This window comes from Oncorhynchus tshawytscha, linkage group LG11 (genome assembly GCF_018296145.1).
Source record: "Oncorhynchus tshawytscha isolate Ot180627B linkage group LG11, Otsh_v2.0, whole genome shotgun sequence".
NCBI classification, from domain to species: domain Eukaryota; kingdom Metazoa; phylum Chordata; class Actinopteri; order Salmoniformes; family Salmonidae; genus Oncorhynchus; species Oncorhynchus tshawytscha.
In genome coordinates, this window is record NC_056439.1 from 24,615,971 (window position 1) to 24,683,064 (window position 67,094).

Below are 67,094 nucleotides of genomic sequence, written 5' to 3' on the forward strand. Positions count from 1 at the left end.
CAACAGGACCAAGCGGCGTGGTGACAGGCAGCGGCAGCAGGAGCAGCGAAAGGAGGAATGGACATGGGAAGACGTTTTGGATGGCAAGGGTTGTTACACTTGGGAGGAGATACTGGCTGGAAGAGATCGCCTCCCATGGGAACAGGTGGAGGCACTTAGGAGAGCAGAGGCAGCCGGAGAGAGGAGCCGGCGATACGAGGGAACACGGTTGTTAAGGAAGCCAGAGAGTCAGCCCCAAAAATGTATTGGGGGCTCAGGGAGAGTGTGGCAGAGTCAGGGTTCAGACCTGAGCCAACTCGCCTCGAGTCTCCCGCCTGTTTAGCGCTGTCAGAGCCTTCCTCCTCTCCAGCGCTGTCGGAGTCTCCCGCCTGTTTAGCGCTGCCAGAGCCTTCCTCCTCTCCAGCGCTGCCGGAGTCTCCCGCCTGTTCAGCGCAGCCAGAGCTGCCAGTCTTCATGGAGCAGCCAGAGCTGCCAGTCTGCATGGAGCAGCCAGAGCTGTCAGTCTGCATGGAGCAGCCAGAGCTGCCAGTCTGCATGGAGCAGCCAGAGCTGCCAGTCTGCATGGAGCAGCCAGAGCTGCCAGTCTGCATGGAGCAGCCAGAACTGTCAGTCTGCATGGAGCAGCCAGAGCTGCCAGTCTGCATGGAGCAGTCAGAGCTGCCACTCTGCATGGAGCAGTCAGAGCTGCCAGTCTGCATGGAGCAGCCAGAGCTGCCAGTCTGCATGGAGCAGCCAGAGCTGTCAGTCTGCATGGAGCACCCAGAGAGCCAGTCTGCATGGAGCAGTCAGAGCTGCCACTCTGCATGGAGCAGTCAGAGCTGCCAGTCTGCATGGAGCAGCCAGAGCTGCCAGTCTGCATGGAGCAGCCAGAGCTGCCAGTCTGCATGGAGCAGCCAGAGCTGCCAGTCTGCATGGAGCAGCCAGAGCTGCCAGTCTGCATGGAGCAGCCAGAGCTGCCAGTTAGCCAGGATCCGCCAGTCAGCCAGAATCTTCCAGATCCGCCATTCAGTCAGGATCCGCCAGTCAGCCATGATCTTCCAGATCCGCCATTCAGCCAGGATCCGCCAGTCAGCCAGGATCTTCCAGATCCGCCAGTCAGCCAGGATCCGCCAGTCAGCCAGGATCCGCCATTCAGCCAGGATCCGCCATTCAGCCAGGATCCGCCAGTCAGCCAGGATCTGCCGGAACCGCCAGTCAGCCAGGATCTGCCAGAACCACCAGCCAGCCAGGATCTGCCAGAGCCTTCTACCTGCCTGAGCTTCCTCTCAGTACTGGGCTTCCTCTCGGTACTAGGCTTCCTCTCAGTACTGGGCTTCCCCTCAGTGCTGGGCTTCCCCTCAGTGCTGGGCTTCCCCTCAGTGCTGAGCTACCCCTCAGTCCCGAGCTACCCCTCAGTCCCGAGCTTCCCCTCAGTCCCGAGCTTCCCCTCAGTCCCGAGCTTCTACTTCAGTCCCGAGCTGCCCCTCGTTCCTGTGGAGTCCTTGGTGAGGGTTATTAGGCCAAGGTCGGCGGCGAGGGTCGCCAATCAAAGGACGTGTTACAAGGGGACTAAGACTTGGTTGGAGTGGGGTCCACGTCCCGAGCCGGAGCCGCCACCGTGGACAGACGCCCACCCGGACCCTCCCCTATGGGTTTAGGTGTGCGGCCGGGAGTCCGCACCTTGGGGGGGGGTTCTGTCACGCCCTGGTCTTATTATTTTGTGTTTTCTTTATTTATTTGGTCAGGCCAGGGTGTGACATGGGTTTATTTTGTGGTGTGTTTTTGTATTGGTTTTTTTTCGTAGGTTTTGGGATTGTGGCTTAGTGTGGTTTTCTAGCATAGTCTATGGCTGTCTGAATTGGTTCTCAATTAGAAGCAGGTGATTATCGTTGTCTCTGATTGGGAACCATATTTAGGCAGCCATATTCTTTGAGTGTTTCGTGGGTGATTGTTCCTGTCTCTGTGTTTGTTGTCACCAGATAGGCTGTATAGGTTTTCACGTTCCGTTTGTTGTTTTTGTATTGTTCGTTTTTCATCATTATTAAACATGTATGAAAATTACCACACTGTATTTTGGTCCGACTCTCCTTCGACGGAAGAAAACCGTAACAGAATCACCCACCACAATAGGACCAAGCGGCGTGGTGACAGGCAGCGGCAGCAGGAGCAGCGAAAGGAGGAATGGACATGGGAAGAAAACCGTAACACCTATTACGAGACGTGCATATCTCTTAGGTTTACCTGAGAACATAGGGTACACAATCTTGAAGAACCATGCAAAGAAGGGTCGCCAGAGGAGAAAGCCATTTTGTAAAAGTAGTTTCTGCGTAACATTAGGTTTATTACTCCTGTATTACTCCTGTTCCTTGGAATACAAATTGCATACATGGGGCGGCAGGGTAGCCTAGTGGTTAGAGTGTTGGACTAGTAACCAGAAGGTTGCAAGTTCAAACCCCTGAGCTGACAAGGTACAAATCTGTCGTTCTGCCCCTGAACAGGCAGTTAACCCACTGTTCCTAGGCCTTCATTGAAAATAAGAATTTGTTCTTAACTAACTTGCCTAGTTAAATAAAGGTAAAATGAAATACATAACCCTATTAAATGTTTTAAGTTATATACCGTGGTGTTTATTCATGAATGCTAAGGGGAGCCAGGCTTCCCCAAATATTTGACCAATAAAACATTTTAAATTATAAAATCATTTGTGTTTCATCTCTGTGTTTTCATAATTTTCAGTTAATTCGCAATTGGCTGAATCTCAACAAATAATCTGAACGAGGGAAACAGCTCCACTCTGTCTCAGTATGTGGAGCCCATGTATCTGTTGCGGTCTGGACCAAAAGAGTATGACATGTTGCTGCCGTAGCATTTGATTGATTGATGCCAGAACGAATTTGGCCTCCCTTCATAAAAAAGTATAAAATAATTAGCCAATCAACTGTGGGTTGCCCTGGTGGAGCAAACCTTGTTTCTAGTCTGCTTGTGTTGATGTCTTGCATTAGCTAGCTTGCTAAATCGGCCCTTTCCTAGGCCATGGATGGAGAAGAAGATTTGGACTTCATTCTCTGTACAGGCCAATGATTATGACTGCGATTCTGATCTAACCATGAATTCATATACTGTGCCACTGGTCTGAGATGACTGAAGTTCAATATGTAGCCTATATGTATCCTAGTAGACTCACATTAACTAGCCTGCTAACTTAGCTGGTTCATTGTTGCCTATGCGAGGAAGTTAAGCAAGCAAGGTGTTTAGCTGAGTAGCCTATGTCAACAAAACTAAAAGCGTACTGTATGATAGAGCCATAGACCATTTTGCCTACATGAAAGAGAGGAGCGTGGCGTTCAACTAGTCTACAAGTAGGGGGATTCAACATATTTTGTTTTACCTGCACACACATGCAGACAGACAGAAATCAGTCCCATGGACAGCCACATGATATTTAGAAACATTGATTCGGCTAAGTTTTTTCTGGTATCTTTAAGTTTGTTTTCAATGTATTAAACTAAGCATATAGCCTCGTTGATTAGATTATGTTTAAATGTTTAAGTTGAAATGGTGCTGGAACAGTGGAGGCAGTAATCTTGTTTTCTTTGTGCTGACTTGGGCAAACTCAGTGGTTCTAAATCAGTTTAGCAATCTGTTGAAAACATGAACTTACTTGACCATGCTGCAGGTCATGTAACTCTTTGTTACATGCAATATTTGCTTTGTAGACTTCACCGGACAGATGTTGCTCTCCGGGTTTGTGACGAAACAAACATATGTGTTGTTGAATTTATTCTACCACTGTGGGACTGTTGTCTTTTGTTGTCTCTGCCTTATTGTATATCACTGTGGCGTGTGAACGAATGTGTTATAGAACAAACAATGCAATTATCACAAGATACAGTGCATTCGGAAAGTACTCAGACCCCTTCTATTTTCCACATTTTGTTACGTTACAGCCTTATTATCAAATTGATTAAATAAATGTTTTCCCTAATCAATCTACACACAATACCCCATAATGACAAAGCAAAAACGGGTTTTTAAACACTTATTTACATTACAATTCAGACCCTTTGCTATGTGACTCAAAATTGAGCTCAGGTGCATCCTGTATCCATTGATCATCCTTGAGATGATTCTATAACTTAATTCGAGTCCATCTGTGGTAAATTAAATTCATTGGACATTATTTGGCAAGGCACACACCTGTCTATACAAGGCACCACAGTTGACAGTGCACTTCAGAGCAAAAACCAAGCCATGGCGCCGAAGGAATTTAATAATTGGGGGAGAAGGGCCTTGGTCAGGGAGGTGAACAAGAACCTGATGGTCACTCTGAAAGAGCTCCAGAGTTCCTCTGTGGAGATGGGAGAACCTTCCAAAAGGACATACCTTCTCTGCAGCACTCCACCAATCAGGCCTTTATGATAGAGTGGTCAAATAGAAACCACTCCTCAGTAAAAGGCACATGACAGGCCACTTGGAGTTTGCCAAAGGGCACCTAAAGGACTCTCAGACCATGAGAAACACAATTCTCTGGTGTAATGAAACCAAGATTGAACTCTTTGGCAAGAATGTCAAACGTCACGTCTGGAGGAAACCTGGCACCATCCCTAAAGGGAAGCATGGTGGTAACATTATGCTGTGGGGATGTTTTTCAGCGGCAGAGACTGGGAGACCAGTCAGGATCGAGGGAAAGATGAACGGAGCAAAGTACATCAAGATCCTTGATGAAAACCTGCTCCAGAGCACTAAGTACCTCAGACTGGGGCGAAGGTTCACCTTCCAACAGGACACCGACCCTAAGCAGACAGCCAAGACAAACCAGGAGTGGCTTCGGGAAAAGTCTCTGAATGTCCTTGACTGGCCTAGCCAGAGCCCGGACTTGAACCTGATAGAATATCTCTGGAGAGACCTGAAAATAGAGCTTGAGAGGATCTGCAGAGATGAATGGGAGAAACTCCTCAAATACAGGTGTGCCAAGCTTGAGCTTCATACCCAAGAAGACTGTAGGCTGTAATCGCTGCCAAAGGTGTTTCAACAAAGTACTTAAAGGGTCTGAATACTTTAGTAAATGTAATATTTGTTTTTATTTGTAATTCATTTATTTTAAATTCTAACAACCTGGTTTCGCTTTGTCATTATGGGGTATTGTGTGTAGATTGGGTGGAAAACAACTATTGAATCAATTTTAGAACAATGCTGCAATGTAACAAAATGTGGAACAAGTCAAGGGGTCTGAATACTTTCCTGATGCACTGTAAGTTGTAATATGGCTTTTTTACTGGCTTGGCTTTCCCACTAATTTCCCCCACATACTGCTACTGGTTCTGTATTGGTCTAGGAGAGTAGAATGTAAACAGACTTTGAATTCCACACCCCTGGTCTAGAGGGGCTGCTGTAGTTCCATTAATCAATCATTGCTGTACTTTGTTGGAACACTAATTGCCTATGTATCAGAACTGCATTGACTGTTTTACTCAAAATAACAGTTATCATGAATTTGCTACACATTTGGCAGAAAATTATGTTTCGTATTCTAGTCCATATGCACCACCGCTAACTAGCTAGCCATTTCACATCGGCTACATTTACATCCCTGTTAGTGAGCATTTCTCCTTTGCAAAGATAGTCTATCCACCTGACAGGTGTGGCAAATCAAGAAGCTGATTAAACAGCATAATCATTGCAGGGGTGCACCTTGTACTCAGGACAATAAAAGGCCACCCTAAAATGCTCAGTTTTATCACACAACACATTGCCACAGATGTCTCAAGTTTTGAGGGAGTGTGCAATTGGCATGCTGACTGCAGGAATGTCCACAGAGCTGTTGCCAGAGAATTACATGTTAATTTCTCTACCATAAGCCGCCTCCAACGTCATTTTAGAGATTTTGGCAGTACGTCTGAGACCAGCCACCTTGACAGCTGATGAAACTGAGGGGTATTTGTGTCTGTAATAAATCCCTTTTGTGGGGAAAAATGAATTCTGATGGTCTTGACTTGGCTCACTAGTGGGTAGGCCAAGCTAGATGACTGTTGTCAGTACTGTGCTTGATTCTTTTAACAGATTTGTTTATCTTAGAATTTTTAATAGACTCGTATATATTCGTCAATATGCGATATGCACCCCCATCCCCCTTTAACACTAGAACCACTAAAGCAGTCATTTTGACTGCTTATTAATTATTTATTTATATTACTCCCCGTTCATCCTTAACTTTTCCGAAATAAGTCTATATATCACGCTGTCGATGTTAGAATCTTAATATCACACACAGAACTAGAGAGAAAGAAATTGATAGAAAGGCCCTGATGATCTAGACCCCCTCCTCCTACACCTAGCTGCATACATCATTGCTCCCCCTTAACATGTATTTTTAACCTCACGCTTGATGTTACATTTTTAAGGGAACTTGGAAATCTGCTTTTGTACTGCCTCTCTTGAAAGGTTGAAATCCTTCACTACTTGACAACTATCGACCCATATCAAAATGGTCTATACTGTCTAAGGTACTGGAGTCCTTAGTTAGTAGGCAGCTGATGGCTTACCTCAAAGAACACAATATCTTAAATGGAACGCAATCGGGTTTTAGGTCTGGCCACAGCACTGTTTAAGCAACATTTAAGTTTTTAAATGACATCCACTGTGTTCTTGACAAGAAGTTACATTGCGTGTCTGTCTTAATTGATTTTTCGAAGGCATTTGACACCGTGGACCATGCTGTGTTGGTGCAAAAGTTAAAATGTTGTGGAATTACTTGTCATGCTCTAGGTTGGTTTATAAATTACCTATCAAATCGTACTCAATGTGTAATGGCGGATAGTTGTAAATCTTAGTCCATAGAGTTGTGCTCAGGTGTTCCACAATGTTCTATTTTGGACCCACTGTTGTTCATTTTGTGTATCAACAACATTGGGGATCATATTGAAACAGCAGATGTTCATTTTTTTCAGATGATACTGTTCTTTATTCAAGTGCTTGTAGTTTATCTTTAGCTTTGAAAATGCCCAAAGATCATTTAACACCATACAACAGAATCTGTATGATTTGAAGCTGGTTCTGAATTTGTGTTAAACAAAATGAATGGTATTCTCAAATGCCAGGCATGTAACTAATCATGTCATTGCTACATTGGATGGACATACTATAGAGCAAGCCAAAGTGTACAAATATTTGGGTGGATGACAAGCTGAGCTTCACTGTTTATGTGGAGAACTTGATAAGGAAGCTCAAGCTAAAAATAGTTTTTCATTACCGGCATAAGGCTTGTTTTTCTCTGGAGGCCAGGAAGGAGCTGGTACGATGTACATTACTGGCGGCTTTAGATTTTAGTGATGTTATATATATGCAGGTCTAAACCACTACCCTGAGAGCAATTGATTCAGTATATCATGTGTCCCTCAGGTTCATTCCCAAACAAAAATGTCAAATACATCATTGCGATCTGTAAAGCGACATTAGCTGGTCAAATCAAATTTGATTGGTCACATACACGTGTTTAGCAGATGTTATTGGGGCTGTAGCGAAATGCTTGTGCTTCTAGCTTTGACAGTGCAGTAATATCTAACAATTACACAACATATACCCAATACACACAAATCTAGTAAAGGAATGGAATTAAGAATATAACAAGGTCATCACTGGTTGCCATTGACCTTGCGTCGGCTTAAACACTGGTATACACTGATTTATAAGATCATATTGGGTAAAATGCCACTTTATCTCTGTTCCTTTTCAATCAGGTCAGTGTAATGGTATTCGTTGTCTGAAGAAGAGGAATCATCGGACCAAAGAGCAGCGTGGTAAGTGTTCATGCTTGTTTTATTAAAACTGAACACTATAACGAAAATCAACAAGCGAATAACGAAACAGTCCTGTAAGGTGAAAACACTAAACAGAAATTAACTACCCACAAAAACCCTGTGGGAAAAAGATACCTAAGTATGGTTCCCAATCAGAGACAACGATAGACAGCTGTCCCTGATTGAGAACCATACCCGGCCAAAACAAAGAAATACAAAAACATAGAAAAGGGAACATAGAATGCCCACCCAAATCACACCCTGACCAAACCAAAATAGAGACATAAAAAGCTCTAAGGTCAGGGCGTGACAGTCAGTAAATAAATATAAATTACGGTCCTATTCTCATTTGCTTTTAACAGTACCTAGAATTAGAACAGGTCATGGTAGAAATAGTTTTAGTTACTCAGCTCCGTGGTCCTGGAATTCTCTTCTGAACATTTTGAAATTTGATGATCTATTCACATTGGTGGAGTTTAAACACTTGGTTGATGTAAATATCATAGAAGAGTGTAATTGTCTTTAGGACAGCTGTTTTGTAGTTATGACATTTGTGTTTCTTTACATAATATGTCATTGTTGTACAGTATGTGTGTCTATAGTTTTGTTCAATGTTGTGTTAGTGTATGTAAGTTGTTTTGTCTGAAACTTTGTCCCCCCTGCTGTCATATCAACACTTATATTTACTATAACGCCATTATTGCTTTTGAGTTTCACTATTAATCAAGGCCACTTGGCGCTATTAATGATATTTAGGCTACTGATGTTTTCATCATTTGACCGCGCGTCTTGGTGGTTGTGGTATGTTTTATGTATTATGTCCTTATAATATTTAGCTGTTATTGTGTTCCAAGACATACTGTATGCTTTCTGTTTCACAATTGTAAAAAGTCACTCCACAAATAAAATGGATTGAACACTTGAAATGTTATGTTTTTAGTTTTTTTTATAGTTTTTACATATAGCCTGCAGTTACAAGAACTAATGGAAATGCTATTGTTTTATTTAAAATAAAATAAAAAATAGGCCTTCATGAACACAACCAAATTATACTTTGTTCTATATCATATATGAGATGAATTAATTACACTTTTAGGGGGGTCTGTTGGGGGGTCTGTCGAGGCCCAGTGGTTCTAGTGATAATAGCTGTGATAGGAGAAAAGTGAGGACGGATCAACAACATTGTAGTTACTCCACAATACAAACCTCATTGACAGAGGGAAAAGAAGGAAGCCTGTACATAATAAAAAAGATTCCAAAACATGCATCCTGTTTGCAACAAGGCACTAAAGTAATAATGCAAAACATGTGGCAAAGCAATTATATTTTTGTTCTGGATACAAAGTATTTTTGGGGGGCAAATCCAATACAACACATTACTGAGTACCACTCTCCATATTTTCAAGCACAGTGGTAGCTGCATCATGTTATGGGTATGCATGTAATTGTGAAGAACTGGGGAGTTTAAAAGAAATTATGGAATGGAGCTACGCACAGGCGAAGTCCTAGTGGAAACCTTGTTCAGTCTGCTTTCCACCAGACACTGAAAAATAAATTCACCTTTCAGCATGACAATAGCCTAAAACACAAGGCCAAAAATACACTGGAGTTGCTTATCAAGAAGTCTATAAATGTTCCTGAGTAGCTGAGTTACAGATGTGACTTGAAAATCTATTTGCAAAGGCAGCAGCTACTCTTTCTTGGGTCCAGCAAAATTAAGTCAGTTTATACAATTTGAAAAGATTACAATACATTCACAGATTGCACAACACACTGTGTGCCCTCAGGCCCCTACTCCACCACTGCCACAAAATATACAGTACTAAATCCATGTGTATGTGTGTGTATAGTGCATATGTTATTGTGTGTGTGTGTATGCATGTGTCTGTGCCTATGTTTGTGTTGATTCACAGTCCCCACTGTTCCATAAGGTGTTTTTTTATGTTTTTTTAAAGCTAATTTTACTGCTTGCATCAGTTACTTGATGTGGAATAGAGTTCCATGTAGTCTTGGCTCTATGAAGTACTGTGCGCCTCCCACAGTCTGTTCTGGACTTGGGGACCTGAAAATTGTTGTCTAGCAATGATCAACAACCAATTTGACAGAGCTTGAAGAATTTTGAAAATAATAATATGGGCAAATGTTGCACTATTCAGGTGTGGAAAGCTCTTAGAGACTTACCCAGTAAGACTCATCGATGTAATCGCTGCCAAAGGTGCTTCTACAAAGTATCGACTAAGGGGTGTGAATACGTATGTATAAATTAGATATTTCTCATTTCTCAAAGACTACAGATTGAGTCTTAAAAAAATTGCTTGGTTTACCTGGTAGGTCAGAGGAACATTTTGACAAGCTTTGGGAACACAAAAAGGTTTGGGGTTGGTTAGGTTACATTGAACATTATTGAATTGTGTAGGTATGGTAGGGCTTGTCTGAAAATATACCTGTCTGGGATGAAGAGATTAGAAATGTATTTACCAACACAAAACCAACAAAACATACTTGTTTCATTTTATTTTATTTTACACAACATAACAACACAGCAGATGTTGTTTCTCTGTACAGGGCTTTTTTGTGCCTTAAAACAAAGGCAATATCAATGTCACTGAAAAGAAAGCTTGAATTGTTCTTTAAAAAATATCAATTTATTAAGAGGTCCAGTAACAAGGCTTTGATAGTTGTTTTTTGTGTTGTCTCTATATGCAGGTAATTATTTCCCTGTAATAGAAAGGCTTTTTGTGAAATCTCTCATGTTCCTCTCGATCCCAAATCCCCTGTCAGGGACAACTGAAATCCTATTGGTGCTCCTTGCAAGAGGAAAACTGTAATGCAGAGGAAGGCACCAATGCTTTTCTCTTGCCACAACGACAACACTGGGTGTATGTACTGTATAACTGGGTGGGTGTGTTGGATTTATTTTTCTAAATTTTTTGTATGGGTATGAAAACACTGCATGGACTGCCGAGCACTGGGCTCCGAGCTGCTGGAGATTCTCCACATCAGAGGAGAACATTGATGAAATTCTGATTACTACAAGGCAAGCATCCGTTTTACTATTGGTTTCAGAAAAAGAAAAGTAAACTGAAACGCAAAAAAAATCTAAAGAATCAAAAACAGATGTCCCCACACACACATTCAATCACACACATACATACAAACAGAAAAGTCACACAGTACTTTCTAGAATCCACTCTGAACTGGAAAAGGTGGCCTTGCCACTGTCTATATTTTCCTGTTGAAGTAGCATCCCATTCATGGACTTACTCCGCTTAGACCACATATTCCCAAGTTTTGTTCCCCCAATGTAGCAGTGGTGCTTGGACGAGTCCTCGTTTAGAGAGTACCTACGTTTGGCCCTCACCCCTTCCACCGGTAAGGTCAGGTACTTGGAGGATGGTCTGGGGTGTGCGCGTCTTAATATGGGCGTGTCCTTGATGCGTGAGTAGGGTAGGGGGGAGTGGAATACCGGGGCGGGGGGATGCTGCAGAGCCGTGGAGTTGTTGCGGTTGGTGTTCTGGGTCTCAGCGTTGGGGAGGGCCTCTATCTTGGGCTCAGGGGTGACAGAAGCAGTAGCGGAGGGCTTTGGCGCAGGCTTGCGCTTTGGCTTCAGAGACCCTGAGGAGCCAGGCGTGTTCCAGCTCTGGCTCACCAGAGAAGTAGCAGTGGAGCAGTCTGGGAGAGAGGTCTCAGATGAGTCCGTCAGAGTGTCTGGCGCGTGCCCAGCGGCCTTTATAGACCCTCCTCCCCCTCCCACTGACCCCGACCCTCCCATGGCCTGTTTGGACACAGAGGGATTGACGGTGCACCCTTGAGACTGCGCCCCATTGGTCTGGGAGTGGACGTTGGTGACCAATGTGCCTTTGCCCGAGTCACTGGTGTTGCAGACCTTATAGCGGATCATGAGGATGATGATGAAGACGAGGACGGAGGCCACGATGATGCCGCCGATGATGATGATCATGGTGCCTCCCAGGAACTGGGACTGCATGAAGTGACAGCGCAGGTACTCAGACTCGGTGGTGAACTGGACGCAGCCCACCACGCGGGTGGCGGTGAGGGAAGTGATACCGTCGTCGTAGATGGCCAGAACACACAGGTCATACGACGTTCCAGCAGCCAGGTTATTGACTAGGAAGTTTTTGCTTGTGGGGGGAATCATTCTGAGAGGAGAGAAGGACAAAGGAAAGATATCAATGTGGATTCAAATAAAAGTTGTTATAAGGACATTCATGCATGATATTTTCTTACCAATTGTTCCAAATGTGCTTCTGCTGTTGAGAAGCATTTTCCTATATTCTTAAAACAATCCTAGTTGCTGCATTTAAAAAAAATATTGTTTAACATATATCATTATCCCAAAATGACAATGCTGTGTTTGATTAAATTAATCTATTTTTGGAGAGTAATAAATCCTAAAATGAACAACGTAACTTGTTATACCATGTCTGTGTGCAATGCGAATGTCATTCATACTTCTGAACATCGTTTGGCTTCTAATGTACCAACCCTGTGGTACTTGCCTGCAGAGCAGCAAGAGGAACTGCCCTTCCCTAACTCCAGGCTATTTTCAAACCCTACACCCCAATCTGAATACCCCGTTCTGCCACCTCTGGTTTCTTGGCCCTCCCATGTCTATGTCCCACTCAGCCCAGTCAAAGCTCTTCTCTGTCATGGTCACCCCAATGGTGACCCGGATGCTGGTACAGCTGAGTCCCTGCCCATCTCCCGAAAACATCTGAAACCCTACCTCTTCAAAGAGAACACTACATGACCAAAAGTATGTGGACACCTGGTCTTCGAACATCTCATTCCAAAATCATTGGCATTGATATGGAGTTGGTCCCACCTTTACTGCTATACCAGCCTCCACTCTTCTGGGAAGGCTTTCCACTAGATATTGGAACATTGCTGCAGGGACTTGCTTCCATTCAGCCACAAGTGCATTAGGGAGGTCGGGCACTGATGTTGGGTGATTAGGCCTGGTTCGCAGTCAGCGTTCCAATTCATCCCAAAGTTGTTCGATGGAGTTGAGGTCAGGGTTCTGTGCAGGCTAGTCAAGTTCTTCCACACCGATCTCAACACACCATTTCTATATGGACCTCGCTTTGTGCACCGGGGTGTTGTCAAACTGTTGCCACAAATTTGGAAGCACAGAATCGTCTACAATGTCATTGTATACTGTAGTGTTAAGATTTCCCTTCGCTGGAACAAAGAGGCCTAGCCCGAACCATGAAAAACAGCCCCAGACCATTATTCCTCCTCCACCAAACTTTAAAGTTGGCACTATGCATTGGAGCAGGTAGCGTTCTCCTGGCATCCGCCAAACCCAGATTCACCCGTCAACCTGCCAGATGGTGAAGCATGATTCATCACTCCAGACAACGCATTTCCACTGCTGCTGAGTCCAATGGCAGCAAGCTTTACACCACTCCAGCCGACACTTGGCATTGCGTATGGTGATGTTAGGTTTGTGTCTGGCTGCTCGGCCACGGAAACTCATTTCATGAACTCCTGACGAACAGTTTTTGTGCTGACGTTGCTTCCAGAGGCAGTTTGGAACTCAGTAGTGAGTACTCTAACTGATGACAGACGTTTTTTTTGCACCATGTGCTTCTGCACTCGGTGTTCCCATACTGTGAGCTTGTGTGGCCTACCACTTCGGGGCCGAGCTGTTGTTACTCCTAGATTTTTCCACTTCACAATAACAACACTTACAGTTGCACGGGGCAGCTCTAGCAGGGCAGAAATTTAATGAACTGACTGGTTGGAAAGGTGGCATTCTATGACGGTGCCATGTTGAAAGTCACTGAGCTCTTCAGTAAGGCCATTCGATTTCCAATGTCTGTCTATGGAGATTGCATGGCTGTATGCACTATGTTATACACCTGACAGCAACAGGTGTGGCTGAAACAGCCAAATCCACTCATTTGAAGGGGTGAATACCAGTAACTACTGTGTCCTTTTTCTTTGTTGATTATGATTTTGCTACACTCAAACCCATATGGAACTGATTGCATTGCCAAAGCAATGAAATTAATTGAATCATAGACCATAGCAGACACTGATTATACAGACCATAGCAGACACTGATTATACAAAACTTTAAGAACACATGCTCTTTCCATGACATAGACTGACCAGGTGAAAGCTATGATCCCTTATTGATGTCACTTATTAAATCCACTTCAATCAGTGTAGATGAAGGGAAGGAGACAGGTTAAATAAGGATTTTCAAGCTTTGAGACATTTATGTTTATTACCTTTATTAGGCAAGTCAGTTAAGAACAAATTCTTATTTTCAATGACAGCCTAGGAACAGTGGGTTAACTGCCTGTTCAGGGGCAGAACGACAGATTTGTACCTTGTCAGCTCAGGGGTTTGAACTTGCAACCTTCCACTAACTAGTCCAACGCTCTAACCACTTGGCTACCCTGCCACCCCATGGACATGGATTGTGTATGTGTGCCATTCAGAGGGTGAATGGGCAAGACAAAATATTTAAGTGCCTTTGAATGGGGTATGGTAGTAGGTGCCAGGCGCACAGGTTTGTGTCAAGAACTGCAATGCTGCTGGGTTTTTCACGCTCAACAGTTTCCTGTGTGTATCAAGATTGATCCACCACCCAAAGGACATCCAGACAACTTGACAAAACTGTGGGAAGCATTGGAGTCAACTTGGGCCAACATTCCTTTCGAATGCTTTTGATACCTTGTAGAGCCCAAGCCCCGACTAATTTAGTTTGTTCTGAGGGCAAAAGGGGAAGGGGGAGTATATATTAGGAATGCGTTCTTAATGTTTGGTATACTCAGTGTACATTGTCAAGAAAATGCATTAAACTCTTAAAATGTAAAAGATAAAAACAACAGCACCCAAAAAGTAAACAACACTTCCACTGATGTATTTACCATTAACATGTACTGAGCTCAAACCAAGATAACTTCATGTAGGGTGACTTCACATGGAGGTTGACCTCCCTGACATTCACCAACAGGCAATGGTAAAGTGCCCTACTAATAGTTTTGAAAGCCATGGCACTGTGGAAAATAGCACAGCACAGCACAGTCATCGAAAATCCATCCCGCCATGTCATCGAAAAACTAATGGAATATCTGTATTCTTTTAGTTTGAACCCATTTACAATCACGTGAGAGACAGACAACGTAAAATGTCAACAATATTGTTATGTAATCCGGAGTGTGTTTATTAGATATGCAATGTAAATTGGAACCATATCATTTGAATAAAGTGGTTTATTGTATACCTTAAGTAGATCTGAGCCAGGTATTACCTGTTCCACAGGGCCTTTTGCTGGCTAAAATTGCACAGGTTGGAGTGCTTTAAAGAGGCTCATTCTCCTGATTTGTTTGCACATAAAACTTGTCACAAAATTTGTTTGATGCCCAGATTTTTTTTTATCACATCCTCTTTGAGTAATGCATAATGTTGAAAGGGAAATTAATGTGTGCAGGTGAAACAACAATGGAGAACATTACAATACAACCGAAAAGGCCTGTGCTTGTAGGATATATTGACAGGAGATATGCTATTCAAAAGGTCAAGGTACTCCAGAGACCTATGGTGATCCTCAATAACAACACAGTGTTTAGCTTTTAAAAAACATTTTTTTATTGGACACCAGCAGCATATCCACCTGCATCCCACTGCTGGCTTACCTCTGAAGCTAAGCAGGGTTGGAACTGGTTGGACCCTGGATGGGAAACCAGATTCTGCTGTAAGTTGTGTTGGAGGGCCAATAGGAGGCACTTTTTCCTCTGTTCTAAAAAATGATCCCAATGCCCCAGGGCTGTGATTGGGAACATTGCTCTGTTTAGGGTGCTGTCTTTCCTGACTCTCTGTGGTCACTAAAGATCCCAAGCCACTTATTGTAAGAGTAGGGGTGTTAACCCCGGTGTCCTGGCTAAATTCCTCATCTGGCCCTCATACCATCATGGCCACCTAATCATTCACAGCTTCCAATTGGCTCATTCATCCACCCTCCTCTCCAGTGAAACTATTCCCCAGGTCATTGCTGTAAATGATAGTGTTCTCAGTCAATTTACCTGTTAAAATAAGGGTAAACAATGTATTGTAATAGTGTTCAGATTAAGCAATTCACAACCTGAAGATGATGTTAGAAACTCCTTTAAAAGAAGCCTGGTGTTCACCACTCTCTACTCTCTGAGGATAGATGCTGCTCAGTGACCTAGGTTGATCCTTCTCTATTAGATCAACACAAAAAAGTGACAGATGTACAGTATTTGTTAATGAACCGAAGACCGTTTGCTCCTGCCCATTGGAGTTACAGCTAATTGTTTGTTATTGAGACCGAATCAATTTGTGTCCATTACAGTGCCAGTTAATTGTAGTTCAGACTGAATTAGTTTGTGTTGAACTGACTAAAATGGGCCATTTCACTGACGACCTCGTTGAAATCTAATAACCTCCTATTCACATCACAGAGAATACATGGCAGTTATGTTCATCTCTGCTGCTTCACAATGCAGAGTTCATCTCATCTTAATCAATATGAGATCATGATCCCTCTGTCACACGGCCCGCCCAAGTCCATTTGGGGGTTTTGCTTTGCGGGTGTTTTACTAATACATTTTCAAGGATGACAGATTATCTAAAAAAAAACAAATGGAATACCATTGGGATTTTATATAAATTATCCTTTTTGTTTTTGTAATTCCACTCCCATTTATAAATGTATTTAGTTGTTTTTGTAAAACGCTCCACAATTAAGAATCAGCTACTAGCTAAACATCTTTTAAATCTCATATCGTGGCTACTGTAATTGCTTAGCAATTGAAACTTGTTTTGGTTGTTTAGTTTATAGCCTTGCTTAGATAGGATGGTTAGGATGATTTTACAAACAAGTGGTTGAAAGCCTATAAAACATACTTTTGTGTTTGCATAGTGTGTGAACGTGATTGAGATGAATATCCAACGAAAAAAAAAAACATCTCTGAACCTATACTATAAGTGTACTTGATGATTGAAATTAAATCCATTAGGGCCATTACGCATTTCACCACACATTTCATACACAAATCATGCACAAATAATTTGAAGGGATTGAAAGGAACCTACCTGTACACAAGAGAGTCATCATAACTGCCATTGTACTGAATCTGGAACATGCGGATCCCAGGTATATTCCTCTGGAAGTTGAACTTGATGAGTGCTGTGGAGGATGTGGCCTCAGCGATGACCACTCTCTTATCCGGACTAGTTTTGGTGTCTCCAGTGTGGTTGCTGCCATTTGCCCCAGCCCTGGTGGACGTGGAGATGTCTGAAGAGCCAGGGTCAGGCTCCTGGATGTTGTTGGTGCTGTTGGAGATGTGTGGGAGTTTGATAATCAGCAGCTCAACAGTCTGATGTGCCTCACCCGCCGGGTTGGACGAGATGCAGGTGAAGGATCCTGTGTCCTTCACAGTGCTGATCAAAATGTCCAGGGTTCCATTCGTGTAGACCAACGTCCGGGAGGAGTTCGACACCAGCTTCCCCTCTGGAGAGATCCAGTGTATGGCAGGCTCAGGGTCCCCCCTGGCCTTGCACCTCAGGGCCACCCTCTGGCCCTCCAGCACCCTCATCTCATGGGAGTACCGGGTGATGAGAGGAGGTTCACACAGGAACTCCTCCTCTGGGATGGACCAGAAATAGCGTCCAGAGAGGTGCTGCGGCGATGCGCATGTCTCCAGATCATCCTCTCGACTCAGGCGCCTCAACCACAGCAGCTCACAGTTGCAGTGCAGTGGGTTCCCGCCGAAGCTCAGTGCGAACGAGGAAGGGTTCATGATCCCAGACGTGGCCAAAACCTGGGCCCGCTGGAACAGAGGATCTGGAGGAAGCTTCTGTAACTTATTTGAGGTTACGTCCAAGCGGTTGAGCTTTTGCAGAAGAGAAAAGGTCTCCTCAGGAATGTAGTCGATCATGTTGTGGTCCAGGCTGAGGGTGTGGAGGCTCGTCATCCTCTGGATAGCCTCCCAGGGGATGGACTCCAAGTTGTTGTAGGACAGGTCAAGCTCCTCCAGGGCCAGCAGATCATTGAAAGCCCCCAGGTGGATCAACATCAGCTGGTTGTTGTTGAGGATCAGGTGGTGCAGCTTGGACATGCCGCTAAAGGTGTCGTTGGATATCCGGGTCAGCCGGTTGCTGTTCACGTGCAAGGCGCGGAGGTTCTCCAGGTCAGAAAACGCGTGTGGCGTGATGAAGCTAATGGTATTCCTTGACAGGGTGAGGTCCTGCAACCTGGTCATGTTGGCAAAGTCTTTCCTCTTGATGCTGGTGACGAAGTTGTCTGCCAGACGTAGCTCCACGGTGTGCCTGTCAATGTTCGGGGGGACAAAGAGGAGACCTTTTTTGGCACAGAGGGTTGCAAGATTGGGAGATAGTATTTGACAGACACAGCGCTTCGGACAGATCTGGGCCTTCACTGCCATTCCAATAACCAACAGACAGACCAGCAGTTTTTCCATTGTAAGTCAGGTTCAAACACCTGCAACATAAGACAGAGAGGAGAAAAAAATAGATAATTAATCATTTGAACTGGATCATGACATTCACCACCAGAAACTACACCAGCAGTGACACTAACATCTTGAGTAAAGACGCTCTGAGTTAAATTCCACCCCAGTCTTGAATACTTATCAGTTCCCAGTATAATGGGGCCATTTAGTAAGAAATACCCAGGGGTCAAAACTGGTTGAAATGATGTCAGTACAACTAGAAACTGGTTACAATAAAGTCAATATGACGTAATTTCATGTCCCTCTGTGTATCCTCTGTGACTTCTAGGAAGATTTTAACCCTCTTAATTCAGACATCCAAGTTTCCAAGTTTTCACCATCATTGCATAGCCCTAGTTATGTTGTTGCTATTGACAAAGTAATTTCAGAAGATTATTTTTTATTTCATGTTATTAGTAATTCATTTTAAGGAGAAAAAGAACTCTTCCTCATTTTTTTTGAGGTCAACCCTTTTATGTGATCTGAACTCTCATTTTAATATGGTGGGGATTTTTTTTTACAAAAGAAACATTGAATATCTAATAGTCAAACATAGTGTAAAAGCAGGTGAGCTAGTTTTACTCTTTTTGGCCATGTTCTGGTGTTTTGTGGTGGAAAACTGAGTGGGTCAAGCATAACACCCTAATACCCAAAGAAATGTTTAAACAATCTCACATTTTCTGTGAAGCTTGCATTCAATTGCCCTTGCCTGTTGTACACAACAAGCTTCCATTCCCCCTGTCACAAGGGGAATTATGGATGATTTAAGATGAGGTTGTTAATCCTACTTTATTTGGCACTTAATAGTTCACTACTAGAGACATTTTTTTATTTAACCTCTTGAATTGGGAAAAAGTTTTTTTCTTAAGTTGAACATGTATATGACAGAATGTTAAAATTAGATAAAACTTTTTTTTACCACGTTACACTACTCAAAAGGCACCTAATAGGTGGAACGGCAGAGCTTTTTACTTTTAAACACATCCCTTGCTGTTCTCCTCTCCTCCATACCCAGAATGAGTCATGCCATCCCTGTGTTGGGTCACTTACTCCGCATTACAAGTGTGTGGGAGTGCAGAACAGAGGAGCTGTTTCATAATGCTTCAGCCTGAACTGCGGACTGCAGCGGACATATCTGACACGTGGGAAGATATCACCGCTGTAATTACACTGAGGAAAGTATGTAATGAGAAGATAAGTGTCTCGCTACTCACTCAGCCTGCCTGCCTGCCTGGCTTCACAGGAAGGATGATGGGCAAATTAAATAAAATCAATGTAATGAGGTTGAAAAAACCTGACAGGGAAATTTTATTTTGTGCTGTAAAGGGAATGTGATCATGTCGACATAACGGTCTATCATCATAGCCAGCCAGAGCATACATGACACGGAAACATGTTAAAACCACAGGCTTGCCTAACATATACACGTGCTATATGATTACCTCCATTTGACGAAAAAGGCCTCATTTAGCCTATAGGATGATCTGGCATAACATGTCATTTCGATGAAGGAGAATAGGTACTCGTCACATGACAGGCTACTAATAACATGACAGGGGCCCTTGAAAGGTAGGTACAGAGTCAATATATGTATCCCAAATGGCACCCCATTCCATGTATATTGCACTACTTTAAACCAGGGTCCATAGGGCTCTGGACAAAAGTAGTGCACTGCATAGGGAATATGGTGCCATTTGGGACACGATGAATCACATGACATGCAGCGCCAGAGAAAGTTTTGCATGGCATGGCAGCCTGTGTGATTTTCTAATCACGGGGGGTCGTGTCTCCAGAGCACACAGGAAGGTCATATCACCACAGGGTAATGAAAGCAACACTGCTGCCCACTGACAAAGCAGACAGCAGGATCATGTTCATTACCACACTGTAATTTTTTAACATTGATTTCTCTTTCAGGCTGTACATACTGCTGTTTGTGTTTGTGTGGGGGGACCAGAAATAAAAAAGGATGGAGGGAGGAACGAGGAGGAAATAAATATGATATTGTAATGGATTTATGTGCATTGGATTACAAACAAAGAATGTCACACCCATGCAAATATGCCCATGAATGTAAATTAGTAGCTATTTTTACTGAATCTAAAATCTCAGTGCAATCTCTAAGTGACAGCTACGTGTGATGGTTTATACACATAGAGACAGAGAACCTTCAAAAAGCACTTTTTTGATGATTCTCCAATTCCCTATTGAGTGCATTGCTTTTGAACAGGACCCATTGATTTCCATATACACTACCATTCAATGCTTTTGGGTCACTTAGAAATGTCCTTGTTTTTGAAAGAAGAGCACATTTTTTGTTCATTAAAATAACATCAAATTGATCAGATATACAGTGTAGACATTGTTAATGTTGTAAATGACTATCGTAGCTGGAAACGGCTGATTTTTTATGAAATATCCGCATAGGCATACAGAGGTCTATTATCAGCAACCATCACTCCTGTGTTCCAATGGCACGTTGTGTTAGCCAATCCAAGTTTACCATTTTAAAAGGCTTATTGATCATTAGAAAACCCTTTTGCAATTATGTTAGCACAGCTGAAAACTGTTGTACTGATTAAAGAAGCAATGAAACGGGCCTTCTTTAGACTAGTTGAGTATCTGGAGCACCAGCATTTGTGGGTTCGATTCCAGGCTCAAAATGGACAGAAACAAAGCGCTTTCTTCTGAAACTCGTCAGTCTATTTTTGTTCTGAGAAATTAAGGCTATTCCATGAGAGAAATTGCTAAGAAACTGAACACCTTGTACAACGCTGTGTACTACTCCCTTCACAGAACAGCGCAAACTGGCCCTAACCAGAATAAAAAGAGGAGTCAGAGGCCCCGGTGCACAAATGAGCAAGAGGACAAGTACATTAGAGTGTCTAGTTTGAGAAACAGATGCCTCACAAGTCATCAACTGGCAGCTTCATTAAATAGTACCCGCAAAACACCAGTCTCAAAATCAACAGTGGAGAGGCGACTCCAGGATGCTGGCTTTTTAGGCAGAGTTCCTCTGTCCAGTGTCTATGTTATTTTGCCCATCCTAATCTTTTCTTTTTATTGGCCAGTCTGAGGTATGGCTTTTTCTTTGCAACTCTGCCGAGAAGGCCAGTTTTATTGCTTCTTTAATCAGCACAACAGTTTTCAGCCATGCTACCATAATTGCAAAAGGGTTTTCTAATGATCATTTAGCCTTTTAAAATTATAAACTTGGATTAGCTAACACAACGTGCCATTGGAACACAGGAGTGACGGTCGCTGATAATGGGCCTCTGTACGCCTATGTAGATATTCCATTAAAAATCAACCGTTTCCTGTCATTTACAATATTAACAATGTCTACACTGTATTCCTAATCAATTTGATGATGTTATTTTAATGGGGACAAAATGTGCTTTTCTTTCAAAAATAAGGACATTTCTAAGTGACCCCAGACTTTGAACGATAGTGTATGTAATATAGTTCCATACCTCTAGTATTACTTCCATTACTTGTTGTTTTTGACTTGACTCTATTATTCCTATTATTGACAATGATTACATTAATGTACTGCATTTGTGAGGGAGCTAGCACATAAGCATTTAGCTGCACCTTTTATATCTGCTGTCAACTGTGTATGTGACGAATGACATTTAATTCAGTTTGATTCGATTTAGTAAACATTATTTTATCAGTGCCACAAATCTCAGGAAGTGACTACTTTTCTGAAACTATTGGATTGACTGTCTTCAACTGATGGCAGGGCTGTATCTGTAACAGCATGTTGAAGATATAAATAGAATGAATAGAGCACAAACTCTCCAATACTATTCCAGTCTATGTAACAGTCACATTTGACCTACACATTCTCTTAAATATCCATTGCCCCAGGTGTACATAATCAAGTCAAACCAATTGGCCAATTATATTTTGTATACATACTCTAAGTATAAATAAGTTGTGATGCTCAACTACTGTATGACTCTTTCAGCATACACTGAAAAGTTCAAAAGCTGCAATTAATTGAATTATACCTGAAAATACTGCAGAGGGGGCATCTCAGGGTAAGCACTCTTGTTTCAAACACACACCCTGAAGAAGGCACAGTGATAACTAAACGTTGGTGATTTACCCAATAAATTACTGGGGAGTTAATGTATAGAGTGTGCGACTCTCTTTATTTGTATATCTTATAGTTTATTCGCCATTAGTCAGCACCTACATACAATAATTTTCTCTGGGTGTCCGCCAGCTCAAGTTTTATTCAAACAAACGCTATACCATCTTTAAAGGGATAGTTTACTCAGAATACAAACAAACATGATTTTCCACCTACCTTGGCTTTAGTTGATTCAAGCAGGCATTTTTGGGATATTTAGTTTCCTTTCGACACTTAATAGCCATGTTTTGTTACTCTTAGCATTCTCAGTAACACGTAACATTAAACTGCTATTATGCCTGTGTAATAAAACAGTAATTACTTTTGGAGAGACATTTTATTAGCATGTTGTTACCATAATAATTGGTAAAACACTGTACACAAGAGGAATTGTGACTGTTCCTTTTTCCACTTAATTCCATTATTATGTCGTTAAATAAAGCAATTTCCAAATTTAACAACAATGTTGCTATTGTAATAATCACAAAGTTACTATACATGTATAAGAACTTGATGTCAAGTGTTATTATATTATCTTATGTCTCGTTCTTTATGAAAATATATTTGTTAGTCATTTTGAAGCTGCAAAAGTGACCTACTCTAATGTTCAGGTGATTCCATGTCCTTCATGTATTTAATTATAGGCTATAGGCTATATTAAGATTAATATCTAAGAGCACTCCAAACCTTCAAATACTTCAAGTAATTCAAAAGTAATTCAACTAAGTGCCAGTTATGCAGCCAGGAATGACTGTTAGTAAAGCAGTGAGGTAGTTGAGGTAGTTAAGCTGTTCACACTCGATGATGCCCTGAACAACGTTGAGGTGTAGAGAAGTAAGCTAAGATCATTCTTGGATGCACACAGATAGCATTTTCATGATATCTACTTGAAGTTGATATTACAGTGAGAGTGAGACAGATATATAGGGAGAGAGAGAGAGAGAGAGAGAGAGAGAGAGAGAGAGAGAGAGAGAGAACGAGAGTAAAAAGTAAGACGTTGTCGGTAGGATATGTCCTTGAGGCAAGTGGAGGCATGAGGTGTATGTATGTAGATGGATGTTCCTTCGCGTACTCCAACGCAGTGCTCTGCTCATAGGATGGTTGCTGCCTGTTTACGTGTAAGCAAATTATAGGGTGCTACAGAATACAAAATGGGAAGTGCCACAGCATTGAAAACAACATTTTTGCCTTCCTTTCATGATGGAACATGATTTGTCTGTCCTGAATGTGTAATTGGCCACAAGAGTGGCAATACAACTACTGTCTTCTTCCATTCAACCAAAGTTCAGGAAGTCCATGCTAATTTGAAAAGTCTGAAAGGGTCCTTTATTTACCACACGAGTTTGAGGCAGGATTGAAAGGCTTCTTTTACCAGACTTTTCTCTCTTATTAAAAAAGGAACATCTGAACAAAAGTAGTACTCATATTGGCCAAGTCTCACTTTATTACACAGCCAGAACAATAAACCTTCAAATCTCAGTAATATAAAAAATGTTCTTCTGTCTCACAGCATACTTGCCTTCAGCCTTCTAACTATACTACAGTGTTCATATTGAGATAATTCTACATTGCTTGAGCTCAACAACAATGTGTTATGAAATTAACTATCACAGCACAGCGCTTGGACACATGGAACAACGGTAAATTACTAATAATCCCACTCGTCAACACAGTCACACTCAATGTTTAGGACAAGGCAGAGTTGTGCAAGTGGTACTGTTCCGTTTCTGTATCCTGTTCATCAATAAAATATGGCTGAGTGACAGTGCAGTGGCATGCAAACAGGAGGAGTATTAGGGGAGCGATGTGCAGAAGACGCTCAAACCAATGAATAATGCACCCGGCCAAAACATGAACACTCCTCTATAATTAACACTGATCACATTTTACACACAATGCACATGTGAATTTTTAAATTGATGTAAAAGGAGACGTTACCATCGCACTCAAAATATTCTCTTTTTTGTTTTATATGTCAATACACACACACCCGGCCGGCGGGTGTACACAGAAGAGGGGGATGAGGAGACGGATGAAAGAGCCATGTGGCTTGGCAGCAGGCCCTGAGAACAGTGAGAGCGTTGACATGAACGTCAACTGGAGTTAGGCTGGAATTGTGTCACGGTGCCTAAAATACCCATAGTAGAATCACATCAACGTGAGGACGTATAAACTGTAATAACCTAGTCACATGTTGTTTTCATCACATCACCAACTTAGTATTTTTCAAAGTGTTATGGATCATATTTACTTCTAACCTTAGAACCCCTTAACCCCTAAACACTACCCACTGGGTGCAGACGTCAATTCAATGTCTATTCCACATTGGATCAACGTAATTCCATTGAAATGACATGGAAACAACACTGATTCAACCAGTGTGTGCCCAGTGGGTAACCACTTATCTCTAAACATTATCCTTATCTAGGGTAACTGCCAGGGTGGCAGGTACCCTAGTGGTTAGAGCATTGGACTTCAAATCCCTGAGCTGACAAGGTAAAAATCTGTCATTCTTCTCCTGAACAAGGCAGTTAACCCACTGTTACAAGGCCCTCCTTGAAAATAAGAATTTGTTCTTAACTGACTTGCCTAGTTAAATAAGGATAAAATCCTTAACCTGACACGACATACCCTTAGTTTCCTGAAACTAGTTATTAGGGCTGGACATGCCGAGACATGAGTTCAGATTGGTCTGCCATGTAGCATGCTTCTGTCTATAACATGAGCTGGTCAATTTACGTACTGTAGGTAATCCTTTCTAACAAGGATTTTTTTCAAGATATCACGTAGTAGAACTGCAAAAGTGTTGCTCTCCACTTTCTGGGGGACAGAATTTTGAAATCAGTGGAATGTCCGGTGGAATTAGACTATGATAGCTAAGGAGATGGAGAAAATTCTGGTATTTGTTTGCAAATATGCAGAGGGAGTCGAAAAGAGAACACACAGAAGGCTGTTGTATAAAACACCTGTCTCCGGATTACATCTTCAAACTAGGGGAAACCATGGCATCCTCGACAGAAAGGGAGAAGCGTCCTTTCATAAATACGAGTAAGAGAGTCTAGCTAGCTACATTTTCAGATATTAGACGTTTCTAATTTTGTCAAAAGTCATCTTAATTTCAAGATAAAGCATAGTGTTAGCTAGCTAAGTAACGTTACCTGGCTGGCTCACTAGCTAACGTTATCTGTATGATATGTGTAGTAATATTATTGGTATCTCAAAGCCATTTGTATTGCTAGTTATAGCCTAATGTTAGCTAGCTAGCCAACATTGAACCTGGTTGGTTAGCTAACTGCAGATTCATGCAGGGTATTAATGTTATGAGTTGGGATTGTGGTTAATTGTTTAGCTAGCTAGCTACATGTCTAAACAAAAGACTCCACTATGCAAGGTACCATTTCACTGTACCGTTTACACCTTCTGTATCCTGTGCAACTGGCAAATAAACATTGATTTTATTTGATACCGTATGTGTTTACCAGAGACAGTAATGTAAAGACATGACCTGCACCAAAGTCAAATTAGTATATACTGTAACATTATGCCAATGAGACAGTGTCCAAGATGTAAAATTCTGCAGTAGAATGGCCTTCTTTTATTTCATCACACTCACAACCATAAGCAATTTTCTGTAATTGGCTCGCCATTAACTTGTAAATAATGATCTTGTTGTCAGTTTATTTTCCTGTAATAATGAAGACAAATGAGCTAAAGTGAAGACGTTGTCAGCTATATGATATGGTCGTTATTTGAACTGGCTAGCCAGCTAACTTAACATTAGATAGCTAGCAAACAAGCTAAAAATGAACCAAAACATTGTTTAGAAATTTGCTTTTAGTTGCCTGGCTTGCTCTATTGACATATACTAAATTTGTTTTTAAATAGGTGGGTTTATGGTATTAAAATACACAAGTTATACTATTTTGGACCACCAGGCTGCTGATGTCATGCAGCCTGTAGTTTGTGTTTATACTTTTTCATAACGACAACGACAAGTTTGATATAGGACGATAATAGAATGTTCATGATGCCACTGCGACAACTGTCGACAGACGTAGTATAAACCAGCCTTCAGTCTTGAAATCTTTGGTTGTTTAGTAGATGTGAATCATTAAAGGAATGGGTGGAACTAAGGCTTGAGAGGGTGTGATCGATGCTGAATGGGTGTAAACAAAGGAGAGCTCTCCAATAGGTTTACCAAAAGATTTAAGGGCCGTTTTCTCAAAAGTGAGGTTACAAGTTTACCAACTATCAAAGCATAATTACTTTCCCGTTGTTCCTCAACTGTAGTGTATGATATACAATTTTCTAGCTCTGAGTCTCTACTTTTATCCAATGTAAAAAGCATAATTTCTACATAAGACTGAATCGAGCCAGTCGATCACATACAGTGGGGCAAAAAAGTATTTAGTCAGCCACCAATTGTGCAAGTTCTCCCACTTAAAAAGATGAGAGAGTCCTGTAATTTTCATCATAGGTACACTTCAACTATGACAGACAAAATGAGAACAGTCACACTCCAAACTCCACTATGGCCAAGACCAAAGAGCTGTCAAAGGACACCAGAAACAAAATTGTAGACCTGCACCAGGCTGGGAAGACTGAATATGCAATATGTAAGCAGCTTGGTTTGAAGAAATCAACTGTGGGAGCAATTATTAGGAAATGGAAGCTCCACGCAAGATCTCACCCCATGGGGTCAAAATGATCACAAGAACGGTTGACCAAAAATCCCAGAACCACATGGGGGGACCTAGTGAATGACCTGCAGAAAGCTGGGACCAAAGTAACAAAGACTACCATCAGCAAGGGCATTGAAGATGAAACGTGGCTGGTTCTTTCAGCATGACAATGATCCCAAACACACCGCCCGGGCAACGAAGGAGTGGCTTCGTAAGAAGCATTTCAAGGTCCTGGAGTGGCCTAGCCAGTCTCCAGATCTCAACCCCATAGAAAATCTTTGGAGGGAGTTGAAAGTCCGTGTTGCCCAGCAACAGCCCCAAAACATCACTGCTCTAGAAGAGATCTGCATGGAGGAATGGGCCAAAATACCAGCAACAGTGTGTGAAAACCTTGTGGAGACTTACAGAAAATGTTTGACCTCTGTCATTGCCAACAAAGGGTATATAACAAAGTATTGAGATAAACTTTTGTTATTGACCAAATACTTATTTTCCACCATAATTTGCAAATAAATTCATTAAAAATCCTACAATGTGATTTTCTGGATTTTTTTTTTCATTTTGTCTGTCATAGTTGAAGTGTACCTATGATGAAAATTACAGGCCTCTCTCATCTTTTTAAGTGGGATAACTTGCACAATTGGTGGCTGACTAAATACTTATTTGCCCCACTGTATTATCCCGAGCAAAGAAATATAAAAGATTTGACAACATTGTCAATACTATATGAAATGTACTGAAATAAAGATTTGACACAATTGAAAAAAAAAGTGACCATATGTTGCTAAATATGGAACACCAGTGCAAATATAGTCACCATTCTGATTAATGTTTTTGGCAACTTTGGAGCAGCTTACATATACAGTAGAAGGGAATCATCTGGTGAAGGGGTGCTAAAGGCTTCTTATCTCAACTTGGCAGCCTTGCTGTTTAGCCTAGAGTCTCTCTCTTTCTCGCTCTCTCTCTCTCACTCACTCTCTTTCTCTCTCTCTCTGTGTGCAGTGGAGGGAAAATGGGTGGACAGTGTATGGATGCTTTCTTTATCGTAATAAGAGTGGTCAGCGTTAAAGCTGACCCCACACACACACACTCATGCAGATGCAGATGCAGATACACACACACACACAAACACACACACACACACACACACACACGCACACATACACACTAAGATAGCAGCTAGTGGCCATGTCTTCAATAAGAATATTTCTGTCAAAACCATGTCTTCTAAGTTATTTGTATGCATGACCTGTGGTAACATGGTTTTTCACTATTCCTTTTGCTTTTGTTGTAGACAAAACAAGACATAATGAAGCTGTGGATTCATTCTTTCCATGAATAAGTGACATGGTATTTCTTTCAGTTTCCTTTGGAGGAACATTTGCGATTTTCTTTTGTCTCTGCAAGGCTTTGACACCCTTTTGCATTGTAAATTAGAATAGTTTGAGTTGCGAAAAACACATTTGACTATTCTATTCCAATCTCCCCTGAGTGAACGTAACTTCAAGCTGATTCAACAGAGCTAAGGCCTTCTAAAGACCTACAGTATGTGTATTTATCTATTTTCAAACAGCTGAAGATGTAGTTTTACAAAGGTGATGATTAACGGGATGAAAATGTCACATCTGCTCCTGCAATGCCCTTTCCTGCTCCTCCTGTGTCTCCTTGACCTGCCGACACTCCCCCAGTACTCTCTCCCTCCCTCCCTCTCCTCTGTGTGTGTGATTGTGTGGCTGGAGTCAGAGCAGATCTCCACCAGCTGCAACCTGTTCCATAATTAAGACCTCAACAAACACTCAGCCCTGCCACTTCCACGCTGCCAGATCGTAATCTCTGCTCAGTCAGTCTACGTTTCTAGCCGTTTGTTACTATTCCGATGCTGTTATCCTGTTTTGCCTGTTTTCCTTATCTGACACTGTTTTCCTCTCCGCTACAGTTCTGCCCGCTCTGACTCTGGTCCCTGTCTCCAGTCCCACGTCTCATCATCGTGCTACTCTGTCCTGGATTCCCCACTCTACTACTCCCTTGGATTCCCCTCCGGACCTGCTTACCCTATCTCAACCCCTCTCGCACCAGCCTCAGCCTCCGCACCTGGTTTCCAGCAACCCACCTGAGCTTCCCCTGACCTGCACTCCATCTCCCCTTGTGTATCAATAAATTCTTGGTTACTTCATCCCAGTCTTCTTGTCTGAGCCTGCTCTTGGGTTCCTCTGTTCCACTCAGCATAAAATAATTCATTTTTCCTTAGCGATAAATGGTGGTGGCAGCAGTTTCTGCGTAATATTTCACATAAATCAGCAACTTAGAGGAAACATGAGATTAAATCCAGAGCTGGAGGCTACAAAAGGCTGCTCCCCCCTAAGAGAGGCAGCAGCCGCCATTGTGCTGTACAAAGCAGGAAAGGCCTCTGCCTACTCTGATCACAAGGAGACAATGGAGCATTCTGGAAGGAAGGTGCTCTGAGTCACAGACTCCCTTTTCCCTCTCCTAATTTGTCTTCCTTTACCATTCTCTCCATCTCACTCTCTCTCTCTCATGCTCTCACCATCTCGCATTCCATATTTGAAAGTCGAATATGCTACGGCTGTATTGTCAGCAATTTGTGATGCTAAGTTGGGAGGCCAAAATAAATCAAACACTTTAGTGAATGAGAGATACAAAATATATTGAAAGCATGTGCTTCCACATAAGTGTGGTTCCTGAGTTAATTAAGCAATTAACATCCCATAATGCTTGGTCATGTATAAAAATGCACAGTTGCCCATTATTTTGGCTAGCAGAACTTGAAGAAAATTTTACTATGAAAAAGGTGTCTCAAAGGAGCATAGGGATGTTACAGGGTGTGTCTCTCTCAGTCACCAGAGCGGCGCCTGAGACAGTATTTTCCACCACCATCAACAAATCAACCATTGATGGAATTTCCTGTGGAATAATGGTGTCGCATCCCTCCAACAGTTTCAGACACTTGTAGAATCTATGTCAAAGTGTAGTGGAAAAATGAAGAGAGTGAACAAATGTGAACGATGAAGACCAGTGATAAAGATAAATCTAGCAACTTGCTGGCGCCGGGGGCCCAACATGATGACACAATCACGATGTATGGCATTGGTAGAATGACAGACCATATGTGGGCTATCATAGAGGTCAAACACCCTATCTGTTTCAATTTCAATGAAGAGACATCCCACAGTAGTCCTAGGGTCACTGAAGCCAGGAGAGGTGTGAAGACTGATGAAACATGAATGGACGAAATTAATGTTACTGTGTGAAATAAATTGTAATATTTTGATTGTTTCAAGAGTTCATGATGATCTATCAATTTTGATATGTTTCAATGTGGTGTAAGTGGTATGGATTCAATGTTACATAGAAACTGTGTGATTCTGTTCGTCGGACTGCACGTAGTTCAAAGAGGAGCGACACAGGTGCGCCCGTATAATTTAGATAAGAGTTGTGATGATTAGATCCAAGAATCTGTGTGTTTTCATGCCTTTGGTTTAATGTTTGCGACCATGCAAAGTGATGTTAATTAGACGATAGGAGACACTGGGAGTTATCGCTCTTGGTAGAATAAAAGCTGGGTTTAAACGTTGATCATTGAGACACTGGTAAACTGATATCCTGAAATACGCTTGTATGTCATAGTGGTGAATTTTCTAATATTTTTTTATTGTGAAGATTTCTGGTACGTACCATTTGTTAATTGTATTCTTATTGCGTAACTGTAATACATCTGATTAAATTGAAATGGATACGAACCGTAGTCCTCACATTTCTGAGTAATATTCTTTGAATTATTATTTGGTGAACTGTCTAATGGTAAATGTTATTCACAATATACATAGCATATATGCTCGGTCTCTAACTGTGCATCTCTGAGCTAAGGTTAACTCAATCATTAAATGCTAGGACATTGATTGCAAGATATTAGCTTTTTGTTCCATAGCCATTTAATAATTGCATAACGATAAACCTAGACACTTGCATCTTATAGTGGTGAAGCAAGGCTCACAAGCTTGGCTATACCCACTGGATACAATTATGGGCCTTCCAATAATAACGGAGTCAGATAATAGACTACCAATCATGTTTTAGAACACCTACTCATTCAAGGGTTTTTCTTTATTTGGACTATTTTCTACAAATCATAGTGAAGACATAAAAACTATGAAATAACACAGTAATCAAAGAAGTGTTAAACAAATCAAAATATATGTTACATTTGAGATTCTTCAAACAGCCACCCTTTGCTTTGATGACAGCTTTGCACACTCTTGGCATTCCCCCAACCAGCTTCATGAGGTAGTCACCTGGAATGCATTTCAATTAACAGGTGTGCCTTGTTAAAAGTTCATTTGAGGAATTTATTTCCTTCTGAATGCGTTTCAGCCAATCAGTTGTGTTGTGACAGGGTAAGGGGTATACAGAAAATAGCCTTATTTGGTAAAAGACCAAGTCCATATTATGGCAAGAACAGCTCAAATAAGCAAAGATAAATGACAGTCCATCATTACTTTAAGACATGAAAGTCAGTCAATAAGGAAAAATACAAGAACTTTGAAGATTTCATGAAGTGCAGTCGGAAAAACCATCAAGCGCTATGATGAAACTGGCTCTCATGAGGATAGCCACAGGAAAGGAAGACCAAGAGTTACCTCTTCTGCAGAGGATACGTTTATTAGAGTTACCAGCCTCAGAAATGTAGCCCAAATAAATGCTTCACAGATTTCAAGTAACAGACATCTCAACATCAACTGTTCAGAGGAGACTGTGTGAATCAGGCCTTCATGGTAGAATTGCTGCAAAGAAAACACCACCAAAGTACACCAATAATAAGAAGAGAATTGCTTGGGCCAAGAAACACGAGCAATGGAAATTAGGCCTGGTGGAAATCTGCCCTTCGGTCTGGAGTCCAAATTTGAGATTTAAGGTTCCAACCGCCATGTCTTTGTGCAATGCATGTGGGTGAACGGATGATCTTCGCATGTGTATTTCCCACCGTAAAGCTTGGAGGAGGAGGTGTTATGGTGTGTGGTGCTTTGCTGGTGACACTGTCTGTGATTTATTATCACACCTCCAGGCTGTGTATGGGTGAATTTACCAAGAATAGTGATGGAGTGCTGCATCAGATGACCTGGCCTCCACAATTCCCCGACCTCAAGCAAATATAGATGGTTTGGGATAAGTCGAACCGCAGATTGAAGGAAAAGCAGTCAACAAGTGCTCAGCATATGTGGGAACTCCTTTAAGACTGTTGGAAAAGCATTCCAGGTGAAGCTGGTTGAGAGAAGGCCAAGAGTGTGCAAAGCTGTCATCAAAGCAAAGGGTGTCTACTTTGAAGAATCTCAAATATGAAATATATTTTGATTTGTTTAACACTTTTTTGGTTACTACCTTATTTCATAGTTTTGCTGTCTTCACAATTATTCTACCATGTAGAAAAAAGTACAAATTAAGAAAAATCGAATTTACAAGTGTTCTAAAACTTTTGACCGGTAGTGTACATCATATTAGGGTCATAGACCCTCTAGACTAATTCTCTGTATTCCTCAGATAAAGTGAATTTTCACTATTCTACAAAAGCACATTGAAGCTGTTCTGGCAGCTTGTTGTGTCCCAATGCCCTATTAAGGTACTATGTTGGTGTTTCCTTTATTTTGGCTACCTATAGCTACCGTTACCTATAGCTGAATGTAGACCCATATTGTATTTCATGTGCACCACTTCCCCCTGTTCTGCAGCCATACCTGGGGAAAAGCATGGTGGGAAAAGAGTAGCAGTAACAAGAGAGGAACGACACTGAGTAACACAAGACTACACCGTTTCAGTGTGTTTGTGTTTGCATATTACGTTTGTGTTTGCATATTACGTGTGTGTGCCTGTACGACTGTGTGTGTGTCTGCGTGTGAGTGTGTTCAGGAGTGCGTACGTGCATGTTTGCCTCTCCACTCAGGCCTTTTAATTGGAGAGGAACATGAATCCATCGCTGCATATAATGAGATGCATATTAATAAACTGGGTGAAGCAGCTCATGACACTATGAAATCAATGAGCTACCAATCTGATTTCCCCTGGTTCTTTAGACATGTTGTTTACTGGTCACTGAATCGCAGGTTGTCATCCAGAACAATTGAACCTGTACCCTTCCCCCTGCTTGTGTTTAACAGAGAAGAAAATGCTCCCATCTGTTGTGCACTGTGCTACTGTAGCAGCTGCTGTAGACAGGCCACTGGCTAGACAACCTGGGTTTGCTTGTTTAATGCAGCTGAACTTTAGATAATTACCTCTAGCAGCACTATACTGTTTATGGGCTTGCTGGGAGCTGATGAAGAGTGGTGTCAAATTAAATCATCAAATCATATGTTATTTTATTTGCTTCCTAAAAAACAAGATTAGACTAACAGTTGATGATTGATTTGATGATTACTTATGTCCTTTTCCAACAATACAGAGTTGTGTATAAAAATATAAATGTATTAAATATAAATAGTGACACGAGGAATAAATATACACGTGTGTGTGTGTGTGTGTGTGTGTGTGTGTGTGTGTGTGTGTGTGTGTGTGTGTGTGTGTGTGTGTGTGTGTGTGTCTCTGTGTGTGCATGCCTGTATGTGTGTGTGAGTGTGCATGGCGGCAGGTAGCTGGTTAGAGCGTTGGACTAGTAACCGAAAGGTTGCAAAATTGAATCCCCGAGCTGACAAGGTAAAAGTCTGTTGCTCTGCCCCTGAACAAGACAGTTAACCCACTGTTCCAAGGCCGTCATTGAAAATAGGAATTTGTTCTTAACTGACTTACCTAGTTAAATAAAGGTAAAAAATAAAAGTGTGTGAGTGCTTGGGTATGTTTAGCTGTTGTGTGGTCCAGGGCATCCTGCAGTAGACGAGAGTCAGTGGAGGCACAACAACTAGCGGGCCAACATACTAAGCAGCCGAGAGCCATGGAGAGAGCAGGGGGAGCAGGCTGCCTAGTGATCCATATATACACTGAACAAAAATATAAACACATTCAACAATTTCAAAGGTTTTACTGGCCTACAGTATTCAGAAACCTTCCCTTTTTACACATTTTGGTATGTTACAGCCTTATTCTAAAATCGATAAAATAAAAAAAATCCTCATTAATCTACACGCAATAACCCATAATGACAGACCAAAAACAGGTTTTTAGAAATGTTTGCCAATTCATTTTTAAGTATTCAGACCCTTTGCTATGAGACTTGAAATTGAGCTCAGGTGCATCCTGTTTCCATTGATCATCCACCTGTCATAAATTAAATTAATTGGACACGATTTGGAAATGCACACAGCTGTAATATTAAAAACAAAATAATAATAATTTAATTCACCTTTATTTAACCAGGCGGGCCAGTTGAGAACAAGTTCTCATTTACAACTGAGACCTGGCCAAGATAAAGCAAAGCAGTGCGGCACAAACAACAACACAGAGTTACACATGGAATAAACAAACATACGGACAATAACACAATGAAAACCTATATACAGTGTGTGCAAATGAGGTAAGATAAGGGAGGTAAGGCATTAAATAGGCCACAGAGCCAAAATAATTACAATTTAGCAATTAAACACTAGAGTGACAGATGTGCAGAAGATGAATGTGCAAGTAGAGATACTGGAGTGCAAAGGAGCAATATATATATATATATGGGGCATGAGGTAGTTGGATGGGCTATTTACAGATGCATCTGATTCTGTCTGAGAAGTAGTTGGTGAACAAGGCGAGGCAGTCATTTGAGAAACCACGCCTGTTGAGCCTGCCGATAAGAATGTGGTGATTGACAGAGTCGAAAGCCTTGGCCAGGTCGATGAATAAAGATGCACAGTATTGTCTCTTATCGATGTTATGATATCTTTTAGGACCTTGAACGTGGCTGAGGTGCACCCATGACCAACTCGGAAACCAGATTGCATAGCGTTGAAGGTACGGTGGGATTCGAAATGATCAGTGATCTGTTTGTTAACTTGGCTTTCAAATACCTTAAACAGGCAAGGTAGGATACATATAGGTCTGTAACAGTTTGGGTCTAGAGTGTCTCCGCCTTTGAAGAGGGGGATGACCGCGGCAGCTTTCCAATCTTTGGGGATCTCAGACGATACGAAAGAGAGGTTGAACAGGCTAGTAATAGGGGTTGCAACAATTGCGGCGGATAATTTTAGAAAGAGAGTGTCCAGATTGTCTAGCCCGGCTGATTTGTAGGGGTCCAGATTTGGCAGCTCTTTCAGAACATCGGCTATCTGGTGAAGGAGAAATGGGGGTGGCTTGTGCGAGTTGCTGTGGGGGGTGCAGGGCTGTTGACCAGGGTAGGGGTAGCCAGGTGGAAAGCATGGCCAGCCGTAGAAAAATGCTCCTTGAAATTCTCAATTATCGTGGCTTTATCGGTGGTGACAGTGTTTCCTAGCCTCCGTGCAGTGGGCAGCTGGGAGGAGGTGCTCTTATTCTCCATGGACTTTACAGTGTCCCAGAACTGTTTGGAGTTTGTGCTACAGGATGCAAAGATCTGTTTGAAAAAGCTAGCCTTTGCTTTCCTAACTGCCTGTGTATATTGGTTCCTAACTTCCCTGAAAGGTTGCATTTTGCGGGGCTATTCGATGCTAATGCAGTATGCCACATTATTTTTTTGTGTTGGTCAAGGGCAGTCAGGTCTGGAGTGAACAAAGGGCTATATCTTTTCCTGGTTCTACATTTTTTGAATGGGGCACGCTTATTTAAGATGGTGAGGAAAGCACTTTGAAAGAATAACCAGGCATCCTCTACTGACGGAATGATGTCACTATCCTTCCAGGATACCCGGGCGAGGTCGATTTGAAAGGCCTGCTCGCTGAAGTGTTTTAGGGAGCATTTGACAGTGATGAGGGGTGGTCGTTTGACCGCAGACCCATTACGGATGCAGGCAATGAGGCAGTGATCACCGAGATCCTGGTTGAAGACAGCAGAGGTGTATTTGGAGGGCAGGTTGGTTAGGATGATATCTATGAGCGTGCCCATGTTTACGGATTTGGGGTTGTACCTGGTAGGTTCATTGATCATTTGTGAGAGATTGAGGGCATCCAGCTTAGATTGTAGGACGGCCGGGGTGTTAAGCATGACCCAGTTTAGGTAAACTAACAGTACGAGCTCTGACGATAGATGGGGGGGCAATCCATTCACATATGGTGTCCAGGGCACAGTTGGGGGCAGAAGGTGGTCTATAGCAAGTGGCAACGGTGAGAGTCTTGTTCCTGGAAAGGTGGATTTTTAAAAGTAGGAGCTCAAATTGTTTGGGCACAGACCTGGATAGTAGGACAGAACTCTGCAGGCTATTTTTGCAGTAGATTGCAACTCCGCCTCCTTTGGCAGTTCTATCTCGTCGGAAAATGTCATAGTTAGGAATGGAAATTTCAGGGTTTTTGGTGGTCTTCCTAAGCCAGGATTCAGACATGGCTAGGACATCCGGGTTGGCAGAGTGTGCTAAAGCAGTGAATAAAACAAACTTAGGGAGGAGGCTTCTAATGTTAACATGCATGAAACCAAGGCTTTTACGGTTACAGAAGTCAACAAAGGAGAGCACCTAGGGAATGGGAGTGGAGCTAGGCACTGCAGGGCCTGGATTAACCTCTACATCACCAAAAGGTACAGAGGAGGAATAGGATAAGGGTACGGCTAAAGGTTATAAGAACTGGTCGTCCAGTGCCTTCGGAACAGAGAGTAAAAGGAGAAGGTTACTGGGCAAGGAAGAATAGATTCAAGACATAATGTACAGACAAAGGTATGGTAGGATGTGAATACAGTGGAGGTAAATCTAGGTATTGAGTGACAATGAGAGAGGTATTGTCTCTAGAGACACCATTTAAACCAGGTGAGGTCACCGCATGTGTGGGAGGTGGAACAAAAGTGTTAGCTGAGGCATATTGAGCAGGGCTGGAGGCTCTACAGTGAAATAAGACAATAATCACTAACCAAAACAGCAATGGACAAGGCATATTGACATTAGGGAGAGGCATGCGTAGCCGAGTGATCAAAGGGTCTAGTGAGTAGCTAGTCAGGCTGGAGACACAGCGATTCAGACAGCTAGCGGGCCGGGGATAGCAGGCTAGCAGGCTAGCAGAAGGGCCTTAGGGGGATTTGTAGCCCCCTCGGGGGGTTACGTCGGCAGACCAGTCGTGATGGATCGACAGGAGTCCGTGTAGTAAAAGGGTCCAGGCCAATTGTCAAAAGAAAATTGGCTGATGGACCTCTTCAGCTAACAGTCCGATATGCTCTAGACAGCTAGCGGGCCACGGCTAGCAGGCTATCAGATGGGCATTCAGGGGATGTCGCGAAGGAGAAGCCTGTTAAAAAAAACCCTCGGCGGATTACGTCGGTAGACCAGCCATGAAGGATCGACGATGCTTCGTATCAGCAGTAAAAGGGGTCCAGGTCAATTTGCAAAATAGGTATTGTAGCCCAAGGAGTGGCTGATGGACCTCTTCAGCTAGCCGGGAGTTGGGCCTAGCATAGACTAACTCCAGGCTAATTGGTGCATGCTTTGGGACATAGACGTTAGCCAGGAGTAGGCACTTGGATAGCAGCTAGCTAGCTGCGATGATCCAGGTGAAAAGGTTCAGAGCTTGCGGTAGGAATCCGGAGATGTGGGGTAAAAGAGTCCAGTACGCTCTGGGATGAATCGTGCTGTTCATACTGGCAGGAGTTGTCTGGGCTAAAGGTTAGCTGATGACCGCTAGCAGTGGCTAGCTTCTGTTGGGGGTTCCGGTTCTAAAGTAAAGAAAATAGCAGATCCATACCACATTGGGTGAGGCGGGTTGCAGGAGAGTATGTTTTAGTTGAGTTTAAAAATGATTTAAAAATATATACGAAATATATGCGAGGAAAATGCGAAGAAAAAAGATATATACACGGGATACGACAACACGAAGACAAAGATGCCTGATTGCCATGCAATCTTGTATTTGCAATATAAGGTCCCACAGTTGACAGTGCATGTCAGAGCAAAAACCAAGCCATGAGGTCGAAGGAGGAAACCTGGCATCATCCCTACGGTGAAGCATGGGGGTTGAAGTATCATGCTGTGGGGATGTTTTTCAGTGGCAGGGACTGGGAGACTAGTCAGGATTGAGCCAAAGACGAACGGAGCAAAGTACAGAGAGATCCTTGATCAAAACCTGCTACAGAGCACTCAGGACCTCAGACTGGGGCGAAGGTTTTACCATCCAACAGGACAACGACCTGAAGCACACAGCCAAGATAACGCAAGAGTGGCTTCGGGACAAGTCTCTGAATGTCCTTGAGTGGCCCAGCCAGAGCCCGGACTTGAACCCAATTTAAAATAGCTGTGCAGCGACACTCCCCATCCACCTTGACAGAGATTGAGAGGATCTGCTGAGAAGAATGGGAGAATCTCCCCAAATGCCAAGCTTGTAGAGTAATTCCCAAGATGAATCGAGGCTGTAATCGCTGCCAAAGGTGTTTCAACAAATTACTGAGCAAAGGGTCTGAATACTTTTTCCGGGGTTATGTATTTATAAATTTGCTAAAATTACTAAAAAACCTATTTTGCTTTGTCATTATTGGGTATTGTGTATAGATTGATGAGGGAAAAACAGAATTTAATCGATATTAGAATAAGGCTGTAATGTAACAAAATGTGGAAAAGGTGAAGGGGTCTGAATACTTTCCGAATGCACTGTATAAGGAAATCAATTGAAATTAACAAATATGGCCCTAATCGCTAGATTTCACTTGACTGGGAATACAGATATGCATCTGTCGGTCACAGATACCTTAAAAAAAGGTAGAGGCGAGGATCAGAAAACCAGTCAGTATCTGGTGTGACCACGCATTCAGCACAACACATCTCATTTGCAAAGAGTTGATTAAGCTGTTGATTGTCAGCATGCCAATAGCACACTTCCTCAAAACTTGAGACATCTGTGGATTTGTGTTTTGTGACAAAACTTCACATTTTAGAGTGGCCATTTATTGTCCCCAGCACAAGGAACACCTGTGTAATGAGCATGCTGTTTAATCAGCTTCTTGATATGCCACACCTCTCAGGTGGGTGGACTGTCTTTGCAAAGGAAAAAAGCTCACTAACAGGGATGTAAACAAATTTGTGCGCAAAAGTCTGCTCATGAAACATGAGACCAACTCTTTAAATGTTGCATTTATAGTTTTGTTCAGTATATACAGTTGAATTGTGAAGTTTACATGCACCTTAGCCAAATACATCTAAACTCAGTTTTTCACCATTCCTGACATTTAATCATTGTAAAAAGACCCTGTCTTAGGTCAGTTAGGATCATCACTTAATTTTAAGAAGGTGAAATGTCAGAATAATAGAAGAGAGAATGATTTATTTCAGTTTTTATTTCTTTCATCACATTCCCAGTGGGTCAGAAGTTTACATACACTCAATTATTATTTGGTAGCATTTGCCTTTAAATTGTTTAACTTGGGTCAAACGTTTTGGGTAGCCTTCCACAAGCGTCCCACAATAAGTTGGGTGAATTCTGGCCCATTCCTCCTGACAGAGCTGATGTAACGGAGTCAAGTTTGTAGACCTCCTTGCTCGCACACACTTTTTCAGTTCTGCCCACAAATTTTCTATAGGATTGAGGTCAGGGCATTGTGATGGCCACTCCAAAACCTTGACTTTTTGCCACAACTTTGGAAGTATGCTTGGGGTCATTGTCCATTTGGAAGACCCATTTGCGACCAAGTTTTAACTTTCTGACTGATATCTTGAGATGTTGCTTCAATATATCATCATAATTTTCTGCCTCATGATGCCATCTATTTTGTGAAGTGCACCAATTCCTTGCTGAGTGGCCTTTTAGGTTATGTTGATATAGGACTCATTTTACTGTGGATATAGATACTTTTGTACCTGTTTACTCCAGCATCTTCACAAGGTCCTTTGCTGTTGTTCTGTGATTGATTTGCATTTTTCGCACAAAGTACGTTCATCTCTAGGAGACAGAACGCGTCTCCTTTCTGAGCGGTATGACGACTGCGTGGTCCCAGGGTGTTTATACTTGCATACTATGTTTGTACAGATGAATGTGGCACCTTCAGGCATTTGGAAATTGCTCCCAAGGATGAACCAGATTTCTGGAGGTCTAAAATTGTTTTTCTGAGGTCTTGATTGATTTCTTTTGATTTTTCCTATGATGTCAAGCAAAGAGGCACTGAGTTTGAAGGTAGGCCTTGAAATACGTCCACAGGTACACCTCCAATTGACTCAAATGATGCCAATTAGCCTATGAGAAGCTTCTAAAGCCATGACATCATTGTCTGGAATTTTCCAAACTGTTTAAAGGCACAGTCAATTTAGCTGTATGTAATCTTCTGACCCACTGGAATTATGAAAATTATGAAAATAATCTCTCTGTAAACAATTGTTGAAAAAATTACTTGTGTCATGCACAAAGTAGATGTACTAACTGACTTGCCAAAACTACAGTTTGTTAACAAGACATTTCTGGAGTGGTTGAAAAACGAGTTTTAATGACTAATAATTAATAATTGTATGTTAACTTCCGACTTCAACTGTTTACACTGAGTGTATAAATATTAGGAACACCTTCTCTTTCCATGACATAGGCTGACTAGGTGAATCCAGGTGAAAGCTATGATCCCTTATTAATGTCAATTGTTAAATCCACTTCAATCAGTGTAGATTTTTAAGCCTTGAGAAAATGGAGAAAACGATTGAGACATGGGACCAACAGTTTACATGGTGCGTTTATATTTTTGTTCGGTGTAGCTGTCCTGCTTCAGGCTCAACGAGCGGCCAGGCCTCCCTAAGCCCATCTTTCATCTCCCCAGGAGAGCACAGCCACACTGCTGCCAACCTCAGTCTGGTGGGTCTGATCAGAACAGTCTGACACCACACTGCCAGTGTTCTGTGCCCGGGAGGAAGGAGATCTCAGTGGGTGATGAAGATGAGGTGAGGGATTTCCAAAATCTGCTAACCCAATCACTACTAACCGCCATGACCCCGGTACATTGAACAGCGCAGTGGGGAACGGGGCTCAACAGCTGCATTGAACTGAATTGCAGGCAGAGGACAGAACACCCCAGCTGAGAGGCAGGTGGTGCAAAGATGGTTAACCGCAAGGGTGATGGGTTAAAATACCCTGCCTTCACACTCTCTCTCTTTTTACACTGGCCTGTAAGACACTCTCCATGAACTGCTTGTGTGAAGTTGCAATAATGGCACCACGTTGAGCTGATCAGCCTGCAGACAACATCCATGAATTGGATGATCTGATTTGTGAATCTGGATGAGGACCCAGATGAGAGGACGAGAGGATGGAGATGGATGGCAGCCTCCAGCTACGTTGTTATCATGGCAGCCATGATGATTCCCAGGCAGGCAGACCTCTTAGATGGACCGATAATGGGCTGAGTAGCTTCCCACTGGCCACAGGCCTGCTTATCACCAATTACACAACCCCATCCCCTGAGATAGAACAATTAAACAAGACAGCATCCATGTCAATAGCCTGGGTCTGAGCTGGGACTGACTGGCTGAAGAGGATTTGAGAAGTAGCCTGCAGTACGGTAGGCCCACATTATGCTCTTTTGGCAAATTCTGCTTTGGTTGCACATATTAATGCTATTCACTGTGAGATTAGGGGCTCTATTCAATCTGTATCGCTGAATAGTTACATATTGGACTCTAGAAATGTACAGGTAATTTCCCGGTTGAGCCGACACATGCCGAGTTTACCGTGAATGCAGTCTCTGGTAATGCAGGAACATTGCCTTTACATTTAATTCATGCTGAATAGAGCCCTAGGTTTAAGGCTGTCTCTTCCCCACTGACAGACACCATGAGTCTGACGGCAAAGGAATCCATTTGATTGTGTGACAGCGTTTAGCAGCTTTTTCATATATCCCTCTTTCAGAGAGCTTAAATTTCCCAGGATATGTAATGACTAGCATGGAAAACAGCTTAGCTCACCATTACCATAACAAATCCATAAGCAGTTTGTATGATGGCATTACACTTATTAAAGCAAAATGGAGACAATTACCCATTTGTAAAGTAGATATGCCTTGTTACTAAACGGTAAATCAATAAGAAAGTATCATTGTATACATTTACATTTTGCACATCATTTTACTTTTCCCTGCTGTTATTTTCTACTCATGCAGTTAATGCGACACTATACTTTCTAAACATCGTCCAAAGTCAACATTTGTGTTCACTATCTGTTGGTTTTCAATATCTTAAAAGAAAATCGGCATTTTGTGCTACACCAACTTCATTTTCAATAAATGTGAAAAACCTTTTCACTTTGTTATTATTGGGTATTGTGTGTAGATGGGTGAGGAAAATATATATTTAATCCATTTTTAATTCAGGCTGTAACACATCAAAATGTTGAATATGTCAAGGGGGTATGAATACTTTCTGAAGGCACTGTATATAATATACTGTATTCTAGTCAAGGCTCATCCTATAAAACTACTGCTGTACACACCTTTTCTATTCATATACTGTCCATACTGTCTATACACACCATTATACAGTATACTTATATGCTGGACTCGGACGTTGCTTGTTCGGATGTTTCTTACATTTTTCCGGATTTGTGTGTATTGTTTTGCATTGTTTGGTATTACTGCACTGCTGGAGCTAAAAAGAGAAGCATTTCGCTGCACCTGCATGTGAGCAATACAATTTCATTTTTTTATTGGAATTTGTAACATATCATACAAATTGCAGGATGTAACATATCATACGAAATGGATGACATTGTACACAATTGCGCAACATTTTTGGGGACCTGTTTTGGCTCGTGTGCTACTTTCCAACCTACTGGCTAAAAAGTATACAAAAACTCTGTAACACATCTTTAAACATGCATCTATCGTTATAAGAAACTATGGCATTCCGATTTATATACAGTACTGTAAGTAGCTGCCTCTGTATGCAAATGACACCGTATTATTATGTCTAGCCCTATCAGCAGCAGCTCAGACAGAAACAACGGAGTTGACCTGAAATCATTGAGATTGATATTGAACCAAAACAATATCAGCTAGAAAGAACAGCTATAAAGACAATACAGAATGATTGTATGTGATTGCCTTGAATCGGTAGTCCCAGGAACAGCCATAGACTGATTATAGGTGTGATCGCCTTGTATTAGCAGGTCCGGGGACAACTATAGGCTAATAATAGGTGTGATGTGTGAATGCATTTACATGCCTGCTGCCGCTAGGCAACGGGCACACATATGGAGGAGAAATATTTGAAATGGTTGCCCATTAGGCCCTGCATTAATCCTTAAATGTGAAATCAATACAGGAAGTGAAATGAGAGTGGAATGAGAAATCAGGTAAAGGCCATACAGTATGCTTGTCATTGGATCAAATAGAATGTAAAATCAATGTAAAATAGACCCGTAATTGTTGCAGCGGCACATAATCATTGTATTATAAAACATGCTTGTTGATGTTGAAACGAAGCATTTCTGAAAGCCAAATGCATAGTATAGTAACAACATACCCATGCATGTGTTTTGATTTAATCTCATTCCCAAAGAATGTGAAGTCAAAAAGCACTAGTATACGTTTTGTCAGTCAATGCCATGTAATTGTTTGTAGCTGCCTGATACTGTAGATGCATTCCGCATATTAGGTATACTGTAGTGTAGATCATTCTATCATCCAAATCCATGAGCTAAGGGACATGTGAAAGCTGCAGTGTACCTGATATAGGCCTATTGTTGTAGACCGATGCAAAAGTATAATCCTGGCATCCTATAGTGCAGTACAAATGATTAAACCAGGGCTGCTACCCCCCATTCGGAGAGAGCTGCCTTTGTTGCTTGCTACAGTACCAAAGAGAGATCCAACACATCTTGGAATAAGTCTTGGAAAAACAAACACACAATACATTCAATAGACATCATGGTCTACCACCTAGCTATAATAATATTCTATAATCACGCAAAAATCAGTCTGCTTTGTCTCGTCTCGTAATGAGGCCACAGGAATTGGGTCATTTGTCTCTTTCTGGATCCCATACAAGTTTCACGAGAGCAGCAGAATACCAGAGCAGCAGCCACTATATATGCATGTGCTGCTGCCAGTCCAACTGTAGAAATAGCTCTGAACTCTGGACCTGTCCATCTGTTGCACGTTTTATGTTCATATCCCTGGCATCATGGCAGACACAGGCCAGGCAGGGAGGCAGCCAGTGTTTTAGAGGGAGAGCCACAAGCACTACAAACAGACAGATGGCCTCTGTAGATGGTCTGCTCAATTTGGACATTTGGGGTTAACTCCAAAGTTATCCTCCATGCACGGCATAGTGAACACACATTGTTACATAAGCAGAACGTTCTGTCTGCTGCGTCTGTTGAGGGTCGTAAACCAGCCCACCTCATCGATAACAAAAACAAAATGATTGGACAGATTAAATTACCTCACGATCCCCAAGACCCTCCCATTAAAAAGTGTTTATTTGTTTTTTGCATTATTCAGGTCTGTTTAATTGCACAGGCCTCCTGATCTAATATAGCTACTGTCCAGTTTATTCCACTGTTTGAATTATTCACTGGTTGCAACTGTCTGGCCTTTTTTCTCTTTGAGTTTAACCAGGCGATACACAGAGAGAGAGGTCATACATGTATACTGCAGCTGTGTGTTATTTTACATACCGTACTCTGGGGCAAATTGAAGATGTATATGCTGGTTGAAGGCACAGCGCTTCACGCGCGAAGGCTTCATGTTTGAATTCACACTTCAATCGCTACACTTACAGTACACTACAGACAAAGGCAGAGACACGCACACAGAGATACTCATTATGAAGTGCCCCAAGGGGACTCCTGGCTGTCGCATGCACTAGGAAGTTTCCCCAATGTAGCAAGATATGACAAGGAGGAAAATAATAGCCACAAACAGACGGCACTTCCGTTGTGGAGAAATTGTTATTGTGCTAGCATTGGCAGGTGTTGAGATCAAGTTTATTGATCACAACAGAGAGCGCTTAATCTCAGCTGGGAATCCACACAGGGAAAATGTAACAGACCACAATGTCAGTGAACATTTACCTGGCAGGGTTTACTCATGTATCATTTATCCTCAGATGGGCTTTACTCAGTAAAAGACAGTGGCACTGGACCGGTGTAGCAGTCATTGTTGTTTCTTCAAAGTTGCTGAGGCAAGGAATTAAAGCCCTTCTTGACAAAGCTCATTTCAGGTCATAATGAAAGTGTACGTTTTTACAACATCAGGAAAAAGTCCTGCCATATCTTGAAGCTTTGGGGAGATTCCATTTCATTGTGGCACATTAGTTTGAACTGATTATTAGATCTTGAGGTAAACAAAAAGATTCAGGCAAAGTTATTTTTCTCATGCGATAACATAACCCCATACTTGTCCTGATATGTAATGTTGTTTAAGCTCAATTTAAGAGTTCAAATGTTCAAATATTATCTTGTATTTTTCTCTAGTGATTGTTTTATAATCCCATAATTCTTTGCAAGGCTCTCGGTAGAGTTGTCTGCATGAGGTTATCAGCTCTAGTTGATGGGTGGTGTGCTGCCACCTTCTCCCCAGTCTTATAAATATCAGAGCCATTCTGCAAAGTTGAAGCGATTGATCATACACTCCTCACACTCTCACCTCTATGTCAGCTCTAAAGTGTACTTTGCTCTGCTCTCTACTGTATATATTCAACAGGCGAGTTTCCTTTACAGGGCACTAAAGATACTGTAAATTACTGTAGCATACATCAAATATTTGGTTGTTGATAATAAGGTTGTATAAAAGAGGCTCTGTTGTGCCTTCTTCACCACACTGTATGTGTGGGTGGTCCATTTCAGTTTGTCAGTGATGTGTATGCCAAGAAACTTGAAGCTTTCTACCTTCTCCACTGCGGTCCCATCGATATAGATAGGGGGGTGCACCCATGGATTTTGTATTGTAAATATGTGATAGGAGTAGGGCCTGAGGGAACACATTAAATGTATTGGGGAAAGTGTTATAAAATGTAATATTTTAAACAGTATATAACTGCCTAAATGTTTCTGGAACCCATGAAGAGTAGCTGCTGCCTTGGCTAATGGGGATCCTTAGTAAATACAAATACAAATAACTTTATACATGCCTCAAGCAAACAGAGCTGCTGATTCTACAGCCTGGGTCTGTGCTATCTCTAGCAACCATCTTAAAAACTCCATTCGTGAGCTGAATTCAAAGTGTCCCCCGTACAACAGCCTCTGCTACATAGGCCTTCAACGGACTGAGGTAGCAAGATACCATGCTCTCACAGAAAGATAAGATAGTGATAGATAACGACAGCCATGCACAGACTCTGGCACAGCTACAGTATTATATAATTAGAATCATAACGATGCGATGCTATAGTGAGGTTCTGTATCATATGTGAGAGAGATTCAAAAAGACACTCGCATATTTGAGCTATTTTGTTACAGGTGCATGGTAACAGTGAGATAGCTTGAAAGTAAAAATAAAGTGTGCACGTTTCTCTTTTCTTTCAAAACGATAAGATGAGAAAACATTCTTGATCTTATCAACCACAGAGCAAAACGCACGCAGCGAAAAACAATAGTCCTGGGGTTGATTGGATCTCTGTGTAATCCAATTCCACCATATCACCCTATTTGACTTTGTACTGCGGCTGAGGTTCATGGCCGATCAAGGCAAGCATTGTGATCTAAGATCGAATAATAAACACAAACTACGCAGAATTCACAACCTGTATTGATCTTCATATAGGAGCACATTAATTCAAGCTCACAGTTAAGTTCCCACCAAATATTTGACCTTTCTGAGACATTTTTAAAAAGCCATAACATTTGATGACAGGTTACATTTTCCACCGGCAGTGTGTTGTGCCTCCGCGTCGATCACTGAGAATACGATGTGCCGTTTTGTAACTACGGCACATATCAAACTGTGTATGCTGAGAAAGAAAGAGAAAAGGTGTAGGATTTGTCCACCCTGCGTGAAAATGCTGCTAGGTCTGTCCATTTATCTGTGAAAACAATATGGAAGCATATTTGTTTTTACAAAATTCCCATGTTTGTACCCTTAAGCGTGGTTTTCCTAGCACTATGGTTTGACAGTTTGCTACTGTTCATGCAATGTCTACAGGCACTACAATATTATTTTTGTTCATTCTGATGCTAAAGGCTTAGCAATGTCATGAGCTGCTGAGACATTTTTGTAATTAACTGTGTTTGGTAGAGTTTGTGACTGACTGCTCAGATCTAAGAAGTGTCATCCTTGCATTTCACACTCTTGGGCCTGAGCAGTGCTAAATGTGCTAAAAGGTTTCTCTGTCGTCCTGGTGAGTACAGGCAGTGACTACTCTCTCCCTCCGTGCCTGGCGCACAGACACAGCACACCATGCAATGCTGATGTCTCATCCCAGCATGCAATGTGTCATTAAGATTCCCCTCTCGAGTCATCACACACGGCCCAAACCAGCACAAACACACTAACCAACCAACCCAGCTCAATCATCTGCCAGTTTCACCACCCATCTCACCAAGCCTCGATCAAGCTCAAAAATCATACTCCCGTCTGTACTGCAAAACTATTTCTCAGAAAAGCCCACTCTCTCTCTTAATCAATAAAACTGGTGCATGCTAATGATTTCCTTCCGCTGAAGGTCAAGCAGACAACCTGCAAATGGCTGGCGACGGAAAGCAATAGAAACCAGTGAAGGAGGAGAACAGAGATGGATGCACTGTGGGCTTATCCAATACATGCAGGGCCTCATTAAAGGGTCATTATAGGCATAATCTCTCTCTCTCTATCTATATATATACAGTATATATATATATATATATGTTTGTCATTCATTGACATATTTCATCACTATCTCCCCGGGAGGTAATTAGAGAGTGGATGAATATTGTTACTGTGAGAAAACAGAGGAGGAAGGAAGGAGTGGCAGTCCGGAGCTTCTGAAACAATGCATATGATATGTGGCACTGCACTGAGCCTGTGGGATCACTCACATCAAAGCAATGTTAATTCACAATAAGTAAGAATCGGCTCAAAGCTTTCTATTTCATTCCTGTCAGGACAGTGTGTCATGCAGCCTGACAACATTTAAACTCAGCTGCTGCAATGGGACAATGCAATGGGTTTTGCAAAAAACATTTGCCTTTTTGATATGACATAATGATCTCTAACATTAAACACAAGCTGGTTACATACATTTAAGGAAGTAGTCGTAAGTGGAGCATTCACAGTAAGCATAGTGTGCTATGTACTGAGCAGACAAATAGCATTACTGTGGATAACTACTAAAGCCATGGCAGCAGAAGCTAAAATGGAGTGGGTTTAGCATTATTAGCCCACTATGCATAGATACAATGATATAAAGGTATGGCAGCATGGCAGATTAAGCCAATCTCACATAGTTCTAGTCCAAGGACCCAGCCAGGCAATTCAGCAATGGAATAATCCAAAGAATTGTAAAGAAGAATTATAATAGTAATATCTCTCCCTTTCCCTCTCTCACAACGATTCTCTTCCTACCTCTCCCGCTTCCCATTGGGGTACTTACCCAATTTAGTAGCTCCACAATAACACATTGACATTAGGTTTGATAAAAGCCCAATCTAACTTCATGTGATTTATAAAGTTTCAGTCATGCACTGCTTTTAACTTTGTTCACACTCAGACCGAGCAAATACTGTGGAGTGGAGACTGTCCTATCATCCTTTCACCTGTACTCATGGGTTTATTCAACACAATGCCCTAACTTGCTCGGCTCCTCCAGACACTTTCCTCTAATGCAAGAAATATTTCAAATATCCCCACCACAACCACCACCACGGCATTAACATTCTCTCTCTCTCTCTCTCTCTCTCTCTCTCTCTCTGTCCCGAGATATTTGGCTTCCTCAATTATTCATCTCTTAATCTTCTGGCTACTTTTTTTTTGGTATGTGTTTATCTTTAAGTGCATTGGGGAGAAATAATACATTACATACAGTACTTGGTATTCAAACTGTTACTCGGGTCACAGAAAGATAATATTAACCTGTTTCCATAAGAGTGCATGCTCAAAGGACCTAAAACTAGTTGGTGTTTGATCAATCGTTTTCACATTGTTTTTTATTTTTCATTTTATTTTCTCAACAACAACCATACATAAACAAAATACAATCAACAGAGGAACACACATTTCAACAAACATCATTGACATCATACCTGCTCATGTTCCCACAGCAACCATACACATCATGTCTCACAACCACACTCCCCCTCATCCTTCATCCCCCGGAACATTCCATCAACCATTTTCAAATGAGAGATATATTGCAGGGACCTACATTTGTACTCAGCACTACTGTCTGCAGGCTTATGGTACAATACATTAACAAAAATATGTGGACACCTGCTCGTCGAACATCTCATTCCAAAATCATGGGCATTAATATGTAGTTGGTTCCCACTTTGCGGCTATAACAGCCTCCAGCACTCTGCGATCCCGTTCTGTGAGCTTGTGTGGGCTTCCACTTCGCAGCTGAGCCGTTGTTGCTCTTAGACGTTTCCACTTCAAAATAACAGCACTTACAGTTGACCGGGGCATCTCTAGCATGGCAGAAGTGTAACAAACTTTCTTGTTGGAAAGGTGGCATCCTTTGGCGGTGCCATGTTAAAAGTCATTGAGCTCTTCAGTAAGGCCATTCTACTGCCAATATTTGCCTATGGAGATTGCATGGTAGTGTGTTCGATTTTATACACCTGTCAGCAACGGGTGTGGCTAAAATTGCCAAATCAACTAATTTGCATGGGTGTCCACATACTTTTGTATATATAGTGTATGATCATCATTGAAGCAATAGACACCATTATAGTATTACACTGTGGATTCTATATTGAATACAGATGTGCACAAAGCAATTCCAATTCATTACTGTGTGTGCAGCAATACGGGGGCTGGCTCCCAGAGAGCACTCAGATGCACCATAAAACCTAAAACCCAACCTTCGTTATCACAACGCATCAGGAATAGTTGTTATCTGATCTCATCTCTGATAAATACACTGCATGTCTGCATTGTGACAATTCCCAACAATAATCCAACAATGAGTATGGTACAGGCCTCATCGCCACAGAATGAGATAGCCATTCTGTCAATCGACAACAGGCATGAATAATAGAAGATGAGCCAACCAGGGCAGATGGCTGCCACCTCATAGGAGTTGGGGATTAGGGTTGCATGCTCCATCACACTAAACATGATATATGACTGACATACAAACTGTACACTGTACCAGGCTGGCTACCTGCTCAACGTGCATCATTAACAGTGTCCTAAGTACAGTTCCAAGGAACACCACTATTCATGCATGTATTCATATCCACCAGGCAAACTCAATCAAGCCCAGCTGATGTGTTTGAAATAAACTCATTTGAAGGTCCAGTACAGTGCAGGTCTGAACTGTACCTGGTTAATCACTAGCAGTGTCTTGAGTATGGTTCCAAATGATCATCTCTAATCACACTGATATACACACACAGCTATATAAAGCAATATATCAGCTGTGCTAATCAAACCAAACTGTTCTGGGAACAGACACCAGGTGGTCCAACCAGCTCAAAGCACCATCAATGATCCATATGGTTTCAACCACGGATCTCTTTGTTGGTTGTTTGAAAAATGCAATACATACAGTACATTTGTGGTTTTGCTAAGTCAAACGTTTGGACACACCTACTCATTCCAGGGTTTTTATTTATTTAGACTATTTTCTACATTGTAGATTAATCGTGAAGACATCAAAATTATGAAATAACACATTTGGAATCATGTAGTAACCTAAAAAGTATTCAACAAATTAAAATATACTTTATATTTGAGATTCTTCAAAGTAACCACCCTTTGCCTTGATGACAGCTTTGCACACTCTTGGCATTCTCTCAACCAGCTTCATGGGGTAGTCACCTGGAATGCATTTCAATTAACAGGTGTGCCCTGTTAAAAGTTCATTTGTGGAATTTCTTTCCTTCTTAATGCATTTGAGCCAATCAGTTGTGTTGTGACAAGCTAGGGGTGGTGTACAGAAGATAGCACTATTTGGTAAAAGACCAAGTCCATATTACGGCAAGAACAGATCAAATAAGCAAAGGGAAATGACAGTCCATCATTACTTTAAGACATGAAGGTTAGTCAATATGGAAAATGTCAAGAACTTTGAAAGTTTATTCAAGCGCAGTAGCAAACATCATCAAGCGCTATGATGAGACTGGCTGTCATTAGGACCACCACAGGAAAGGAAGACCCAAAGTTAACTCTGCTGCAGAGGATAAGTTCATTAGAGTTACCAGCCTCAAAAATGTAGCCCAAATAATTACTTCAGAGTTCAAGTAACAGAAACATCTCAACATCAACTGTTCAGAGGAGACTGCGTGAATGAGGCCTTCGTGGTGGAATTGCTACAAAGAAACCACTACTAAAGGACACCAATAAAAAGAAGAGATTTGCTTAGGCCAAGAAACACGAGCAATGGACATTAGACCGGTGGAATTCTGTCCTTTGGTCTGAGGAGTCCAAATTTGAGATTTCTGGTTCCAACCGTCGTGTCTTGTGAGACGCAGAGCAGGTGAACGGATGGTCTCCTCATGTGTGGTTCCCACAGTGAAGCATGGAGGAGGTGTGATGTGGGGATGCTTTGCTGGTGACACTGTCTGTGATTTATTTAGAATTCAAGGCACAATTAATCAGCATGGCTACCACAGCATTCTGCAGCGATACGCCATCCCATCTGGTATGTGCTTAGTTGGACTATCATTCTTTTTTCAACAGGACAATGACCCAAAACACACCTCCAGGATGTGTAAGTAAGGGCTATTTAACCATGAAGGTGAGTGATGGAGCTGCACCAGATGACCCGATTTCAACCCACCAGGTCACAGTTGTTAATGAGAACTTGTTCTCAACTAGCCTACCTGGTTAAAAAAAAAGTTAAATTGAAAAAATTGAAAAAATTGAGATGGTTTGGGATGAGTTGGAATGCAGAGTGAAGGAAAAGCAACAAACAAGTCTTCAGAATATGTGGGATTTCCAAGACTTTTGGAAAAGCATTCCAGGCAAAGTTGTCATCAAGGCAAAGGGTGGCTACTTTGAAGAATCTCAAATATAAAGTATGTTTTAATTTGTTGAATACTTTTTTGGTTACTACATGATTACATATGTGTTATTTCGTAGTTTTGATGTCTTCACTATTATTCTACAATGTAGAAAATAGTCAAACTAAAGAAAAACCCTGGAATGAGTAGGTATGTCCAAACTTTTGACTAGTACTGTATAATCAGCCCTTTAGAGTAATATAGTTTAGAAGATGAGGTGGCATCAGCTGGGAACACTGTGTGACGGTGCTGTAGTGAGCCAGAACGGCTCTGTACAGTAGTTTCATATAGCTCTGCCTCTATCACAACCAAAGCCTTGTAGCTGTACAGAACAGCTCTGCCTATTCAGTTTTTGTAGCTCTGCCTCTATCTGTCACAGCCAAAGCCTTGTAAAGGGCTTATCCCATAAGTGGTGTGTATAGTCTTCTCAAATGTGTCACGGCAGGGTCCATGTGTGTCCCTGGGCAGATTAAGGCCAGGCAGAAGAGACCATATCCCCACCTATTCACTCTAATCTCATCATACTACAGGAAGGGCCTTACAAACTACGATTTACACAGAGACACAAGAAGCTGTTAGCTACCTACAGTACAATGAGATTATATAGATATTATTATGATATGTTTGTACACCAAATAGTCAGAGAATATTGTGAATATTGATATATTTTAACTAAAAGTGGCTAGACCACAAATCATGAAAGATTCTACATTACCTTGAAATATTGTAATTTTTGGTTGTTAAACCTTCCAGATCTTCTTTAGGAATATTCACTTTTTAAAACAGGAACTAACATGTTATTGTCATTTCATTTAACACAGTGCATATCAATCTATCAATATTTTAGAAACTAGGGATCAGTGCCTCGTCAGTCAAATACGTAATAGCATTACAGACTCACTGGCCCTTACCACAGAAACTAAACTATTACCATTCCTGACTACCACTTTTCTCCTGTTTAAACCAGCGGGTTGTAGCGGGATCAAAACAATTTGCCGCTGTCCCCTTGACAGCTCATTATCACAGACAAACATCCCTCAAAGTACCTCCCACTCACAGACAGCGAGAGGAACTCATTCTAGTCACCCCATCACACTGACAAAGATCTCACCCTGCATCAACAACTTGAGGGACACCAAATGAAAGAAAATAAAACATTGAAATACCTGGTGTATTTAATTAGTTGTTACCAGATGAGGTTTTCTCGTGCAGTAGTAAACAGTAAATCCTCATTTGGTTTGGGATCCTCCACAAGCCTTAGGACTCCAAAGCTTCCTACGGTTCTATCTACAGTATGTCTGTCTGATTCGATGCTGTCTTTAAAATAAGATCAATTGGGTATCAGTGTTTTGTCTACACTATATATGCAAAAACTCTCCCAAATACTTGCTTCCATTATATATATCACAAACCAATATTGAAAGGACAACATGTATTCCTTTTTTCAAATCCCAAACAACAAATGATAATATAAATCCATGTGGTGCTTCTTATCAGTCAAATAAAGGTATTGTATCACCTTTCTAGGTGATCCTGGAACATGGGTTTAGACTAAAAGGATCAGTAGAGCAGTCTTCAATCTTCAGTCTAGCCAGTGTGTCATGGGTTAAACAGGACCACCAGGGTCTATCTACATCTCATCTGAATCATTCTCATAGAGAGATCATTATTAACTGACCTCAACATATCATCAGACCCCCAGTGTAGACCAAACTAAATAAACTAAAATAAACAAATCATCAGACCACCAATAAACTAGCCATCCTGCAGCTTCTACAGGACCTAGTAGACCTGATCCACTGATTGGTGTTTAACCTTTTTGGGATATTGGGCAGCATTTCACATTTGGATGAATAGCGTGCCCAGAGTGAACTGCCTCCTACTCTGTCCTAGATGCTAATATATGCATATTATTAGTATTGGATAGAAAACACTCTGAAGTTTCTAAAACTGTCTGAATTATGTATGTGAGTATAACAGAACTCATATGGCACGCGAAAACATGAGAAAAATCCAACCAGGAAGTGGGACATCTGAGGTTTGTAGTTTTTCAAAGCTTGGCCTATCGAATACACATTGAGATATGGATGAGGTTGCACTTCCTAGGGCTTCCACTAGATTTCAACCATCTTTAGAAACTGGTTTGAGGATTCTACTATAAAGGAGGCTCATGAGACCTCTTTGAGTCAGTGGTCTGGCATAGAGCCTTGGTCTCATGACGAGCGCTCCCGACAGAGTTACTTCTCGTTCCAGTGCTTTTCTGAAGACAAAGGAATTCTCCAGTTGGAACATTATCGATGTTTTATGTTAAAAACATCCTGAAGATTGATTCCATACATTGTTTGACATGTTTCTAAAGGACTGTAACAGAACTTTTTGAGTTTTTGTCTGGCCGAAATGTTCGCGCTTCATGAAGATGGATTACTGGGCTGAACATGCTGACAAAAAGTGGCTATTGGGACATAAATGATGGAACTTTATGGAAAAAATCAGTCATTTATTGTCGACCTGGGATTCCTGGGAGTGCCTTCTGATGAAGATCATCAAAGGTAAGTGAATATTTATGGTGTGGTTCTAACTTTGTTGGTTCCAAAATGGCGGATATTCCTCTGGCTGTTCTGGGTTCTGAGCGCCGTTCTCAGATTATGCTTTTTCCGTAAAGTTTTTTTTAAATCTGACACAGCGGTTGCATTAAGGAGAAGTCTATCTTTAATTCTGTGAATAACACTTGTATCTTTTATCAATGTTTATTATGCGTATTTCTGCAAAATCACTGGATGTTTTGGAATCAAAACATTAGTGCACATAATGCGCCAATGTAAACTGAGATTTTTGGATATAAATATGCACATTATCGAACAAAACATACATGTATTGTGTAACATGATGTCCTATGAGTGTCATCTGATGAAGATCATCAAAGGTTAGTGATTAATTTTAGCGATATTTCTGCTTTTTGTGACTCCTATCTTTGGCTGGAAAAAGGCTGTGTGTTTTTTCGACTTGGCTCTGAACTAACATAATCATATGTTGTGCTTTAGCTGTAAAGCATTTTTGAAATCTTACACAATGGGTAGATTAACAAGATGTTTATCTTTCATTTGCTGTATTGGACTTGTTAATGTGTGAAAGTTACATATTTCTAAAAAATATGTATTTATTTTGTGCGCTGCCTTTTCAGCGGAAAGTTGTCTAGCGGAAGCCCTGCGCTAGAAAGGTTAAACAATTTATAATTAAATGTACACATACAGTAATCCATCCTGGCCCAATCTCTATTAACCTAGAGGGGGGACCAGAGTTAAGAGTAAATGGAACGTAATTCGCTCTTTACGTTTGGGGTGGAGATCAAAGAAATTAAGGTGTAGCAGAAGTGTGTCTACAGATGATGTATTCTGACCCCAGAGTCTGGGGGGGGCAGAGTTAGGATGTGTGGTACGCCAGTGCTTCTGTGTGGTTGTTCCTGAGGATTGCTAATAATAGTGGATCATAGTAGGATAACGTATTACAAGTAAATAATTTGGAAGACGTAGCCTATTTCAATCATTATGGAATGCATACCATACATAGCATTTTTAACCTGGAGCCTGGTGCACGGTTCACACAACTGGACCATTGTCATCACAGTTCCATCATTAGTGAGAATTATTAGGGTAGATTTACAGGACTACTCTTCAACCCCTGTTGTACACTTTTATCACCATCCAATATTTAATGGTTTGAACAATTGAATATGGAAACTTTCAGGATGATTCCAACAACTATATTTTTGATTCATCAATATATTTAGTGTGTAAAGGCTCTCCAAACATATTTTTGCATTATTATTCATAAATACTTTTCTAACCCTAAATAATATACAAGATCAGAGTATTTTATTTATCTACCAATTGGTGCTGAAAAGGAGATGAATATGCATCTATTGACATGGCTTCTTTCATTGATCCCTAATATTCTGAACTGTTCTCCATATATTCTAGTGAGTCTGTCACGAAAATTCAAATGAAAGGTACACCAAATATAAAGGGATGGCTTTCGATAAATGTACTGAAAACCCTATTGAATGAAAACTCCCAGAGAAAATATGTTGGCCAGCAAGTGGGAGGGTTTTTAGCGGTTGAATTAAATCTATTCAGTGTGCAAGGTAACCACTCCTGCAAAGCCTGTTACCACCTGCATAAGGTAAGTCTGAATACCAACTGAGACATACGTAGGAAAGGTGTTCATATGAAAGGTGTACATTTCCTAAGTCTGGATTGGGCCCCTAGTGCTTAAATTCAATGTGGCCTGGTGACTTTTAGAATTGACTCAACAATCAACTCTTTGCTGAGCAATTAACAGATCATAAAAACTAAGACAACCTTAAACTCAGTAAACACAGTATGCTAACAGATAACTTATTACCAAAAAACCAATGAGAACATCACATAAAGGTCACATACATTACAAATTCACCTCTTGCTCAAGATTAGCAAAGCTGTTTTGGGAGCAGCAAAACCTTCAGTAGATTCAAGCAAACAGACAAAATGGTTGCTGTCCATGGTGCTGATTGGATGAATGAGTTTGTAAACACTGTTGTGTGCACTCTACCATGTGGAACACAGATCAAGAGTGAGGGGCTGTCCATGGTTCTGACTCCACAATAACACTTCTAGCTTCGCAAGCTTCTGACACGATCTCACTTGTAACTGTTCATGGAGCTGGACTCTTGGCCAAACTACAACAGTCACCACATTACCAGTTTCTTTGACACCATATGATGACTGCATAACACAGCGTAGAGCATATACCACATCATGATAAAACATACTATGCTAACGCCTCTAGAAAGAATACACAGGCATATTGGGTTACATTAACTCACCATTCATGGGTCACATGATTTTTAGCTGAGTCCTATGTCTAGTCTAAATTTCAAACCTATCCAGGTTTAATCCCACCAGAGCTGTCAAGTATCTGCTATGACTTATCAGTCTCCGACATACATGTCTTGTCTCAGGTATCAATAAATGTGTTCAAACCTGCCATGGTACGTCCTCACAGACTCACAGGGAAAAAGCACACAAGTATCAAAGACGTAAAGACAGTGTAGTAGAGGACTGTAAATACTTGCTCTCTGTATGAAGTAATATTGGGCACCAGTGCTCTGCCTGTAAATGTAATAAAATATGTCATGGTAACTCCTCACACATGCACCCAGAGGGCATATCAAAGGCAAGATGTTATAGTAGACTATGTACTTGTTGAGCACCCAGGTATGTGATGCTAATCCTATGTGGAGGAGGATGTTGTTTTGCAGCGTTTGATTCCCTCAGTCCCCATATCACACTAACAGCAGGATCCTCATACCGGGCTCTTTGATTCCTTGGCTCGGGCTCACATCATCACGGGGTCTTAATCTCTACTAGCGTAATTAAAACAAGTCTCTGAGCTACAGGGATCGCTGCCACGCCATCTCCAACGTGCCAAATCCCACCCTGATTTTCAAAAGATAGAACTTTCAAATTATATTACAACAAATGAAGAGGTCCCTGGGTCTAAAATGAATACCTAATGCACTAGACATAATATTTGAATACATGCTACTTTGATAACCAAAGGTGTATTCCACTGTCCACCCCACCCTAATAGGTGTATGCTAAAGCTGCGGTTGGACAGTCTCTCCTCCCCCGTCCTCAGTGTTACCCAGCCCTTCAGAGCTGCAGCAGGCAGCAGTATGGAGGGAGAATAAATTGAATTATAGCACCACCAGCCACTGGAAGTGGAGCTGCAGCTCAGTTTGCCTATATGGTTTCTTGCTCATAGGGTAAGCAACACAGAATACCCTTACATACAGTACTAGTGAAAAGTTTGGACACACCTACTCATTCCAGGGGTTTTCTTTATTTTTTACTCTTGCCTACATTGTAGAATAATAGTGAAGACATCACAACTATGAAATAACACATAGTAACCAAAAGTGTTAAACAAATCAAAATATATTTTAGATTATTCAAAGTAGTCACCCTTTGCCTTGATGACAGCTTTGCACAGTCTTGGCAGCTACCCTGCCCTATTAAGGATGAAGTGTCATGGGGTCTGAAGAATTGAAATATGACTTGTTTATCAGATTACATTTATAGAAGTGCCCGTGACAACCAACATTGCTGAAATCAAAGAAACGCCTTGTTAGAATAATACGGAATTCAAATGGTCATTGATGTAGTCTATTGTACTCACTGGATCCAATAGTTCTTATGTTAAAATTGTACCATAAATACAGAAAGATTGTACAAACATAAATAGGTGCCATGACCACTGAGCTGAAGTGAATTTCCTTTGGGACACGACACGTTGCCATTCTAATCACATCCATACATTGCCTTTACCTATACAATGGAAACATACACTTCAGTTAATTTGGATCACCACGTGGTTATTATAGTATAATTTTTGACTAATTTACATATGATCTCTATACATATCATTCCAGTGCATCAAGAATATGTGGGTATGGTTATAATTATATCATAGCGCGTCTATAGCAGCCATTGGTGCCATGGTAGTGAGCATGATATATCGCTTAGGACGGGGCAAGATGACGACGACGCCTGAATCCTCTATCATCATCTGAGCATATGCCAAGGTTGAGGACTCCTGTAACCTGTCTGGGTAGCCTACATTTATAAGGCTATACACACTTCATGGAGGGCATTTAGCGAAAATATCTATCAGGCTGAACTGGCATGGGAACTCAGCTTCCATATAAATAGAGGTGATTTCAATCTAGCCCCTTATGACCGGGTGAGGCAGTGAAAGAGGGTGTCTACGTTAACAACCACCCCTCCCCCTTTCCACACACACACACACACACACACACACACACACACACACACACACACACACACACACACACACACACACACACACACACACACACACACACACACACACATCATTACCACCACCCAAGTATACCACCACATTCACCCAAATCAATTAGAGCAAGATCAGGTCTATGGATAGCAGTGACCTGGCCAAATAAATGATCCCACTGCGTAATTTTTAATATACGCCCAGACACTCAAATTGAAATGCAGTCAGACAGCTAGCATTCGTTCAAACTAAGCATTATTTAAGTCTCGTTTTTTTACCCTCCGTTGTTCCTGAATAACCGGTAATACTGAACACACCTGGTTTTCAAAAACGTCCTGCAGATTATCTGCCTATAGAGTCCAATGGGTTCAGCCTTGAAATTCGGTCAACGAACGATGAACAAAAACAAAGAGGACTGATGAAAATGTACAGACATGTACAAACATTTAAACAGTAAAAGTTTACCTTAAAAAGGAACGCCAGCCCTGCTCTGAGCACCGACGATCAGGGGTATCGAATTGTCTCACATTTCATATTTTCCCATGTTCCAATTTTGTTTTGCCCCATTGGATTTAGGCTAAATTAGGCTATATCAATACAAGGTGCGCTGGATTTCAAAGCCCACAACTCTGCCCAGCACATCTCTTCATTGTGCCCGAGTAATTTGACATCGGTCTGCGCTCCTCCGAACCCAATCCACGTGTGTTCCTTTTCTTTTCAGTTTAAAATAAAGATCCAAGAACACCAACACGAAGAGACAGTCAAATTCCAACGCGCTTCGACAGAATCCTTTGGTGAAAAACGGGCGTTTGCTTTCCCCTCAGACTCGCCGAAGACCTTGCCATTCTCCTGCCGCTCGTCGACGCGCCTCACAACAGTAGAGGCTTTCCTCCGCAGTAATACCGGCTTGCTCTATTTAGCTGAGTGTACGTCTCTAGAGCCGAGTGCTATAAAGTGGCTGCTATGGGGAACTCAGATCAAATCTCAGCAGGGAGACCGTTGCACCGCTGCACCTTACGCGCACTTCCCCCGTTCTGCCTCCACCACGTAATCCACAGAGTGACAGTGCCTGTAGCACGCTTGCCCTCCATCCAAGTTATTAAAAGGCTAGGTCTTTCCGTCCCTCTTCTCCAGTTTATTCTCAGCTATTCAGCCCCGAAAAAGCGCGTAATTATCTAAATATATGCTGCTCAGTAGTTATTACATTTAAAACCTCGACCAAAAAGAAACGTCTATTATGAGGCACAATTAACGGTTCCCCCCATTGCCATCACTGTGCTTTTTCCCAATGCTCAGTTCTACCATTCCAGATGATTTAACAAACTAAAAGCTGCAGTTACTGGGACATGTGATGGTAGCTATTTTCCCTCTCCTTTCGATTGGAAAAAAATTAGGAAGTCACCACGGATTGGCTCAGAATCATGTTCGTACTCCTTGATTCAGCCTGTCTTTCAGTGGGACCTGCTAAGAAATGCTGGCGGTAGAGCCTTTGCAGGGCAGACAGAATTTCATTGCAATGAACAAAAGATGGAAAGAACGACGCCTGACGGGCAATAGGACAGTCGCTGATGGAAAATAATAGGATCCAGCGCGTAGTGCCTAATATTGTAGAAAACCAACTACATGCACCCGACTCTTTTGTTGCATAACTTTTACAATTGAGTGTGACTAATAAAGTGTTGTGTTTTTGCACTAAAAATGCAGATGTATACTGACTAGAATATAGCCTTATAGTCTTCATAGACTCTATGCCTTAACATAGATGATCAACAGTAGCAATGGAAACTGAAGTCTATTGGGTAACTGCACTGAACATTGCAAGAGTAGGATATTGGCTCCATTAACATAGTAGGCTTATGTATAGCCTGCCATATCATTCATATATGCACAGCAACGCTGATAAAATGGAAGTGTGAGGTCATTGTTGAGTGGGTTACCAGACTTCAGGTGCTGTTTTGTAGTGTTGAGGTTGAACAGGAGGTTGAAACATTTTGACAATACATATTTTCCGTTTTAAGGGGTAATAAAGTACTGCTATTGTAATAGCTCAATAGCTCAAGTTGATTCTCAGTGAGCTCTTACAAACATTCCATTGGATGTGACTCGGTGCCCTCAAACCAAGGCCTCTCCACTCAGAAGGAACATGCAGCTGATACTACATTTAAAGTAGAGTTATTATGACCATAGTCTACACTTGTTGTACTAAGCTATTTTAAACAGTCCACAAGCTACAGTGCATTCTGAAAGTACTCAGACACCTTGACGTTTTCCACTTTGTTGCGTTTTAGCCTTACACTAAAATTGATAAAATAGTTTATTCTCCTCATCAATCTACACACAATACCACATAATGACAATGCACAAACAGGTTTTTAGACATTTTTGAAAATGTATAAAACATTTAAAACTGAAATATTACATTTACATAAGTATTCAGACCCTTTACTCAGTACTTTGTTGAAGCACCTTTGGCAACGATTACAGCCTCAATTCTTCTTGGGTATGACACTACAAGCTTGACACAACTGTATTTGGGGAGTTTCTCCCATTCTTCTCTGCAGATCCTCTCAAGCTTTGTCAGGTTGGATGGGGAGCGTCGCTGCACATCTATTTTCAGCTCTCTCCTGAGATGTTTGATCAGGTTCAAGTCTTGGCTCTGGCTGTGTCACTCAAGGACATTCATAGACTTGTCCCAAAGCCACTCCTGTGTTGTCTGGGCTGTGTGCTTAGGGTCATTGTCCTGTTGGAAGGTGAACCTTTGCCCCAGTCTGAAGTCCTAAGCTCTCTGGAGCAGGTTTTCATCAAGGATTTCTCTGTACTTTGTCCTTTCTTCTTTCCTTCAATCCTGAATGGTCTCCCAGTCCCTGCTGCTGAAAAACATCCCCACAGCATGATGCTGCCACCACCATGCTTCACCGTAGGGGTGGTGCCAGGTTTCCTCCAGACATGATGCTTGGTATTCAGGCCAAAGAGTTAAATCTTGGTTTCATCAGACCAGATAATTTCTTTCTCATGGTCTGAGAGCCTTTAGGTGCCTTTTAGCAAACTCCAAGCGGGCTGTCAGGTGCCTTTTACTGAGAAGTGGCTTCCGGATGGCCACTCTACCAGAAATACCTAATTGGTGAAGTGCTGCAGAGATGGGTTATCCTTCTGGAAGGTTCTCCCATCTCCACAGAGGAATGCTAGAGCTCTGTCAAAGTGACCATCAGGTTCTTGGTCACCAAGGCCCTTCTCCCCAGATTGCTCAGTTTGGCCGGGTGGCCAGCTCTAGGAAGAGTCTTGGTGGTTCCAAACTTCATCCATTTAAGATTGATGGAGGCCACAGTGTTCTTCGGGACCTTCAGAAATGTTTAGGTACCCTTCCCCAGATCTGTGCCCCAGAGCTCTACGGACAATTCCTTCGACCTCATGGCTTGGTTTTTGTTTTGACCTGCACTGTCAACACAGTTATGTTTGCCTATTGCTCCCAGCTGCCATGCCTCATGAACACGCCAATGTAAACAAATATTTGATGACATTGACTTCTAAGACTGTAATCACTGAACTTTGTCAAGCGTGATACCAATATTCCCTCATCTCTCATTGGCGCTTACAAATTACATTCTACATCAGAGACTTGTACATTCATTGTCAGTGAGCTTCAAGAGCCTCTATTTGTGTTGATTACAATGTCTCTCTACTGAGGATTCTCAAGTCCGTCAAAAGACTATCCATTGAGTAAGGTTACATGCACCCAATAAAACAATGATTGTGGAGAGTCAGATTACTATAATAGTTATTTTAAAGTATGTACATGCTTTGTAAGAAGAATGATTTCCCTCTAATCCTGTTTACATGGGCACATCGGAAATCAGGCTACTGGATAGAACTTTTGTTAATACAGAAAATTACCAATCAAAATAGACTTTCTACCACAGTGACCATGTTATTTTTGCAAAGCCTTTTTGATTCTGAGTTTGGACACATATCATTTGCATGTGAAACCTATTTGTAGCCTAAGATGGAATCTTTCAGTTTTTCGAATTCAATTCACATGTGCCTGCAGCTCCAGCTGCAGGCACATGCACAGATCAAATACACTGCTGGAAAGCCAATTAAGTTGCTTACATTTCCTCATTATTAGAAAGATTGCTCAGAAAACCAAGTGTTTCAATCGGGTTACTCTTACTTAGATTTTGACCTTACTCTGATTAAAATAAGCAGAGTAAGGTGTTTGCATGACTATTTCCTTACTCCTCCTACTGCCATAATCGCTTTAATATGAAATTAGTAGTGTGCATGTAAACGTACTTAATAATAATTGATGGTTATTGTTTTTTTTATTGAATATAAAAACATACAATCTACCTGCAGTGAAGCCGCTCAACATTTACATTATATTCAGTCATCTAACCTTCCCCCACGGGATCAACCAGGGTCAAGCGCCCCGCCAAAGGGCACGTCGACAGATCTCCCAACAGGTCAAAATGGGGACCCGAACCAGCGACCTGTCGGGCCACCAGCCCAAGCTCGCAACCGCCAGGCCACCAACCATCCAAGATCCCCCCACAGTTCCCCAAGAGCTGCCCCTCAACCATCCGATGCTACCTGAGGGCAATACTAGAACAGATGGTTTATTGATTCTGTATCCTCACAACAAAATCTACAGAGTTGCGATGATGGGATGTCCCAAATATTCAACATTTTGTTGGTGGCAAGAATTCTGTACAATAATTTTAGCTGAAAGGCACAAAGTCTTGAATCTTGAGTCGTTTTATGTATCAACTCATACACCGTGTGCCATGGAATCGGTACATCAAAAATCTTTTCCCAACTATTTTGCAATCTGTATGGCACAGCTGTCAACATCCTGGTCCTCAAATGAAACTGGTATACTTTTCTATTCATGCTATTTTTGTTCCTCCGCCAGTTTTGATCCTTTATATTGGGCAGACAGCCAGATCCCTACCTCCTCCCACAGCCACCTGCCTCCTCCATTTGTGGGGTAATGCTGTAATCAATTGGTTTTAATCTTGGGTTGACCAGACCTTCCCAAACAATTCTGATAATTTAATGAAAGACATAACTCAACCATTCAAATTTAAAATATAATTTAAAAACAAAATACCCTTGTCAAACATATTTTCCATAAATACAGGTATGTTATCAACCAGCACATTTGAGTTCAACCATAATATTTGTGGTAATATGTGTATCTTTTCTGGGGGATGAAATTTAAATTGAGTGTTTGAACAAGGTATAATTTTCAACTAATTGAAAAGGAGACATGGCAATGTGCACAAAGGCAAAAAGGCCATTATTAAACAATGGATGTGCTTTTCTTAATAATCTCCAAGAGAACAATTTTGGGTTTCAGTATAACTTTTGAATAAGTGAAGATTTTAGAGAATGTTTTAGTGTTTTATATTTAATAATCTCAACCCACCCAGTTCATATTCATGATATAAATAGGCACACTTTATCTTGTCTGGTTTAGCATCCCAGATAAAGATACATATTTTCTGTTCATATGATTTGAAAAATAAATCATCAGGGGTAGGCAGCTCCATAAGTAAGTGAGTAAACTGAGATATGAGTGATGGTTATTCTAATGAGTTACCCTGGCGACTGTCTCAGTGTCGGTCAGCACTGCCTACAGCTGACAGATGTGGTGAGATGGGGGAGCTGTTGTAATTCATACAACGGGTGGGTCTAATCCTGATTGGTTAAAAGCGCATTCCAGCTGGTGTCTATTCCACAAGTTACCACGGGCTAAATCTATGACGTTAAAATGCCTCTTTACTCTGTTCCATCTGACTGTGCAATCCACTGTCTCATCAACCCAGGCAGGGAAGTTATAAACTTGATCTCCACTATGAAAAGCATCTCGACATTATCTCACATTTCTTTGAGACTAACATTTAGTTTTCAACAGCAGAGATTTATATAAACCTTGCTGTCTGTCTCTCTGACATTTACAACATCGTTTCAATATTTAAATTCGATCTCCAACTGTCCCATAGCAATGAACGTGTAGGGGTCGGGAGTCGGGACGAGAGAGAGAGTCATGAATCAGCTGGCATCATTTTTATGGATATAGACAATAAAAGGACAATTGAAAAAAGGTCAAACGAAACGAAGTGCAGCTAGTTTGCAGCTTCAGTTTGAAGTGATTGTGTTAACTGTGTTGTTGGCTAGCTCCTCTGAACAACAGTGTCTTAACGAGAGAGCACATTTTCTATGCCAGGTGAAATTGTGCCTCATTAGCTCATTGTTATGGATGTATCCAAGTAAATGTCACTAGAAAACAGCTTAACCCTCCTGCTGTGTTTCGGTTGAATTGGACCGATTTACAAGTTTTCTCTCTGAAAAGTTGAGTTAATTTAATCTGATTATCGTAAGATTCCATGACTTTGTCCACACAGGGCATCTGAAAACACAAAATACATTTGAATGATTTTCATAAAATTTGGGGTGTTTTATTAAACTTTTGTACACCTATGGTGTTCCCGGTCAAAAATGACCGGTCATTAGAAATGAATAGGTGAGACTACAATTAGTGTATAAAATTGAGTTCAGGCACATGCCCATGCATCAGATGGACACACTTCCTCTCTCAGACCCCAACATGCATGTGTGTTTGAGCACACACACCTCACTCCCCTTCTTGGCTTCCATGGCAACCCCCACAGGAACCTTTCCCCAGGAGAATCTTTCCCCCACGGGGACCACACCTGATGGCATTCTCACAAACAATCGCAATATTGTTTCAATAATAAATATAACTTTTCTCGTAGCTCTGGTATGTAAAGCTTTTTTGAGGCCTTGATCATATGGATTTATAATCAGCTATAATGGGGCAGACATTTTGGACCGGGAAGTTTTCTGCAGTTGGCTAGCTAGCAAGCAAGGTATAAGAACGTTGCCAGCCAGTACGGCAATGGAACATAGAATGAACGATACAGAACAAAAAGACTGTACGACTAGATCTGGAAACCAAACCAATAGAACGAACGACCAGCCGGCTTGGGTAGCAACTCTAAATTTGTTTCAGGACTATATCTTGTGGAAGGATGAAATAGTATGAATAAATTAATCAAAATAACTATTTTAATACGTTGGAAACCCGTTGTATAAAAGTGATAATGCTCTCGAAGCCAAACTGATGTATGCCAACCTTTGGTGTCTTTTCTTTAAAAACAGTACACCAGAATGCAGACCTCTGACACAAATCACTGAATAATGTCCAGAAAATGATTGTTGCAATTGCAAGACCTAAACAGCTGATACAGACTTAATGATATAAAACATTTCATTATTTTATATTACAATTCCTAGACAATGATTAAAAAGAAAGGGGCCTTTTCCAGATGGGTAGAAACATACATTACAGACCACTTCTCAGAGTTCCAACATGATCTCAAGACCTCTCCACACAGATGGAACAATAGCAGCAAAAAACAACAACACCTGAAGTGGAGTTATTATGGCCCTGTAGTCTAGACATGTTACATTACCTATACTCTAAAAAATGCTGGGTTAAAAACAACCCCATTTGGGTTATTTGGTAACCCCGGGTTGCGTAAATGTTTTTTTTTGTTTTGTTTTGTCTTCCACTTAAAACAAAAAAAACGTCAATAAAATATTTGAAACAGGACAGAACTCATGCTGGGTTATTTTAACCCAGCCAGTAGAGTTGCGTAAATTACCCAACATGTTGGGTTAATGGGATTAACTAAACATGGATTAATTCAACCATCAGTTGGGTATTTTTTACTTCCATGCTGGGCTGACCTAGCAGCTTGGTCTTTTTATAACGTAATCCTTAGGTTCTTTTCAGGAAGTGTGGCTCATTAAGGGCGTAGCTTTCAGATAGATCTTTTTGGCCACCTATGAAAGTAAAAGTAATTCCTGTTCATCATGTTAACTTTGGACAGGACAGCACAGATGTGCTTCAGGCTTTCCTCACAGCAGGTATAGGCATTTAATGATGGCATATTCTACATGCAATGTCGAAT

At 41.5% G+C, this 67,094-nt stretch overlaps 1 protein-coding gene across 2 annotated transcripts; it reads right to left on the reverse strand.

The window, feature by feature from the left end:
* Window positions 1-10,276: 10,276 nt before the first annotated feature.
* On the reverse strand, window positions 10,277-60,545 carry LOC112244963 (leucine-rich repeat and fibronectin type-III domain-containing protein 5-like). Of its 2 annotated transcripts, XM_024412867.1 has the most exons (3): window positions 59,563-60,545; window positions 16,869-18,276; window positions 10,277-11,935 (listed from the first exon to the last, which is right to left on the reverse strand). In XM_024412867.1, the coding sequence occupies exons 2-3, from the start codon at window positions 18,254-18,256 to the stop codon at window positions 10,942-10,944; spliced, it is 2,382 nt and encodes a 793-aa protein (XP_024268635.1). In that variant the 5' UTR covers window positions 18,257-18,276; window positions 59,563-60,545; the 3' UTR covers window positions 10,277-10,941. The 2 variants fall into 2 exon arrangements, with proteins under 2 accessions (XP_024268635.1, XP_024268636.1); XM_024412868.2 differs by lacking the exon at window positions 59,563-60,545 and having other exon boundaries at window positions 16,869-18,372.
* Window positions 60,546-67,094: the final 6,549 nt, after the last annotated feature.

What these genes read in the sequence shown, in the direction of transcription:
- LOC112244963 (XM_024412867.1), bottom strand. Translation starts at nt 18,256, where the DNA reads ATGGAAAAACTGCTGGTCTGTCTGTTGGTTATTGGAATGGCAGTGAAG. An exon ending in GATGACTCTCTTGTGTACAG is followed by an intron (nt 11,936 to 16,868) that starts GTAGGTTCCTTT and finishes CTCTCCTCTCAG; the next exon opens with AATGATTCCCCCCACAAGCA.